The sequence below is a fragment of the Hyperolius riggenbachi genome, chromosome 7 (genome assembly GCF_040937935.1).
Source record: "Hyperolius riggenbachi isolate aHypRig1 chromosome 7, aHypRig1.pri, whole genome shotgun sequence".
NCBI classification, from domain to species: domain Eukaryota; kingdom Metazoa; phylum Chordata; class Amphibia; order Anura; family Hyperoliidae; genus Hyperolius; species Hyperolius riggenbachi.
Genome location: NC_090652.1, coordinates 45,043,936 through 45,116,024, shown reverse-complemented (window position 1 = coordinate 45,116,024; position 72,089 = coordinate 45,043,936). Strand labels below are relative to the sequence as shown.

Below are 72,089 nucleotides of genomic sequence, written 5' to 3'. Positions count from 1 at the left end.
GGGATATTGGCCTGCAAATGTAACAATTTACTACAGAAAGGTAATAAATCACACAGTAACAAATTAAAAAAATTAAATGGAGGGGTGGGTGGGTGGTAGTAGTAGTGGAAGAGAGACTACCACCTACCTAGTAGTAGTACGGTTGTACGCGCAGGTAGTAACTATGAAACGCCTGCTGTACTAAACAGTAAACAATATAACTAACTGCCAGACAGTGGGTGACCAATTACAGTCGGTCGGGCACACACGGTCAGACGCAATCAACAGGGTGGGCCGGCAAATGTCAGTCACAGAGCAGGTGACAACAAGGGATGCTGGCCTGTACACAGTCAATCACTAACTAACTAGTATTAACTAACAGTACTGAAGCTATAAACTAACAGACTACAGCAAACAGCAGCAGTACAATTTAACTAAACTACTATAGTACACAACTAGAATCCCTAACCTACCTAAGCTAGTAGTAGGCTAAGGCTGCCCTAGGCTAGCAGGCCTAGCCTGCACACAGACTAACACTAGCCTAGCACAGTATACAGTACACACTACACCAGCTGACTACAAACAATAAAATTACTATCTAACAGTACAATTAATGTGTTTAGGAGGTGTTTAGGAAGCAAAACGCTAGGTTTAGCACAGAATACACTTGATCAGACACGCAGCACAGCACTGGAGATGCTCTCAGTACCAGCTCAGTCACACAAGTGCGTAACTCCGCAAAATGGCTGCCGCCTTATATAGAGGAGGGGAGGGCAAGGCTCCCCTCCTCTGATTGGTTGCTAGTGTTGCCAGGGACTCGGCTGGAGGAATTCTGATTGGCCCGCGTCACTCCCGAATCCCGAAGCCGAACCCAACGCGTCATCTGGCCGAATTCAAATGCGCACATTCGCCGCCTTCAGCTTCAGGTCCGGCGCATTCGGCTTCGACTTCGGGAACGCTGAAATTTACCCGAATAATTCAGGTAAATTCGCATTCGGGAGTCCTGGAGAGCATGCCTGCTCCATGGGGTCCACAGGCTCCTCGCTGCCGGTGTCAAGCCCACTGAAGGACCCCATGTAGTTGGCCACCATCCGGATCATGTGCTGGCTGTGACTCTGAGCGAAGGTGGCTGCTGCCCGCACCTCCTCTCTCGGCTGCTGTACCTTCATGTAGAATGCCTGCGTCAATGACAGCAGGTCTCCTGGGCGCCTGACGCTGCTGCTGGCCGCAGGCACTGGCTGCTGTGCTGGCTGCTGGAAAGGGACAGAGGGGGTGGAAGGCGGGGGGAAGGCTTCCTCCAGACGCCGAACAAGGATCTCCTGCAACTCCCTTGCTCGCTGCTCACAGTCTCTGGCAGGCAGAAACTGATCCCACCTCCCCCTCAGCCGTGGGTCCAGGATCATGCTGATGCAGGCGTCCTCCCTCACTTGCATCTGCTTGACCCTGGGGTCTGTGCACAGGCAGCGCAGCATGTGTGCTGCCATGGGGAACAGGGTGGACCGTCTAACAGAGACATCAGGGTCAGCGTCCTCCTCCTCCTCTTGCCCCTGAGACTCTTCCTCCTCTCTCCACCCTCGCACCACTGCTGCTGTGCTCCGATGTTCTCCCCCAGCAGCAACGTCCAGCACCTCCAACTCCTCCTCCTCCTCATCCTCCTCCAAGGACTCAAATACCTGCGGAGCAGTGGACTGCGCAGGCGGCTGCTGTTCCAGCTGCTTCAGGGCCTCCTCTCCCAAATCCACCAAATCGCCAAGTGCCCTGTCCAGCAGACAAACAAAGGGCACCCACTGGCTGAGAGATGCCCGTTGTTCACTCACCAGGTTGGTTCCCTGCTGGAAGGGAGCCAACACCAAGCAGACCTGCTGCATCTGCCCCCATTGTGCGTTGGTGAGGAGCTGGAGTTTGGTGCTGCTGTTGCCGGTGTCGGCGACAGTGGCATCATAGATGTACCGGTTGACAGCCCTCCTCTGCTCAACCAGCCCCTCCAACATCGCCAGAGTGGAGTTCCAGTGAGTTGGCACATCTATGATGATTCGGTGTTGTGGCAGGCCCTCCTGCTGCTGGATGTCTGCCAGTTTTGCTGCGGCAGCTGCTGAGCGGCGGAAAGTGCGCACAATTTTCTGCGCCGCTTCTAATAGCTCCTCCATCCCCAGGTAGGTGCGTATGAACTTTTGCACCACCAGGTTCAGGACGTGGGCCAAGCAAGGGACGTGGAGCAAGTCTCCACTGCTGATGGTAGACAGCAGGTTGGCGGCATTGTCGGACACCACCAATCCCACAGTGAGGCCTCTGGGGGTCAGCTACGTCCTTTCCTGCTCTCTGAGGTACCAGAGCACATTCGATGCTGTCAAGGAGTTTTTCCCCAGGCTTTTCATCTCCAGCAGCGCTTGGCAGTGCTGGGCCTTCACGCTGCTGGAGAGACGGGATCGCTTGGCGGCGGGAGCTGCTACTTCTCCCCTGACCCCACACGGTGGCACCACATAGTGGGCCACTAGTGCCGCTGCTGCTGCTGCGCCCGAGGGTGGACCTGCAGCTTCCTCGCTCGGGCTTTCCACCAGGCTGATCCAGTGGGCCGTAAAGGACAGATAGCGCTCTGTCCCAAAACGGCTGCTCCATAAATCCATGGTTATGTGGATCCGCGCACTCACAGCGTGATCCAGCGCGCGGCCCACGTTCGCCATGGCAGAGCGGTGCAGTGCTGGGATCGCCCTGCGGGAGAAATAGTGGAAGCTGGGGACTTGCCACTCTGGGATCCCAACCTGCAGCAGCGCTCTGATGTCACTCCCCTCATGCACAAAGGAATATGGCAGGAGCTGGGAGCACATGGCCCGGGCAAGCAACCCGTTCAGCAACCGGATGCGCCTGTGGGCGGGAGGCAGCACCTTGGTCACACCGGGGAATGCTTCGCTGAGCAGGGTCTGGCGGCGTTTGCCTGCACGGGAGGATGAGGAGGACACTGTGGAGGGAGCTGATGAGGCCACTGAAGACTGGCTGCCCGGGGGGGGGGGGGGGGAGTGAGTTGCTGCTGTGCTCCTGCTGCTGCTGCTACTGGATGGGCAGGAGGGTCGGCTGCTGCTGCTGAAATCTGTGCAGTGGCTGTCTGGCTCTGACCAATGCCTGCACTTTGCATCAGCTTCTCCAACTCACTAAAGTCCTCAAAATGTCTGCTCTGTAAGTGGGTCTGCAGGCACGAGGTACCCAACTTGAGCAGATCGCAACCTCTGCTGAGCCTGACATCGCAACTGTTGCAAATTGCATGTGTCGCGTCCACTGGGCACTTGGTGAAGTACCGCCAGACTGGGGACTTCAACCTGCTCTTTGAGCTTGAGGGCTGGGGTTTTTGGGTGCCCTTGGAGGATTGTGCTTTTTTGGTTTTAGTTAGAGGTTTGCTGCGGGTGGTGGTAGCGACTGAAGCAGCAGGCTGTGGCTCCTGCCTTCCACGCCCTGTGCTGGCCACCTTGCGCCTGCCGCACCGCTGCGCCAGAGACGCCTCCTCCTCTGATGACGAGCTGCCTTCAACCAACTGTGCTGGTGGTACTGGTGGCACATAGGGAGGATCCAATAAGTCATCATCATCAACCCCAAACATATCCTGTGAGCCCGCCTCAACCAACTCCTCTACCCCAACATCCCCTGCATCACGCCCCTCCTCCTCAGCGCCAACAACAAACGTCTGCACTTCAAACTCCTCCTCCTCCTCCTTGGATGGCCCCATCATCTCCAACTCATACTTCTCCAAAACATCCCTGTACATGGTCACAGTCTCAGGGGAGAAGAGCGTGCTCATTGAGGGCAGGCTGGTCGATGGGGTCACCGTGACCATGGCCTCAAGCGCTAGTGGAGGCCTGCTGCGGACCGGAGTGCTGGTGGTGGTGGCACTGGTCTCGCTGGTGCTGGAGGCCTGGCTGGAAACGCTGGCTTCCTGCCCCGCCATCATTTCCACCACAGCCTGCACCTGACTCTCCCCAATGGGCCGTGGGTGATGACCCGTCTCAAAGATGGGCTCAACACGCTGCTGTTGCGCCTCTGTTCCCTCCTCCCTGCTATCAGTGGCTGGCGGCAGACCAGTCCCAGACCTGCTGCTGCTGTCAGTGGCTCCTGCAATGGCGCTGCCTCTCCTGGTGGTGCCTCGCCCTCTACCTCTGCCAGTCATTGTGCACTATACAAATACAGTTAAAAAAAAAAAGTAGAAGAGGGCGGGAAAGGGTGTAAACTTTAATAAAGTCTGTGTTGGTGGTGACTTGGTGGTGACTAGTAGTATCAGTAGTAGTAGTAGTACGCACGCAGGTAACTAAGAAATACCTCACGTACTACACTATAAGTAAGTAGTGTGGCAGACAGTCGGTGACAATTACAATCGGTCACACACGGTCAGACGCAATCAATCAATCAATAGGCTCGGGCAGGTGACAGACAGTCACAGGTCACTCACAACGGATGCTGGTGGTGGTGGCCTGTGTGTGTTGTAACTCTTATTTATTACACACTAAAGATGATAATAAAATCACACAGTAACAGTGAAAAAAAAAATAAGTGAACGGGTCTAGTAGTATAGTAGTAGACACTAGTAGTAGTAGTAGTAGTTGTAGTACGCACACAGGTAACTCAGAAATACCTAGCGTACTACACTATAAGAAAGTCGTGCGGCAGACAGTCGGTGACAATTACAAACGGTCACACATGGTCAGACGCAATCAATCAATCAATAGGCTCGGGCAGGTGACAGACAGTCACAGGTCACTCACAACGGATGCTGGTGGTGGTGGCCTGTGTGTGTTGTAACTCTTATTTATTACACACTACAGATGATAATTAAATCACACAGTAACAGTGAAAAAAAAAAGAAGTGAACGGGTACTTGTACTATAGTAGTAGATGCTAGTAGTAGTACGCACGCAGGTAACTAAGTAAGAAACACCTAGCGTACTACACTATAAGTAAGTCGTGCGGCAGACATTCGGTGACAATTACAATCGGTCACACAAGGTCAGACGCAATCAATCAATCAATAGGCTCGGGCAGGTGACAGTCACAGGTCAATCACAACAGATGCTGGTGGTGGTGGCCTGTGTGTGTTGTAACTCTTATTTATTACACACTACAGATGATAATAAAATCACACAGTAACAGTGAAAAAAAAAATTAAGTGAACGGGGTACTAGTAGTATAGTAGTAGACACTAGTAGTAGTACGCACGCATGCAGGTAACTAAGAAATACCTAGCGTACTACACTATAAGTAAGTCGTGCGGCAGACGCTCGGTGACAATTACAATCGGTCACACACGGTCAGACGCAATCAATCAATCAATAGGCTCGGGCAGGTGACAGACAGTCACAGGTCACTCACAACAGATGCTGGTGGTGGTGGCCTGTGTGTGTTGTAACTCTTATTTATTACACACTAAAGATGATAATAAAATCACACAGTAACAGTGAAAAAAAAAATAAGTGAACGGGGTACTAGTAGTAGACACTAGTAGTAGTACGCACGCAGGTAACTAAGAAACACCTAGCGTACTACACTATAAGTAAGGCGTGCGGCAGACAGTCGGTGACAATTACAATCGGTCACACACTGTCAGACGCAATCAATCAATGAATAGGCTCGGGCAGGTGACAGACAGTCACAGGTCACTCACAACGGATGCTGGTGGTGATGGCCTGTACAGTCAGTAACTATCTAACACAGTACTGAAACTAATAAAGTAACAGACTACAGCAGTAAGTAATACCGTATATACTCGCAAGCAAGCCGACCCGCATATAAGCCGACCCCCCCAACTTTTTCCTGAAAAACCAGGAAAAAATGATTGACCCTCATATAAGCCGGGGGTAGGAAATGCTGGCCGTGTGATCACCCCCAGTGTGTCCCAGTATAGTTAGTATAGTGGCCAGTATGGGTAGGTAGGGCCCAGTATAGCTAGTGAAGTGCCCAGTACAGCTAGTGAAGTGCACAGTATAGCTAGTATAGTGCCCAGTACAGCTAGTAAAGTGCCCAGTATAGCTAGTATAGTGCACAGTATAGGTAGTATAGTGCTCGGTATAGCTAGTATAGTGCCCAAGTATAGCTGGTATAGTGCTCAGTATAGCTAGTATAGTGCTCAGTATAGGTAGTATAGTGCCAGGTATAGCTAGTATAGTGCCCAGTATAGCTAGTATAGTGCCCAGTATAGTGCTCAGTATAGCTAGTATAGTGCTCAGTATAGGTAGTATAGTGCCAGGTATAGCTAGTATAGTGCCCAGTATAGCTAGTATAGTGCTCGGTATAGCTAGTATAGTGCTCGGTATAGCTAGTTTAGTGCCCAAGTATAGCTAGTATAGTGCTCGGTATAGCTAGTTTAGTGCCCAAGTATAGCTAGTGCCCCCGCCTCACCTAACCCCCCCGCGGCCGCCGCTGCTATTAGCTTACTGTGCGGCTTCCTCTATTCCCCACTCCGTCTCCGTCTCCCGGGCATGTAAATAGTTCACAGCAGCTCGCTCCACGGCGGCTGATGTGTGATGACAGGAAGCTGGAGGCAGAGCGGTTTCCTGTAACGGCGATATGTATCGCCGTTACTATGGAAACCGCTCTGTTTCCAGCTTCCTGTCATCACACAGCAGCCGCCGTGGAGCGAGCTGCTGTGAACTATTTACATGCCCAGGAGACGGAGAGGGGAATAGAGGAAGCCGCACAGTAAGCTAATAGCAGCGGCGGACGCGGGGCGGGGGGGAGGCGGCCTTCCACCAACGAGACTCGCAAGCAAGCCGACCCCCCAACTTTTGGCCCACTTTTGGGGGGTCAAAAATTCGGCTTGCTTGCGAGTTTATACGGTAACTAATTAACCTAAACTAGTACTACTAAGTACACAAATAACTAGAATCCCTAACCTACCTAAGCTAGTAGTAGGCTAAGGCTACCTAGGCTAGCAGGCCTAGCCTGCACACAGACTAACACTAGCCTAGCACAGTATAAAGTATACACTAGCTGACTAAAAACAATCAAAATACTAGCTAACTATATAAGACAACAATAAATGTGTTTAGGAGGTGTTTAGGAAGCAAAACGCTAGGTTTAGCAGTGAAATGCACTTGCTCAGACACAGCACAGCACTGGAGAATCTCTCAGTACCAAGCAGTCATACAAGTGCATGGATCCACAAGATGGCAGCTGCCTTATATAGAGGAGGGGAGGGCCAGGCTTCTGATGGGCCCAATGACGTCATCCCCGAATCCCGAAGCCGAAACCGAACCCACAGCTCCATCTGGCCGAATTCGAGTGCGCACATTTGGGAGACTTCGCATTCGGATTCGGTATGGATTGCACTATTCGGGTTCGCATTCGGCAAACCTAAAAAATCACTCAAATTTTCGGGTAAACTTTGCATTCGGGGTCCTGCTGAGCACCCCTGCCCAAAGGGGCACCCTGGGTGACCTTGTATGTGTCCTTGTGGACCGTGTAGCAGTGGTCCAGGGTGTTGTGCAGGGGTGCTCAGCAGGAACCCGAATAATGCAATCCATGCCGAATCCGAATGCGAAGTCTCCCGAATGTGCGCACTCGAATTTGGCCGGATGGAGCTGTGGGTTTGGTTTCGGCTTCGGGAGTCGGGGATGACGTCATTGGGCCAATCAGAAGTGCTCCAACCGAGAACCTGGCAACCCTAGCAACCAATCAGAGGAGGGGAACCTGGCCCTCCCCTCCTCTATATAAGGCGGCGGCCATCTTGCGGATCCACGCATTTGTTTGACTGCTTGGTACTGAGAGATTCTCCAGTGCTGTGCTGTGTCTGAGAAAGTGCATTTCACTGCTAAACCTAGCGTTTTGCTTCCTAAACACCTCCTAAACACATTTATTGTTGTCTTATATAGTTAGCTAGTATTTTGATTGTTTTTAGGCAGCTAGTGTATACTGTAGGGATTCTAGTTAGTTGTGTACTTAGTAGTACTAGTTTAGTTAATTATTTATTACTTACTGCTGTAGTCTGTTACTTTATTTGTTTCAGTACTGTGTTAGTTAGTTACTGACTGTACAGGCCACCACCACCAGCAGGGTCTGAGTGACCTGTGACTGTCTGTCACCTGCCCGAGCCCATTGATTGATTGATTGCGTCTGACCGTGTGTGACGGATTGTAATTGTCACCGACTGTCTGCCGCACACCTTACTTATAGTGTAGTACGCTAGGTGTTTCTTAGTTACCTGCGTGCGTACTACTACTAGTGTCTACTACTAGTACCCCGTTCACTTATTTTTTTTCACTGTTACTGTGTGATTTAATTAACATCTGTAGTGTGTAATAAATAAGAGTTACAACACACACAGGCCACCACCACCAGCATCCGTTGTGAGTGACCTGTGACTGTCTGTCACCTGCCCGAGCCTATTGATTGATTGATTGCGTCTAACCATGTGTGACCGATTGTAATTGTCACCGAGTGTCTGCCGCACGACTTACTTATAGTGTACTACGCTAGGTGTTTCTTACTTAGTTACCTGCGTGCGTACTACTACTACTGATACTACTAGTCACCACCAAGTCACCACCAACACAGACTTTATTAAAGTTTACACCCTTTCCCGCCCTCTTCTACTTTTTTTTTTAACTGTATTTGTATAGTGCACAATAACTGGTAGAGGGTGAAGCACCACCAGGAGAGGCAGCACCATTGCAGGAGCCACTGACAGCAGCAGCAGGTCTGGGACTGGTCCACCGCCAGCCACTGCCCGCAGGGAGGAGGAAGCAGAGGGGCAACAGCAGCGTGTTGCGCCCATCTTTGAGACGGGTCGTCGCCCATGGCCCATTGGGGAGAGTCAGGTGCAGGCGGTGGTGGAAATGATGGCGGGGCAGGAAGCCACCGTTTCCAGCCAGGCCTCCAGCACCAGCGAGACCAGTGCCACCACCACCAGCACTCCGGTCCACAGCAGGCCTCCACCAGCGCTTCAGGCCATGGTCACGATGACCCCATCGACCAGCCTGCCCTCAATGAGCACGCTCTTCTCCCCTGAGACTGTGACCATGTACAGGGATGTTTTGGAGAAGTATGAGTTGGAGATGATGGGGCCATCCAAGGAGGAGGAGGAGGAGTTTGAGGTGCAGAAGTTTGTTGTTGGTGCTGAGGAGGAGGGGCGTGATGCAGGGGATGTTGAGGCAGAAGAGTTGGTTGAGGCGGGCTTACAGGATATGTTTGGGGTTGATGATGATGACTTGCTGGATCCTTCCTATGTGCCACCAGTACCACCAGCACAGTTGGTTGAAGGCAGCTCGTCATCGGAGGAGGAGATGTCTGTGGCGCAGAGGCACGGCAGCAGCAAGGCGGCCAACACAGGGCGTGGAAGGCAGGAGCCACAGCCTGCTGCTTCAATCGCTACCACCACCCGCAGCAAACCTCCAACTAAAACCAAAAAGGCACAATCTTCCAAGGGCACCCAAAAACCCCAGCCCTCAAGCTCAAAGAGCAGGTTGAAGTCCCCAGTCTGGCGGTACTTCACCAAGTGCCCAGTGGACGCGACACGTGCAATTTGCAACAATTGCGGTGTCAGGCTCAGCAGAGGTTGCGATCTGCTCAAGTTGGGTACCTCGTGCCTGCAGACCCACTTACAGAGCAGACATTTTGAGGACTTTAGTGAGTTGGAGAAGCTGATGCAAAGTGGTGCAGGCAGTGGTCAGAGCCAGACAGCCACTGCACAGATTTCAGCAGCAGCAGCCGACCCTCCTGCCCATCCAGTAGCAGCAGTAGCAGGAGCACAGCAGCAACTCACTCCCACCCCCCCACCGGGCAGCCAGTCCTCAGTGGCCTCATCAGCTCCCTCCACAGTGTCCTCCTCATCCTCCCGTGCAGGCAAACGCCGCCAGACCCTGCTCGGCGAAGCATTCCCCGGTGTGACCAAGGTGCTGCCTCCCGCCCACAGGTGCATCCGGTTGCTGAACGGGTTGCTTGCCCGGGCCATGTGCTCCCAGCTCCTGCCATATTCCTTTGTGCAGGAGGGGAGTGACATCAGAGCGCTGCTGCAGGTTGGGATCCCGGGGTGTGGCAAGTCCCCAGCCGCCACTATTTCTCCCGCAGGGCGATCCCAGCACTGCCCCGCTCTGCCATGGCGAACGTGGGTCGTGTGCTGGATCACGCTGTGAGTGCGTGGATCTACATAACCATGGATTCATGGAGCAGCTGTTTTGGGAAAGAGCGCTATCTGTCCTTTATGGCCCACTGGATCAGCCTGGTGGAAAGCCCGAGCGAGGAAGCAGCAGGTCCACCCTCGGGTGCAGCAGCAGCAGCACCAGTGGCCCACTATGTGGTGCCACCGCGTGGGGTCAGGGGAGAAGTAGCAGCTCCTGCCACCAAGCGATCCCGTCTCTCCAGCAGCGTGAAGGCCCGGCACTGCCAAGCGCTGCTGGAGATGAAAAGCTTGGGGAAAAACTCCTTGATGGCATCGAACATGCTCCGGTACATCAGGGAGCAGGAGAGGACGTGGCTGACCCCCAGAGGCCTCACTGTGGGATTGGCGGTGTCCGACAATGCCGCCAACCTGCTGGCTGCCATCAGCAGGGGAGACTTGCTCCACATCCCTTGCTTGGCCCACGTCCTGAGCCTGGTGGTGCAAAAGTTCATGCGCACCTACCTGGGGATGGAGGAGCTGTTAGAAGCGGCGCGTTAAATTGTGCGCACTTTTCGCCGCTCAGCAGCTGCCGCAGCAAAACTGGCAAACATCCAGCAGCAGGAGGGCCTGCCACGACACCGCCTCATCATAGATGTGCGAACTCGCTGGAACTCCACCCTGGCGATGTTGGAGTGGCTGGTTGAGCAGAGGAGGGCTGTCAACCGGTACATCGATGATGCCACTGTAGCCGGCACCGGCAGCAGCAGCACCAAACTCCAGCTCCTCACCAATAGAGTTGGGCCGAACCTCCGATTTTAGGTTCGCGAACCTGGTTCGCGAACTTCCGCGGAAGGTTCGGTTCGCGTTAAAGTTCGCGAACCGCAATAGACTTCAATGGGGATGCGAACTTTGAAAAAAAAAAAAAAATATGCTGGCCACAAAAGTGATGGAAAAGATGTTTCAAGGGGTCTAACACCTGGAGGGGGGCATGGCGGAGTGGGATACATGCCAAAAGTCCCGGGGAAAAATCTGGATTTGACGCAAAGCAGCGTTTTAAGGGCAGAAATCACATTGAATGCTAAATGACAGGCCTAAAGTGCTTTCAAACATCTTGCATGTGTATACATCAATCAGGTAGTGTAATTAAGGTACTGCTTCACACTGACACACCAAACTCACCGTGTAACGCACCGCAAACAGCTGTTTGTGTAGTGACGGCCGTGCTGGACTGGTGCGCACCATGGCGAGAGTGCAGGTTTTGGTGGCTTTACAGCCCATATGGTCGCCTGGCTGATGTAGCTGAATGACAGAACAGTGACTGTCCAGCTGATCAAATTTGGTCTGACCACAATGAAGCAACGACCTTATTATCTTTTTTGTGCCCCCCGAGACACTCATCTAGGCGCCGGTCATTGCTTCATTGTGATACGCAAGCCCCTTCACCACGGCAAGGTAATGATCACGAAGGGGAATGGGCGCATGTACATGCCTTTTCTTTTGTTGTTGCAGCTGCCCGCAGTGCAGCCAGAAAAATTAGGCAGTCATGTACACGCACCAGAAAAATTATTACAGCGGCCGCTGCTAGCAGCGGCCTAAAAAATTCAGCAATCCGCCTGGAGTCCCGGACCCTGTTGGTGGTGGCGGAGAAGGTAGTCAAGCAGCCTGCAGGCAGACATGCTGTGTGGAGGGACTGGGAGCGACTTAGTCTTCTTGGGGCAGGCCAGGCAGCCAGTCACACGGCGTGCAGGCAGAGATGCTGTGTGTGCGGGGACTGACTTAGTCTTGGGGCGGGCAGCAGCCCTCCGGGATCCATGCCTCATTCATTTTCATAAAGGTGAGGTACTTAACACTTTTGTGACTTAGGCGACTTCTCTTCTCTGTGACAATGCCTCCAGCTGCGCTGAAGGTCCTTTCTGACAGGACGCTTGCGGCAGGGCAGGAGAGAAGTTGGATGGCAAATTGGGACAGCTCTGGCCACAGGTCAAGCCTGCGCACCCAGTAGTTCAAGGGTTCCTCATCGCTGTTCACAGCAGTGTCTACATCCACACTTAAGGCCAGGTAGTCGGCTACCTGCCGTTCCAGGCGTTGGTGGAGGGTGGATCCGGAAGGGCTACGGCGAGGCGTTGGACTAAAGAACGTCCGCATGTCCGACATCACCATGAGATCGCTGGAGCGTCCTGTCTTTGACTGCGTGGACACGGGAGGAGGATTAGTGGCAGTGGTACCTTGCTGGCGTTGTGCCGTCACATTACCCTTAAAGGCATTGTAAAGCATAGTTGACAGCTGGTTCTGCATGTGCTGCATCCTTTCCACCTTCCGGTGAGTTGGTAACAGGTCCGCCACTTTGTGCCTGTACCGAGGGTCTAGTAGTGTGGCCACCCAGTACAGGTCATTCCCCTTGAGGTTTTTTATACGGGGGTCCCTCAACAGGCAGGACAGCATAAAAGACGACATCTGCACAAAGTCGGATCCAGTACCCTCCATCTCCTCTTGCTCTTCCTCAGTGACGTCAGGTAAGTCAACCTCCTCCCCCCAGCCGCGAACAATACCACGGGAAGGTTGAGCAGCACAAGCCCCTTGCGATGCCTGCTGAGGTTGTTCTCCTGCCGCTGTCCCCTCCTCCTCCTCCTCCTCCCCCAAAGAAACACCTTGCTCATCATCCTCTGAGTCTGACTCGTCTTCTGCACACGACTTCTCTTCTTCCTCCTCCTCCTCCCCCCTCTGTGCTGCCGCAGGTGTTGAGGAAACAGCTGAGTCTGATGAAAATTGGTCCCATGCCTGTTCCTGCCGTAACGGTTCCTGGTCACGCTCATTCACAGCTTCATCCGCCACTCTACGCACAGCACGCTCCAAGAAGTAAGCGTAGGGAATTAAGTCGCTGATGGTGCCCTCACTGCGGCTCACCAGGTTGGTCACCTCCTCAAACGGCCGCATGAGCCTGCATGCATTTTCCATCAGTGTCCAGTTGTCGGGCCAGAACATCCCCATCTTCCCAGACTGTTTCATTCTACTGAAGTTGTAGAGGTAGTGGGTCACGGCTTTCTTCTGTTCTAGCAGGCGGGAGAACATGAGCAGGGTCGAGTTCCAGTGAGTCGGGCTATCGCAAATGAGGCGTCTCACCGGCATGTTGTTTTTGCGCTGAATTTCCGCAAAGCGTGCCATGGCTGTGTAAGACCGCCTCAAATGCCCACAGAACTTCCTGGCCTGCTTCAGGACATTCGCTAAGCCAGGGTACTTTGCCACAAATCTTTGAACCACTAGATTCATGCCATGTGCCATGCAGGGTATGTGTGTCAGCTTCCCCATATGCAAAGCGGCAAGCAGATTGCTGCCATTGTCGCACACCACGTTGCCTATCTCCAGGTGGTGCGGGGTCAGCCACTCATCCACCTGTTTCTTAAGAGCAGCCAGGAGAGCTGCTCCAGTGTGACTCTCCGCTTTAAGACAAGACATGTCTAAGACGGCGTGACACCGTCTTACCTGGCATGCAGCATAGGCCCTGCGGAGCTGGGGCTGTGTAGCTGGAGAGGAGAACTGCCACTCAGCCAAGGAGGAGGAGGACAGCGAAGAGCATGTAGCAGGAGGAGAGGAGGTGGCAGGAGGCCTGCCTGCAAGCCGTGGAGGTGTCACAATTTGGTCCGCTGCGCCCTGCTTGCCATCGTTCACCACCAGGTTCACCCAATGGGCTGTGTAGGTAATGTAGCGGCCCTGCCCGTGCTTGGCAGACCAGGCATCCGTGGTCAGGTGTACCCTTGACCCAACGCTCTTCGCAAGAGATGACACCACTTGCCTCTCAACTTCACGGTGCAGTTGGGGTATGGCCTTTCTCGAAAAATAAGTGCGGCCTGGCATCTTCCACTGCGGTGTTCCGATGGCCACAAATTTACGGAAGGCCTCAGAGTCCACCAGCCGGTATGGTAACAGCTGCCGAGCTAACAGTTCCGCCACGCCAGCTGTCAGACGCCGGGCAAGGGGGTGACTGGCCGAAATTGGCTTCTTCCGCTCAAACATTTCCTTCACGGACACCTGACTGCTGCTGTGGGCAGAGGAGCAGGAACCGCTCAAGGGCAGAGGCGGAGTGGAGGAGGGTGCCTGTGAAGGTGAAAGGGAGAAAGCGGCAGAAGCAGATAATGCACCTGATGGAGGAGGAAGAGGAGAAGGAGGGTGGTTTTGCTTTTGTGTGCTGCTGCTGCTTTTGCTCAGGTGGCCATCCCATTGCTGTTTGTGCCTTTTCTCCAGGTGCCTTCGTAAGGCACTTGTCCCTACGTGAGTGTTGGCCTTTCCACGGCTCAATTTTTGTTGGCAGAGCGAACAGATGGCTTTGCTCCGATCTGAGGCACACACATGAAAAAATTTCCACACCGCTGAGCCACCCTGGGATGTGGGCACTATGGGGACCTCAGCAGCTGATGCTGAAGGGCAAGTTGGCTGGCTGTACATAGGTGGCGATACATGGTGCCGGACTCTGCCACCAGCTGTTTCTGACGAAGAGCTGCCCCAGCTTCTTTCAGCAACTTCTCTCCTCCTACTAGGGATGAGCGTAATGACCTAATTACGAATTTCCGAAATTTCGCGAAATTACTACAATTACGATTTTAGCAGTAATCGAAATTTCGTAATTTTCGCAAATTACGCAAATTTTCGTAATTACGATTACGAAATTTAGTATTTTAAAGTTTGCAAAGGTTTCTATCCCTCTAGATGCCTAAAATGAATAACCAACCAACCTCCTCCTCCTCCTCCTCCTCCTCCTCCTCCTCTCCCTCTCTCTCTCTCCAGAGATCTGTAGTATTTCAAAACCATACTCACATTCATGACATGTCCAGGGATCAAACCCAGGCCAACCACATGGAAGACAGCTATGCTCACCACCATACCACCAAACACACACTAAATAGACTGCTAACCTAAATCTTACTTGTAGACAGTCATATGAGACACATGCTGGGTGCAGGGCTTTGTGATTGGACCATGCGATAGAGTGAGGTGCAAAAATGAAATCATGCCTAGCAGAGGATGGTTTCACAGTGCTAAATGCTAGGCTGGCTGTGGTGCAATTGGTTAGTGTGTCTGGCTGGTAACAGCAAGGTTACAGGTTCGATTCCGTCCAGGCATGTCTTTTCCTTTTGCGTTCAACAGTTGTCCAAACAGAGCCAACAGAGCCCCAGATAGCCATGTAGAGTTAGGTCACAGCTAGCCTGGCTGTGGTGCAATTGGTTAGTGTGTCTGGCTGGTAACAGCAAGGTTACAGGTTCGATTCCATCCAGGCATGTCTTTTCCTTTTGCGTGCGCGCGCTGCGCCATTGAACCCCATGGGGTATTTTGCGTGCGTAAAACTTTACGCATGCAAAACTTTGTGCTCGGTGTTTGGACAACTGTTGAACTCAAAAGGAAAAGACATGCCTGGATGGAATCGAACCTGTAACCTTGCTGTTACCAGCCAGACACACTAACCAATTGCACCACAGCCAGGCTAGCTGTGACCTAACTCTACATGGCTATCTGGGGCTCTGTTGGCTCTGTTTGGACAACTGTTGAACGCAAAAGGAAAAGACATGCCTGGATGGAATCGAACCTGTAACCTTGCTGTTACCAGCCAGACACACTAACCAATTGCACCACAGCCAGGCTAGCTGTGACCTAACTCTACATGGCTATCTGGGGCTCTGTTGGCTCTGTTTGGACAACTGTTGAACGCAAAAGGAAAAGACATGCCTGGATGGAATCGAACCTGTAACCTTGCTGTTACCAGCCAGACGCACTAACCAATTGCACCACAGCCAGCCTAGCATTTAGCATTGTGAAACCATCCTCTGCTAGGCATGATTTCATTTTTGCACCTCACTCTATCGCATGGTCCAATCACAAAGCCCTGCACCCAGCATGTGTCTCATATGACTGTCTACAAGTAAGATTTAGGTTAGCAGTCTATTTAGTGTGTGTTTGGTGGTATGGTGGTGAGCATAGCTGTCTTCCATGTGGTTGGCCTGGGTTTGATCCCTGGACATGTCATGAATGTGAGTATGGTTTTGAAATACTACAGATCTTTGGAGAGAGAGAGAGAGAGAGAGAGAGAGAGAGAGAGAGAGAGAGAGAGAGAGAGAGAGAGAGAGAGAGAGAGAGGAGGAGGAGGAGGGCGAGCTGGCTGTGCTATTCATTTTAGGCTTCTAGAGGGATAGAAACCCTTACAAACCTGAAAAAGTAAAATTTCGGTTGGAGACACGAAATTCGTCATTACGGGAGTGAAATTTCGATTACGAAATTGTAAATTACGATTTGAAAATTAATTACGAAATTACGAATTTGGGTCGTAATGTTAAATTTCGCATTCGTAATAAAAGCAGTTCGAAATTTCGAAAATTTCGGCTCATCTCTACCTCCTACTACTCTCTGACTCCCCCTCTGAACTGTCCCCCTCTTCATCTCCTCTATTGGGAACATACAGAGGATCCCTATCATCGTCATCATCGTAATCATCCTGCCCAGCTTCGCTTGCCTCAGACAAATCCAAACATGCACCATCAGTAGGTCCTTCATCCTCCTTACACGTTACATCCATAGTGTTGCCGGGTAACTCAAATATATGAGCTGGTGAAAATTCATCTGGCTGTAACAACAATGGCTGTGCATCAGTGATTTCAACACTAAATAATTCTTGCGAAGTGTCAAATGCAGCGGAAGTGGTGCTAGTAGTAGCGCTGGTGGCTGAGCAAGATGAGGTGTTCTGTGTCGCTAAATACTCAACCACGTCCTGACAATCTTGGGAGGTGATGGTGCCTTCTTCCGAGCACTGTACTGTGGGCCAGGTCCACACGAAATTACATTTACACGACCTCGCGCAGACCTGCCGGGTGGCCTTCCTCTGGCTCTGGCACTACCTCTTCCTCTACCTGTTTTGTCCATATCGGGTATGCACGGAGTGGTATATCACACTGCGTGCACTCACGTAGGTAGGTGGGTTCACTTAACTGCACAGGTATGCGCACTGATGCGGTGGGTTCACTAAACAGAACAGGTATACAGTGGCGGGTTCACTGAACAGGTATACAGTGGCGGGTTCACTAAACAGAACAGGTATACAGTGGCGGGTTCACACAACAGGTATGCAGTGGCAGGTTCACTGAACACAACAGGTATGCAGTGGCGGGTTCACTGAACAGGTATACAGTGGCGGGTCCACTGAACAGAACAGGTATGCAGTGGCGGGTTCACTGAACAGGTATACAGTGGCGGGTTCACTAAACAGAACAGGTATACAGTGGCGGGTTCACTAAACACAACAGGTATACAGTGGCGGGTTCACAGAACAGGTATGCAGTGGCAGGTTCACTGAACACAACAGGTATGCAGTGGCGGGTTCACTGAACAGGTATACAGTGGCGGGTCCACTGAACAGAACAGGTATGCAGTGGCGGGTTCACTGAACAGGTATACAGTGGTGGGTCCACTGAACAGAACAGGTATGCAGTGGCGGGTTCACTGAACAGGTATACAGTGGCGGGTTCACTAAACAGAACAGGTATACAGTGGCGGGTTCACTAAACACAACAGGTATACAGTGGCGGGTTCACAGAACAGGTATACAGTGGCAGGTTCACTGAACACAACAGGTATGCAGTGGCGGGTTCACTGAACAGGTATACAGTGGCGGGTCCACTGAACAGAACAGGTATGCAGTGGCGGGTTCACTGAACAGGTATACAGTGGTGGGTCCACTGAACAGAACAGGTATGCAGTGGCAGGTTCACTAAACAGAACAGGTATACAGTGGCGGGTTCACTAAACAGAACAGGTATACAGTGGCGGGTTCACAGAACAGGTATGCAGTGGCAGGTTCACTGAACACAACAGGTATGCAGTGGCGGGTTCACTGAACAGGTATACAGTGGCAGGTCCACTGAACAGAACAGGTATGCAGTGGTGGGTTCACTGAACAGGTATACAGTGGCGGGTCCACTGAACAGAACAGGTATGCAGTGGCGGGTTCACTGAACAGGTATGCAGTGGCGGGTTCACTGAACAGGTATACAGTGGCGGGTTCACTAAACAGAACAGGTATACAGTGGCGGGTTCACTAAACAGAACAGGTATACAGTGGCGGGTTCACAGAACAGGGATGCAGTGGCAGGTTCACTGAACACAACAGGTATGCAGTGGCGGGTTCACTGAACAGGTATACAGTGGCGGGTTCACTAAACAGAACAGGTATACAGTGGCGGGTTCACTAAACACAACAGGTATACAGTGGCGGGTTCACAGAACAGGTATGCAGTGGCAGGTTCACTGAACACAACAGGTATGCAGTGGCGGGTTCACTGAACAGGTATACAGTGGCGGGTCCACTGAACAGAACAGGTATGCATTGGCGGGTTCACTGAACAGGTATACAGTGGCGGGTCCACTGAACAGAACAGGTATGCAGTGGCAGGTTCACTAAACAGAACAGGTATACAGTGGCGGGTTCACTAAACAGAACAGGTATACAGTGGCGGGTTCACAGAACAGGTATGCAGTGGCAGGTTCACTGAACACAACAGGTATGCAGTGGCGGGTTCACTGAACAGGTATACAGTGGCGGGTCCACTGAACAGAACAGGTATGCAGTGGCGGGTTCACTGAACAGGTATACAGTGGCGGGTCCACTGAACAGAACAGGTATGCAGTGGCGGGTTCACTGAACAGGTATACAGTGGCGGGTCCACTGAACAGAACAGGTATGCAGTGGCGGGTTCACTGAACAGGTATGCAGTGGTGGGTTCACAGAACAGGTATGCAGTGGTGGGTTCACAGCACAGGTATGCAGTGGTGGGTTCACAGCACAGGTATGCAGTGGTGGGTTCAATGAACAGGTATACAGTGGCGGGTCCACTGAACAGAACAGGTATGCAGTGGCAGGTTCACAGAACAGGTATGCAGTGGTGGGTTCACAGCACAAGTATGCAGTGGTGGGTTCAATGAACAGGTATACAGTGGCGGGTCCACTGAACAGAACAGGTATGCAGTGGCAGGTTCACTGAACAGGTATGCAGTGGTGGGTTCACAGCACAGGTATGCAGTGGTGGGTTCACTGAACAGGTATGCAGTGGTGGGTTCACAGCACAGGTATGCAGTGGTGGGTTCACAGCACAGGTATGCAGTGGTGGGTTCACAGAACAGGTATGCAGCCAGACAGGAACAAGTTAAGCCTAACTAATCTTTCCCTGAGAGACAGTCTGCAGCAGCTCGCCCTACTCTCACTAACGCAGGCAGCACACGAGTGACCGTAATGGCCGCCGCTGCCTGCCTTATATAAGGGGGGGTGGGGCTCCAGGGGCTAGTGTAGCCTAATTGGCTACACTGGGCCTGCTGACTGTGATGTAGAGGGTCAAAGTTGACCCTCCATGTGCATTATGGGGCGAACCGAACTTCCGCAAAGGTTCGCCTGCGGGACGCGAACGCGAACCACTGAAGTTCGCATGGAACCGTTCGCAGGCGAACCGTTCGGCCCAACTGTACTCACCAACGCACAATGGGGGCAGATGAAGCAGGTCTGCTTGGTGTTGGCTCCCTTCCTGCAGGGAACCAACCTGGTAAGTGAACAACGGGCATCCCTCAGCCAGTGGGTGCCCTTTGTTTGTCTGCTTGACAGGGCACTTGGCGATTTGGTGGATTTGGGAGAGGAGGCCCTGAACCAGCTAGAACAGCAGCGGCCTGCGCAGTCCACTGCTCCACAGGTATTTGAGTCCCTGGAGGAGGATGAGGAGGAGGAGGAGTTGGAGGTGCTGGACGTTGCTGCTGGGGGGGAACATCGGAGCGCAGCAGCAGTGGTGCGAGGGTGGAGAGAGGAGGAAGAGTCTCAGGGGCAAGAGGAGGAGGAGGACGCTGACCCTGATGTCTCTGTTAGACGGTCCACCCTGTTCCCCATGGCAGCGCACATGTTGCGCTGCCTGTGCACAGACCCCAGGGTCAAGCAGATGCAAGCGAGGGAGGATGCCTGCATCAGCATGATCCTGGACCCACGGCTGAGGGGGAGGTGGGATCAATTTCTGCCTGCCAGAGACTGTGAGCAGCGAGCAAGGGAGTTGCAGAAGATCCTTGTTTGGCGACTGGAGGAAGCCTTCCCCCGCCTTCCACCCCCTCTGTCCCTTTCCAGCAGCCAGCACAGCAGCCAGTGCCTGCGACCAGCAGCAGCGTCAGGCGCCCAGGAGACCTGCTGTCATTGACGCAGACATTCTACATGAAGGTACAGCAGCCGAGAGAGGAGGTGCGGGCAGCAGCCACCTTCACTGAGAGTCACAGCCAGCGCATGATCCGGATGGTGGCCGACTACATGGGGTCCTTCAGTGGGCTTGACACCGGCAGCAAGGAGCCTGTGGACACCATGGAGTACTGGGTGGAGCGCTTGCGCATCTGGAAGGAGCTTGCGCAGTACACCCTGGAGGTATTGTCTTGCCCCCCTTCCAGCGTGCTGTCTGAGAGGTGCTTCAGTGCGGCCGGTGGCGTGGTCACCGAGAAGCGCTCTCGTCTGTCCACAGAGGGCGTGGACAGACTGACATTTTTGAAGATTAACCAGGCCTGGATAGAAGGCACGTTCCTGGCACCTGTTGTCGGCGAAAGGAGGACATGAGGTGCCTGCCTGGGAATTACAATACATTGCCTGCTGCCTACCATACGTGACGACTCCTCCTCCTCCTGCTGGCCTGCTGCATTTATTTATTTATGAATTTATTTATGTATTTATTGTATTTCTACGTGACTCCTCCTGCTGCTGCTGCTGCTGGCCTGCTGCATTTATTTACCTATTAATTTATGTATGCATTTATTGTATTTCTACGTGACTCCTCCTGCTGCTGCTGGCCTGCTGCATTGATTTATTTATGAATTTATTTATGTATTTATTGTATTTCTACGTGAATCCTCCTGCTGCTGCTGGCCTGCTGCATTGATTTATTTATGAATTTATTTATGTATTTATTATATTTCCACGTGACTCCTCCTGCTGCTGCTGGCCTGCTGCATTGATTTATTTATTAATTTATTTATGTATTTATTGTATTTCTACGTGACTCCCCCTGCTGCTGCTGGCCTGCTGCATTTATTTACCTATGAATTTATTTATGTATTTATTGTATTTCTACGTGACTCCTGCTGCTGCTGCTGCATTGATTTATTTATGAATTTATGAATTGATTTATGTATTTATTGTATTTATAAAGCGGCAACATATTACGTTCATTTTCATCCTCCTGCTGTCAGTGGTCCCACCGCCAGGGTCCACACAATACATTGCCTGCTGCCAGTGCCACACATCACTCCTCCTCCTCCTCCTGCTGCTGCTGTTGTATTTATCCTCCTGCTGTCAGTGGTCCCACCGCCAGGGTCAACACTATGCATTGCCTGCTGCCAGTGCCACATGTCACTCCTCCTCCTGCTGCTGTATTTATCCTCCTGCTGTCAGTGGTCCCACCACCAGGGTCCACACAATACATTGCCTGCTGCCAGTGCCACATGTCACTCCTCCTACTGCTGCTGTATTTATCCTCCTGCTGTCAGTGGTCCCACCGCCAGGGACAACACAATACATTGCCTGCTGCCAGTGCCACACATCACTCCTCCTCCTGCTGCTGCTGTATTTATCCTCCTGCTGCTGTATTTATCCTCCTGCTGTCACTGGTCCCACCGCCAGGGTCCACACAATGCATTGCCTGCTGCCAGTGCCACACGTCACTCCTCCTCCTCCTTCTGCTGATGCTGTTGTATTTATCCTCCTGATGTCAGTGGTCCCACCGCCAGGGTCCACACAATGCATTGCCTGTTGCCAGTGCCACACATCACTCCTCCTACTGCTTCTGTATTTATCCTCCTGCTGTCAGTGGTCCCACCGCCAGAGTCCACACAATACATTGCCTGCTGCCAGTTCCACACGTCACTCCTCCTACAGCTTCTGTATTTATCCTCCTGCTGTCAGTGGTCCCACCACCAGGGTCCACACATTGCATTGCCTGCTGCCAGTGCCACACGTCACTCCTCCTCCTCCTCCTGCTGCTGCTGTTGTATTTATCCTCCTGCTGTCAGTGGTCCCACCGCCAGGGTCCACACAATTAGAGATGTCGCGAACCTCCGATTTTCGGTTCGCGAACCTTCGTGGAAGGTTCGGTTCGCGTAAAAGTTCGCGAACCGCAATAGACTTCAATGGGGAGGCGAACTTTGAAAAATAGAAAAAATTATGCTGGCCACAAAAGTGATGGAAAAGATGTTTCAAGGGGTCTACCACCTGGAGGGGGGCATGGCGGAGTGGGATACATACACAAAGTCCCGGGGAAAAATCTGGATTTGACGCAAAGCAGCGTTTTAAGGGCAGAAATCACATTGAATGCTAAATTGCAGGCCTAGAGTGCTTTCAAACATCTTGCATGGGTATACATCAATCTGGGAGTGTAATTAGAGTTCTGCTTCACACTGACACAGCAAACTCACTGTGTAACACACCGCAAACAGCTGTTTGCGTAGCGACGGCCGTGCTGGACTGGTGCGCACCGTGGCCAGAGTGTAGGCCGTGGCGTTTTTCAAGCCCATATGGTCGCCGGGCTGTGGTAGCTCAATGATAGAACAACAGTGACTGTCAAGCTGATCAAATTTGGTCTGACCACAATGAAGCAACGACCTTATTATCTTTTGTGTGCCACCCCCACTCGAGACACTCAAATAGCCGGCGGTCATTGCTTCATTGTGATACGCAAGCCCCTTCACCGTGGCAAGGTAATGATCACGAAGGGGGATGAGCACATGTACATGCCTTTTGTTTTGTTGTTGCAGCCGCCCGCAGTGCAGCCAGAAAAATTAGGCAGGCATGTACACGCACCAGAAAAATTAGTGTAGCGGCCGCTGCTAGCAGCGGCCTTAAAAATTCAGGAATCCGCCTAGAGTCCTGGACCCTGTTGGTGGTGGTGGAGAAGGCAAGCGGCCTGCAGGCAGAGATGCTGTGTGTGGGGACTGACTTAGTCTTCGGTCGTGCAGTAGCCCTCCATGATCCATTCCTCATTCATTTTGATTAAGGTCAGGTACTGAACACTGTCCTGACTTGGACGACTTCTCTTCTCAGTAACTATGCCTCCAGCTGCACCGAAGGTCCCCACTCCTTTCTGACAGGACACTTGCGGCAGGGCAAGAGAGAAGTTGTATGGCAAATTGGGACAACTCTGGCCACAGGTCAAGCCTGCGCAACCAGTAGTCCAAGGGTTCATCATCGCTTTTTGCAGTGTCTACATCCACACTCAAGGCCAGGTAGTCGTCTACCTGCCGGTCCAGGCGTTAGTGGAGGGTGGATCTGGAAGGAGTATGGCGAGGAGTTGGACTAAAGAAATTCCGCATGTCCGACATCACCCTGAGATCGCTGGAGCGTCCTGTCCTTGCCTGCGTGGACTTGGGAGGAGGAGGGTTACTGCCAGTGGTACCTTGATTGCGTTGTGCAGCCACATCACCCTTAAACGCATTGTAAAGCATCATCGACAGCTTGTTCTGCAAGTGCTGCATCCTTTCCGCCTTCTGTTGAGTTGGTAACAGGTCCGCCACTTTGTGCCTGTACCGAGGGTCTAGTAGCGTGGCCACCCAGTACAGGTCATTCGCCTTGAGTTTTTTGATACGGGGGTCCCTCAACAGGCTGGACAACATGAAAGAGGACATCTGCACAAAGCTGGATGCAGACGTACTCTCCATCTCCTCTTGCTCTTCCTCAGTGACGGGACGCAACTCCTCTTCCTCCCCCCAGCCACGAACAATACCACGGGAACGTGGAGCAGCAGAAGCCCCCTGTGACGGCATCCCCATCCTCCCAGATTGTGTCCTTGTACTGTAATTATACAGGTACTGGGTGACGGCTTTCTCCTGGTCTAGCAGGCGAGAGAACATCAGCAGGGTGGAATTCCAGTGAGTCGGGCTATCGCAAATCAGGCGTCTCACCGGCAAGTTGTTTCTACGCTGAATGTCCGCAAAGCGTGCCATGGCCTTGTAAGAGCGCCTGAAATGCCCACACAACTTCCTGGCCTGCTTCAGGACGTCCTCTAAGCCTGGGTACTTGGACACAAATCTTTGCACGACCAGATTCAGCACATGTGCCATGCAGGGTATGTGTTTCAGCTTTCCCAAATTCAATGCAGCAATGAGATTGCTGCCGTTGTCACACACCACGTTGCCGATCTCAAGCTTGTGCGGGGTCAGCCATTGCTCCACCTGTTTGTTAAGAGCAGCCAGGAGAGCTGCTCCAGTGTGACTCTCCGCTTTCAGGCAAGACATGTCTAACACTGAGTGACACCGTCATACCTGGCATGCAGCATAGGCCCTGGGGTGCTGGGGCTGTGTAGCTGGAAAGGAGATCGCGGCACCAGCCAAGGAGGAGGAGGAGGAGGATGACGACAGCAAAGCGGTGGTAGCAAGTGGAGAGGAGGTGGCTGGAGGCCTGCCTGCAAGCCGTGGAGGTGTGACAAGACGGTCCGCTGCGCAGCCACATACTCCCTGCTTGCTGCCATTGGTCACCAGGTTGACCCAATGGGCTGTGTATGTAATGTAGTGGCCCTGCCCGTGCTTGGCAGACCAGGCATTCGTGGTCAGGTGGACCCTTGACCCAACGCTATGTGCCAGAGATGACACCACTTGCCTCTCAACTGCACGGTACAGTTTGGGTATGGCCTTTTGTGAAAAATAATTGCGGCCTGATATCTTCCACTGCGGTGTACCAATGGCCACAAACTTACGGAAAGCCTCCGACTCCACCAGCTTGTATGGTAATAGCTAGCGAGCTAATAGTTCCGCCACGCCAGCTTTCAGACGCTGGGCAAGAGGGTGACTGGCAGACATTTGCTTCTTATGCTCAAATACTTCCTTCATGGACAGCTAGGTACTGCTGTGGGCAGAGGAGAAGGAACCGCTCAAGGGAAGAGGCGGTGTGAAGGAGGGTGGCTGTGAAGGTGCAAGGGAGAAAGCTGATAAGGACGATGCACCTGAAGGAGGAAGAGGAGAAGGAGGGTGGCTTGTCTTTTGGGTGCTGCTTTTCCTCAGGTGTTCTTGCCATAGCTGTTTGTGCCTTTTCTCCAGGTGCATTCGTAAGGCACTTGTCCCAACGTGAAAGTTGGCCTTTCCGCTACGGTGGCATCAGCAGCTGACGTTGAAGGGCATGTTGGCTGGCTGGCCATAGCTGGCGATACATGGCGCTGGACACTGCCCCCAGCTGTTTCTGAGGATGAGCTCCCTCTGCTTCTATCATGGAGTCGTCTCCTCCTACTCCTCTCTGACTCCCTTTCTGAACTGTCCCCCTGGTCATCTCCTCTACTGGGAACATACGTGGCATCCGTATAATCGTCATCATAATCCTCCTGCCCAGCTTTGCTTTCCTCAGACACCTCCTCAACTGCACCAACTTCAGGTGGTTCATCAACCCCCTCCTCACACGTTACTTCTATACTATCGCCACCTAACTCAGACGTATGAGGTGGTGTACCTGCGCCTTCTTCTTTTTGTTGCAGTAGTGGCTGTGAATCAGTGATTTCACCACCACTAAATAACTCCTGCGAAGTGTCAAATGCAGCGGATGTGGTGCTTGTTGTAGTGCTGGTGGCTGCGGGAGATGAGGTGTTCTGTGTTAAAAACTCAAGCACGTCCTCACAATTTTGTGAAGTGATGGCATGTGCCTTCTTCTGAGCACTGTATTTGGGCCAGGTCCGCACGAAATCACAGCAACACCACCTCGCACAGACCTGCCGGTGCCTGGTGGCCTTCCTCTGGGTCTGCCTCTACCTCTTCCTCTACCTGGTTTGACCATTTTGTCCATCTTGGGGGGATGCTAGGTATATGCAGTGAGCTGGGCTCACTCAACACAACAGGTAGTTATATGCAGTGAGGTGGGTTCACTGAACAGTAAAGGTAGTTATATGCAGTGAGGTGGGTTCACTCCACACAACAGGTAGATGCAGTGAGGTGGGTTCACTGAACAGTAAAGGTAGTTAGATGCATTGAGCTGGGTTCACTCAACAGTAAAGGTAGTTAGATGCAGTGAGGTGGGTTCACTCAACACAACAGTTAGGTATATGCAGTGAGGTGGGTTCACTCAACACAACAGGTAGTTAGATGCAGTGAGCTGGGTTCACTCAACAGTAAAGGTAGTTAGATGCAGTGAGGTGGGTTCACTGAACACAACAGGTAGTTAGATGCAGTGAGGTGGGTTCACTCAACACAACAGCTAGGTATATGCAGTGAGGTGGGTTCACTCAACACAACAGCTAGGTATATGCAGTGTGGTGGGTTCACTGAACACAACAGGTAGTTAGATGCAGTGAGGTGGGTTCACTGAACAGTAAAGGTACTTAGATGCAGTGAGCTGGGTTCACTGAACACAACAGGTAGTTAGATGCAGTGAGGTGGGTTTACTGAACAGTAAAGGTAGTTATATGCAGTGAGGTAGGTTCACTCCACACAACAGGTAGTTATATGCAGTGAGGTGGGTTCACTGAACAGTAAAGGTAGTTAGATGCAGTGAGGTGGGTTCACTCAACACAACAGCTAGGTATATGCAGTGAGGTGGGTTCACTCTACACAACAGGTAGTTAGATGCAGTGAACTGGGTTCACTGAACAGTAAAGGTAGTTAGATGCAGTGAGGTGGGTTCACTCAACACAACAACTAGGTATATGCAGTGGGGTGGGTTTACTCAACACAACAGCTAGGTATATGCAGTGAGGTGGGTTCACTGAACACATCAGGTAGTTAGATGCAGTGAGGTGGGTTTACTGAACAGTAAAGGTAGTTATATGCAGTGAGGCGGGTTCGATCCACACAACAGGTAGTTATATGCAGTGAGGTGGTTTCACTGAACAGTAAAGGTAGTTAGATGCAGTGAGGTGGGTTCACTCAACACAACAACTAGGTATATGCAGTGAGGTGGGTTCACTCAACACAACAGCTAGGTATATGCAGTGAGGTGGGTTCACTGAACACAACAGGTAGTTAGATGTAGTGTTGGGCGAACACCTGGATGTTCGGGTTCGGGAACGTTCGCCGAACATGGCCGCGATGTTCGGCATGTTCGGGCCGAACCCCGAACTCCCCGAACATCCCGCTTTTGGGGGCCCTATGGGGTCGCAGGCATAAGGGGGGAGCATGCCCCGATCGCGGGGGGGGGGGTCGGAAATTCCCCCCACCCCCTCCGCTAGCGCTCCCCCCTCTGCCCGCTTCCCCATACAAAAGTTTAAGGAAAGTAAAATAGTACCGGTGGTAGTGGCTGGCAGTGGCACTGTGAAGTGAGTGAGGAGGAGGAGTCCGGAGAGTGACGCATTGAGGGAGGCTGGGCAGCGGGCGGTTCAGCGGTAGTACCCTTGTGGTACTTCCGCCCTTTCTCTGACCTCACGTCCTCTGCATACGAGGGTACGCGTCACGCGTACCCTCGTATGCGTCATCACGCAGAGGACGTGAGGTCAGAGAAAGGGCGGAAGTACCACAAGGGTACTACCGCTGAACCGCCCGCTGCCCGGCCTCCCTCAACGCGTCACTCTCCGGACTCCTCCTCCTCACTCACTTCACAGTGCCACTGCCAGCCACTACCACCGGTACTATTTTACTTTCCTTAAACTTTTGTATGGGGAAGCGGGCAGAGGGGGGAGCGCTAGCGGAGGGAGTGGGGGGAATTTCCGACCCCCCCCCCCCCCCGCGATCGGGGCATGCTCCCCCCTTATGCCTGCGACCCCATAGGGGGGCCGTATTCGGCCGAACAGCGCCCTGTTCGGCCTGTTTGGCCAGGCATTGAGCCGTTCGGGCGAACCCGAACAGTTTGGCCGAACACCACCAGGGTGATGTTCTGCAGAACCCGAACAGTGGCGAACACTGTTCGCCCAACACTAGTTAGATGCAGTGAGCTGGGTTCACTGAACAGTAAAGGTACTTAGATGCAGTGAGCTGGGTTCACTGAACACAACAGGTAGTTAGATGCAGTGAGGTGGGTTCACTGAACTGTAAAGGTAGTTATATGCAGTGAGGTGGGTTCACTCCACACAACAGGTAGTTATATGCAGTGAGGTGGGTTCACTGAACAGTAAAGGTAGTTAGATGCAGTGAGGTGGGTTCACTCAACACAACAGCTAGGTATATGCAGTGAGGTGGGTTCACTCTACACAATAGGTAGTTAGATGCAGTGAACTGGGTTCACTGAACAGTAAAGGTAGTTAGATGCAGTGAGGTGGGTTCACTCAACACAACAACTAGGTATATGCAGTGGGGTGGGTTCATTCAACCCAACAGCTAGGTATATGCAGTTAGGTGGGTTCACTGAACACAACAGGTAGTTAGATGCAGTGAGCTGGGTTCACTGAACAGTAAAGGTACTTAGATGCAGTGAGATGGGTTCACTGAACACAACAGGTAGTTAGATGCAGTGAGGTGGGTTCACTCAACAGTAAAGGTAGTTATATGCAGTGAGGTGGGTTCACTCAACACAACAGCTAGGTATATGCAATGAGGTGGATTCACTCTACACAACAGGTAGTTAGATGCAGTGAGGTGGGTTCACACAACAGTAAAGGTAGTTATATGCAGTGAGGTGGGTTCACTCAACACAACAGCTAGGTATATGCAGTGAGGTGGGTTCACTCAACACAACAGGTAGTTAGATGCAGTGAGGTGGGTTCACTCAACAGTAAAGGTAGTTATATATAGTGAGGTGGGTTCACTCAACAGAACAGCTAGGTATATGCAGTGAGGTGGGTTCACTCAACACAACAGCTAGGTATATGCAGTGAGGTGGGTTCACTGAACACAACAGGTAGTTAGATGCAGTGAGCTGGGTTCACTCAACAAAAAGCTAGGTATATGCAGTGATGAGGTGGGTTAAGTAAACACAACAGGTACTGGGTATATGCAGTACTGGATAGTACAAGGTGCAGCTCCCTGTCACACACACAGGTAGCCACTGAATGTGCTGGGCTGCTGGCAGTGGCACACACACTATGAATTAGCAAGGCTGTGCATGCAACAAAAGTGTCAGTTTGACACACGGAAAAAAAAAAAGTACAGGATGAGCTCTGAAAAAAGCTGTTGAGGGGTGCTATAAAAGCAATAATAATCAGCCAGGAGCAAGCTAAGCAGCCAAGAACCTAACTAATCTGTCCCTAGGAGAACAAGTCTGCAGCAGCTGTCCCTAGTCTGTCTCTAGCAGGCACACGAGTGAGTGTAATGGCCGGCGAGCCTGCCTTATATAAGGGGGGGGTGGGGCTCCAGGGCTTAGTGTAGCCTGAATGGCTACAATGTGCCTGCTGACTGTGATGCAGAGGGTCAAAGTTGACCCTCATAGGGCTTGATTCACAAAGCAGCGCTAACCTACTTAGCACGTGTAAAGTCTTTAGACGCGCTAACCAGGGTGCTAAGTAGGTTAGCACCGGATTTCTCAACCAGATCGCGCACAAAGTTTTGTGCGCAAAGTTTTGAGCGCGCAAAGTCCTATGCGCGCGCTAAGTCCCATAGGCTTTAAAGGGCACTTCGCGCGGAGCGCCCTGCGCTCTGTGCAGTGCGCGCGTAAAGTTTTACGCGCATAAAGGTTTGCGCGCATAAAGTTTTGCGCGCGAAAAGCTGGTTTAGACGTGCTAAGGGTGTTTTCACAGGCGTGCTAACAGTTAGCACCGCTTTGTGAATCAGGCCCCAAGTGCATTATGGGGTGAATCGAACTTCCGCAAAAGTTCGCCTGGTGCAGGCGAACGCGAACCACCAAAGTTCGCCTGGAACCGTTCGCCGGCGAACCGTTCGCTACACCTCTACCGCTCATTAGATGAACTTCTTCTGTTTTACTATAGGAGAGCTTTTAGTCTTAACTGGAAACAAGGTGACCCTCCAACACTGCAATTCTGGAAGAAATTGATTAATAACTCATTGCATTTATACAAAGCTGCTTCTATATTTAGGGGATGCACGGAAAAATTTGACAAGATCTGGAAAATATGGATAACTAACAAGGACACTGCTGTGTAATTTTAACAGCTACCTAGATTATCTTTCATACCCTTCCTTATAATATTATTTATATTCTGCTGCCTCATTATATGCTGCAGTGGTGGGGGGAGGGTTGTGGGGTGGGGATGGGGGATCTGGATGTGCTGTACTGTATGTTCATTGTCTTGTTTGTTCACATTCTTACACCTGCACGTGTTGGGAATGTGGTTTGTTTCTTTTGTTACTTGAGAAAATCAATGAAAAGAAACTTTAAAAAAAATGGCCCTACAGGACAGGATAGGGTGGGCGCAATCAGCCCATACAGTCCACCGCTAAGGCGAGCTGATGAATGGCCGATGTCCTCGGGGAACAGTTCTTCAATTACTACCAGAAGAAAGCTCAGGAGAAAAAGTTAATTGCATATCGACTATTTTGTGAATTTAACCTATAGTGTTTTCAAAAGCAGTAATGTTGTTTTTAGCCATATTTTAAAACAAATTATAAAGGGAACATTGTATTAAATAAAATGTTGAACAACTGATATAACTGTGTCCAGTGCTCTGAAATCTCAAAATTAACCAATAACATTAAAATAAGAAAGACAGACACTTTTAGTTACTTATTATTATAATTTTTAATCAATGTTTATTTTCAAGAAATGAAAGTACTTTTAAGGATTTTAAATTAGCAAGATTATTAGATGTAACATACATTTACTGATTTTAAAATATTTTATTGCTAATCTGAACAGATAGTAATGCAAAAACTAACTTTAAAAGATTGAAAGAGAAAACTTTCCATCCAACAGATACACCTTTTTTACACTTGTTTCCTGATACACTGAAGCCCATATGCAATTCACTTTTTCTCCATAGTTTTCTCCCAGGTGATGCCTTTTAAGCCACCAGAAAGCAAGAAAAGGCTCAAAATAATTTTGGCAGTACTTATTCACCTACTTTTTGGTACTTTCTTTGTTGAAAAGTGCTGGAAAGTTATTTAAAATTGAAGATGAAAAATTATCTCCTAGGAGAAAACTCAAGTGAAAAAGAGAATTGCATATGGCCCTGAGTGTCAGAAAGCAAAACAAAGATATATATACAGTATATATATATATATATATATATATATATATATATATATATATATATATATATATATATATATAGATCAGTAGAAGACACATGGAGCCATATGCAATTAACTTTCTCCTGAGTTTTCTTCTAGTAGATGCATTTTCATATTCAATTTAAATTAACTTTTTAGCACTTTGCAGTGGAAAAAGTAGCAAAAAGAAGGTGAAAATGTACTGTCAAAATTATTTTTAGTATTTTCTTGCTTGCTGATGGTTTAAAAGGTATTTTATTTACAAGATGTGTAAATATCACCTAAGAGAAAACTAAGGTGAAAAAGTGAATTGCATATGGGCCCTGGGCCATATGCAATTCACTTTTTCTCCTGAATTTTTTCCTAGGAGATAATTTTTTATTTTCGATTAAAAATAACTTTTAGCACTTTGCGATGGTAAAAGTACCAACAATTAGGTGAAAAAGTACTACCAAAATTATTGTGAGTATTTGTTTGCTTGCTGATGGTGTAAACGGCATTTTATCTTTTACAAATTGTGAAATTATCACCTAGGAGAAAACTCAGCAGGTGAAAAAGTGAATTGCATATGGGCCATGGACCCATATGCAATTAACCTTTACTTTTGAGTTATCTCCTAGGAGATAATTTTCATATTCTCTTTAAAATAACTTTTGAGCATTTTACAATTGAAAAAGTACTCAGAGTTAGTGGACAAAGTACTATCAAAATTTTGTTAAGTATTTTCTTGCTTGCTAGTGCTTTAAAAGGCATTTTATGAGTGACAAGGGCCCATACGCAATTCATGGGTGATATTTTTCGACTTGACAATATAATGCCTTTTAAACCACCAGCAAGCAAACAAATAATCAAAATAATTTTGATCACACTTTTTCACCTAATTTTTCCCATTGCAAAGTGCTGAAAAGTTATTTTAAATTGAAGATGAAAAACTATCTCCTAGGAGAAAATTCAGGAGAAAAAGTTAATTGCATATGGCCCAAGGTGTGAAAATATTACCTAGGAGAAAACTCAGTAGAAAAAGTGAGTTGCATATGGGCCATAGATTTTTTTTTTTTGTCATTAAAATGCAGTAATTACAATATGACAACAAAAGGATTCTTTTGTGGATGTTTTAAGGTTGTTCACAGCTGAATAGATGAAAACTGCGTGGCTTGGATGGATCATAAATCCAAAATTCAATAGATAAGTTAGTAACAGAAGTGATACAATACTCCCAAGTGCAATTTGAACCCCTTTTTTCTTAATTACAATTGTGTATAAGTGTATTTAAAGAATATAACGGAAGATTTTACCACATATGCTTTTTTAGCTGTCAGCTCATATTAAAAATGTCCTTCAGGCTGCGAAGGGCTTGTATTTTGCTGATCTGCTTCCAGGTTTCCGGAAGTTCTGCAGGTTTTGCCTTATATTTTTCTGCAAACTGGTCATTATACTGCACAAATATGAACCTCCAGTAATCTGAGCTCTCAATACTGGGGTCTGGCTGAATGGCCCATTCTGGATAATATGTACGATACTCTTTGTATGGATGAAATTTCCCCTCTGTGTCTGAATTACTAAATGTACAGTCAGTTACAACATGAGTGGAACAGATGTCAGGAACCAACATTTCACTTTTGTCAAACCTGTATTGTCCCAATCCTTGAGGTCTATGAACAGATGCAAAATGTTTCTTATGTTCTCCTCCACCAGCCTCACATGGGACTTTACAGAATGGACATTGTTTCCCACAGCCAATCACCTTCCTGAACAACTCATCCTGAGGATTCAGTGTCAGCTTGGAAAGTATAGAGTCAATGTCCATCAAATTTAGCTCAGACTGAATCTGTTGTTCTGTGACTGTAAGCTGGAGCTCAACTTCAGATGAAAACTGATCAACATTGCCCAAGTTATGGAACTTGATCACTTTCATCTCATTCTGTGGAATCACCAAGTCTGTCTTTAATTCTCCACAGAATTCTTCTAAAAATACAGACACAGTGTTACTTTTGCAGCAGTTTTCCACCTGAAGAGCGTTTTTTATTTTCTTGAGAGCGGAAGACAGAATTTCCATCTGCAAATCTTGTAAAGTTGATGAGTTTTGATATTTGTTTCTGATGTAAGTTAAAATCCATAGTTTTGTAAAACTCTCATACAAATTGATGAATGTTACATATTTGCTGAATGACATTTCTCCCAGAAGCTCCTCTAAAAGAGTGCTCTGGAAAAAACTTCTACTGCTAAACGTGATATTGTCAGAATCCCCTAAAATGTGATCTACAATTTTCTGCCCCAGATGTTTGAAAATATATTGCATCATTGCCGGTTTCAGGCAGCGGTCACAGAAGAGGACAGCTCTGCTACGACACTCATCCTTTTTCTGGAAGATGCTGAGGAATGTTGACAAATATTGAGGTTTTAACTCCTGTAAGCAAAGGATGGGGTCATTCTCTTGGATAAACTTATCATGCAGCCCTTGAAATGCTTTAGACGCTTTTCCAAAAATTTTAAGCTTGACATGAAGCACAAACTGTGGTGTAAAGCAAAGTTTTTTTACATCTTTACTCAGTAGTTTTGCATTTATCATGTTTAGTAACTCCTTACAGTATATTTCTTCATAATCACCAGAGGAAGCAGCCTTCTCTTTTATGTATTCATCACATAAACTAATGATTGAAGCAGCAAGATTTTCAATCTTTGTATAATAGTCCCGTTGAACAAACACTGAGAGTCTTGAGATTAAGCTCCGTGGATACTCAATATATTTTTTATCCATTGTAAAATGTAGCTCTGCGTACTGATATAAGCCTCTTATCTTGGTTAATGCTTCATTTATCTGAGGTCCTTTAATGCTCATGTCATTTATTAGAAGTTGTAGAATTGACAAATCCACATTACGTCTCTCTAGTTTTTCACATGGCAGATCTAACAAAGTTTTATTCCACATCGATTCAAACTCCTCTATAATTTCCATTTCACTTGCTTCATGTCTGCTCTGTCTGTATCTTTCCAGAAGTTCTGTTATTTTCTCTTCAATCAATGCCTGGGATGTTCTCTGAATGTTCTGAAGTTTAATTTTCCCTTTCTGGATAGAAACAGTCTCGTGGTACCTGCTGAGAGCCTTTCTTTCCAGGTCATTTTTTAGACCCTTTATAGATAATTTGAATTCTTCTCTGTAACGCTCTATGAGGTTGGCATTTTCACAGTTTTCAAAGTACTTTTCTAATGATGCCGTCATTTTGTTTTCTTCCTGCAGCAGAATTACACGCAGTTCATGTGTATCGCTGTCACAGGTTTCTCCACACTGATTTTTAATTTTATTATCCATTCTAATGACCCAGTTGTGAATCTCTCTACAGAAATCCCATTCCCATAAAGAGTACTGTGCAGACAATTTATTATAGGCTTTGGCCACCAGGCTGTTTCTAAAGCTGAAGATGAAGTTCTCGTATTTCACAGATTTCCACAAACTCTCTATCCATATGATAAAAGAAGAAATATTTGATGTTTTATTGCTAGATTTTTGAGCTTCCATACATTTAAACAAATACATTTTTAGGTCTTGCACATGTGAATTATAACCACGATTTACTGGAGCCATTGGTGGGTCTCCCTGCCACAGACCTGGTATGTACCAGTTGTCTTTCTCAAGGTCATAGTCCATCACATCTGTGAATTTGGAGATCCCATCTTTTTTCTCCATTTTGGCAGCCACATCTATCATACTATTTAACTGGTCTTCAAGTTGTTTCCTGCCTCTAATATTTTGATCGTGGGCAGATACATCACTGACATTCTGATGTACAAACTGACAGTTAGGCTTCTTCCCAATCTCATCCATTCTAAGAAAAGCATGGACCACAATTTGTAAAATGTCTCTCATTTCTATTGTATTTTCCATGGACAGATTGACTATGGTGATGTCACTCAACCCAACCACTAGTGTGGCCAGCTCATTGTCATGTTCATAGCTTTCCTCCAGGGAAGCCAACTCGGGAGCTTTCAGCCCTTCAGTGTCAAGTACCAGGATAAATTGACAACCAAGCTGCTCCTGGAAGTTTTCTTTCACTTTAAGTAAAGTCATGAAGGCTCCTCGTGTGCATCTCCCACTGGCCACCGGGAACTGTAATCCAAACATGGTGTTCAGTAGTGTGGATTTGCCTGTACTCTGCACTCCCAGCACAGTTATTATTCTCATTCTGCATTTTCTGCCTGTTTTACTGTCCAGTTCAGACAAGACATCAGTTATCCACTGCAGGGGGATATTTGATACATCTCCATCTATCAGCTCTAATGGGAACCCATCCAACAGTAGATCAGCTGCAATTCCAGGAAGCTTTGCCCATTTTTTCTGGTGTTCTTCAATCAGTTGTTGTTTTATCATAGAACATTCAGCCTCATAAAACTGCCCCAGTTCACGTAAGAAATGTTCTATTCCTAACGAATTGTCACAGATTTCCTTATCTAAGTCCTGTAGTTCTTTTTTTACTTTTACCTTCTGGTTACATTTCTCTTTGTAAGCGATTTGCAGTTTAGGTAAACTCTGTCTAGCAATTGCATCCAGATTAAATTTCATCCATTTCAGAAAGTACTGTCTCTCTTTACCAGACAAATTAGCAAGAGCATCAATAAATAGTTTCATACCCTTTGGCACTTGATGCCGATATTGCTTGGCATGAAGGGAATTGCATTGCTCTAGGAGATGGGACTGATGCGTTTCTGCATTTTTCTCTCCTCGTGTTTTCATCCTGCAGTGCTCTTTTTCTATTTTAGACAACTGTTTCCAAAGCTCTCCTTGTAATTCCATCGTTTTTCTTTTATACTCAGCAACATTGCTTATTTCTTTGGTGATTCTATCTGCATGCTGTCTTGCTTTCTGGCATTCCTCTGCATGTTCATCAGTCACAAAATAATGCCCACTAAATCCTTTTGGTATATCTGTCATACTTACATTTTTGCAGTGGCTCTTTAGAATTATTTCATTTTTTGAGGAGCTCTTTGGCATTGTTACATTTTCAGAGCAGTTCTCAAGAATGTGTTGAATTTGTGTTTGGATTTTCTTAGTAATTCCTGCTTCATTCTCATCTTTTGACTTCAGGATAACATTTGATTTATCAAGTCTGAGTATTTGGAAAAGATTTCGCAGATTTGCTTTAGTCCCTTCTGAAATATCTTTATCAGCAGCAGAACTAATGATACAATAAAAATTGGTTTTACTTTGACTGCACATTGACAACATTTCAACTTGCCTCTCATCAATTGTTTCAATGAATATAAGAATGGCTGATGAGACCTGGGTAAGAAACATGAACTGGTCCCAGTTGGACTCCAGGTCTCCACGTAGGTTGGTCACTGCAAATGGTTCCTTAAAAGCATCACATTTACCTGAAGGAAAATACCAGGAAACTTCCACAAGCCCTTCAGATATTTTCCTTTTAGTGTTAGCGCCATCCATGTTGTCATGTATGAAGAAGTTATGCTGCTGTGCTGGATTAATAACTTGATTAAGTATTTTAGACTTGGATTTTTTTTTCTCTCCCAGTCTTACAAAAGAAATGAATGGCATGGAGATATTTACCACACTTTCCTCTCTGAACCCATTAATATTGATTAGACTTTCAGGTCTCCACCTCTTCACTATATCTCTCATTGCCCAGAGCATGAAGGTGCAGTGTGACCTGTCACCAGCAGGCAGCAGCAGAGGGACAGCAAACTGACACATGGCCATGTTGGTTAGTATCAATTGTTGCAGTAAACTGTCTGAACAATGCAGGAGAGCACACAGGACATCTAGAGGGTGGATGGAACATACATTTTTTACAGTCTGGAAGATATCAAAAAAGTCATTGTTATTACTGGTCTCTGTGTCAGCTTGATCTGCATCAACGACAGTGCTTCTTGCAAAAATGTCTAGAGCCATTATCTTCTTTAGCATACACCAAAATAAATTGTTTTTCTTCACTGGTTTATTGTCTTTAACATTTTCTGGTCCAGTTTCTAGAATATCTTTCAAAGTCAGCTTGTTAACAACATATTTCTCTATATTTAGTTGTGCAAAGAGATCAGTAATATCCTCTTCATTGACTAGAAAGAAAAAATATCAGTATTAAAGTTAGTTTCTGTAAAGGTAAAATATAGGCATCAATGACAAGTATAGGTAAGGTTCACATGAGATTCATCTGTATTAATAACTTCATTAAGCATTATAATCTTGAGATTAGGAATGTGGTGTGGATAACCATGAGAGCTGTGTTATGGTCAGAGAGTAATGATATGTGCATTGTGATGGTATACAGGACATGGTAGCCATTTTAACTCTTATCTTATGTGGAAGTAATCTTGTGTGACCATATGTAGAAACCATCTTGTTGACATTTGAAATGCGTGCTGTATTTGCATCTCTTTTAACCATTTCAGCCCGCACGCATTTTCCACCTTATGGACGAGAGGAATTTTCCCCTTTCAGCACTTCTCCCTTTCATTCCTCAATAACTTTATCACTACTTATCACAAAGAAATGATCTATACCTTGTTTTTTTCTACCACCAATTAGACTTTCTTTGTATGGTACATTATGTTAAAAAATTATTTTATTCTAAATGCATTTTGACAGGCATAATACAAAAAAAAAAAAATGGAAAAAATCATTATTTCTCAGTTTTCAGCCATTATAGTTTTAAAATAATTCACGATACCATAATTAAAATCCACACATTTTATTTGGCCATTTGTCCCGGTCATTGCAACATTAAAATTATATCCCTAGTATAATGTATGCTGACAGTATTTTATTTGTAAATAAAGGGGCATTTTTTCAGTTTTACATCCATCACTAATTTTTAGCCCATTATTTAATAATAAGATGCCCTCTTGACATAGATATTATTATAATTTTTTTCCCTAAAGTCAGTAGGTGTATTTTACTATTTGGCCACAAGATGTCCCCGCTGAGCAAAATGCTATGTAGTGTACAAGTTTTTGATTCAATGTATTGCTACATTGTAACTAGAGGAAGTGACATAAGGTTTCACTGGAAACCTGCGATCACTATGCCGGTAGGGAGATTATGAATGGGAACATTGTTCCCATTCATAAATGTAATGATCGGGTGGCGGAAACCGTTGGAAATGACGGTGGGAGATAGAGCAGCGGCTCTATGTGAGAAAAAAAATGTGTTTATTCTGAGCGGTAATGTACGGATTGGCACAGGGGACTTTTGTCCTCTGCAGCCAATTTCCCCCTGCACCAGCCTGCTCCCGGTAACAGCGCGATCACGGGCATTTGCCTGCACGATCGCCTGCAAACCCCCAAACTGCAGGGACATGACTATTGCGTTCCTGTGGCTCTAGCTGTTGCCGCTGCGGACGTGAAGCTCACATCCACGTGGCATAAATGCTTCAAATTTGCTGTAGACATTTAAATATATCACCTAGCCTGCAACCCATTCATTAACTTCACCTAACACTAAGAGACAGTGTGTAGAATAAGAAAATTAATATGCTGTCTAATACGTTGGGTTGCAGAAAGCTGTCTGATGTGTGCTCTAGTTACCAAATATATATGATTCCATAATTTCAAAGTATTTCCACAGGAAATTGTTTTTCTAGCCTAGAGCAATGATTCAAGCCAAAAAATTGATGCTCATAATATGAGAAAGTGTATTTCTCTGGAGATTGCGATATGCAAGGAATACCCTGATCTATGGTCAAAATTGCGCACCGGGAATTAGACCTTACACTGGGTAAAGATTTGATTTCTGTTTTATCCCCTTTTATTTTATAAGCAAATATCTTGTTGTGTGTCTTTGTCATTCTTACTTTTGTTTTTGTAAATATTATTTGTATATATTCTTTTTGCATGTGTTCCACCTTTTTGGAATATTAAATCTTTATTAAATAAGTACTCTTCTGTGTACTAACAAGAGAATTAACATCTTCTATGGAGAGACTACAGTGTATCATGTTACAGATCAGTGCCATATTATATGCTCAGTTGTTTTCATTGCTACCCGTGTGAGATTGCATTGTGTGTGTGATGTTCCCGTAGTTTGACCTAAAGCCCGTGGCTGACTGAAGTCCAGCCCCAGTGCGTGCAGCTCGACAGCAGTGCATGAAATAGTCATAATTGCCAGACAGGGACAGATCTCCTTCGGTACAGGAATCTGTGTGTGTATGATGTCTAGCAGATTCGTTTGCAGACAATGGCTAGTGGTGGCTAGAGTCTTGCAAGGTGTGGTTGAGGGGGGAAGCCCTGTTTTATCTTAACCTCCCTGGCGGTGCATTTCTGTCTGGAATTATGAATCTAAAAGTGGTACATTTTTTTCAAAAATGTCAGGCTTCCAATTCAAGTCATAACTTACCAAAATACGTCAGAAAAAAAGCCTGGTAGAAATTCTGCATATAAGTAAAAGACTAGAACACAAATTTGTTGAATTAGTTAAATTTATCATTAAACTTAAAAAATTGTGAAACTGTACAAATAAGGCTGACAGAGAGTAGTCAAAATCCAGGCAGAGGTTGGGGCAGGCGACAGGCAGAGAGTAGTGAAAATCCAGTCAGAGGACAGTGCAGAGAGTAGTGAAAATACAGGCAGTGGTTGGTGCAGGTGCAGACATAAAGCAGTCAAAATCCAAGCAGAGGTTGGTGCAGGCGGCAGACAGAGAGTAGTCAAAATCCAAGCAAAGGTTGATGCAGGCAGCAGGCAGAGAGTAGTCAAAATCCAGACAGACATCGGTGCAGGCGGCAGGCTGAGAGTACTCAAAATCCAGGCAGAGGTTGGTGCAGGTGCAGACAGAAAGTAGTCAAAATCCAGGCAGAGGTCGGTGCAGGCAACAGGCAGAGAGTAGTCAAAATCCAGGCAGAGGTCGGTACAGGTGGCAGGCAAGAGGGTAGTCAAAATCCAGGCAAAATTTGGTAACAGTAAGGCAGAACCACTTAGCTCAGAAGCATTTGGGCTCCAAATGGCTATATTGATTTCAGCCATTCTGTTATTGCAGGGTTCTTAAACTTGACACAGTTGATTACTGGATGACTGGGATTAATATTCAGGAAAGTGGGTGGAGCTCGCAACAGCCAATCAAGATTCACCTATTGATTTTCAAGGGGAATATTTACATTGCTGCCATTCTTCTACTCTTAATGGCAGAGTCCTCAAATCTGGTACAGTCAGTCACTGGGAGAATGGGATTTAAATTCTGAAAAGGGGGCGGGTCAAAAACAGCCAAATAAGATTTGTTAAAATTTCAATGGGAAAATGCAAATTATCAATGCCAAGGACCTCAAAGCTCATAAACTTGGTCATTGAGTGACTGTATGTTAGAAACAGTGGGCAGCGCCAAAAACAACTAACTTTAAAAAAGACAAAGACAAACACTTATGTTGCGCTTTTCTCCTGGCGGACTCAAAGCGCCAGAACTACAGCCACTAGAAAGCACTCTATAGGCAGTAACAGTGTTAGGGAGACTTGCCTAAGGTCTCCTGCTGAATAGGTGCTGGCTTACTGAACAGGCAGAGACAAGATTCAAACCCTGGTCTCCTGTGTCAGAGGCAGAGCCCTTAACCATTTAAAATGGGAAAATATAAACTGCAGCCATTCTTACACTGGCAGGGTTCTCAAACTTGACACAGTTGGTCACTGGGTGACTGGGATTAATATTCAGAAAAGTGAGTGGAGCCTACAACAGTCGATCAAAATGTACCTGTTGATTTTCAAGCGGAATATTAAAACAGCTGCCATTCTTACACTGTTAATGGCAGAGGCCTCAAACCTGCTACAGTCAGTCATTAAGTGACTGGGGTTCAAATTCACTAAAGGGGTGGAGCCACAAACAGCCAATCAGATTTCTTTTCTGGATAAACTGCTTCCATTCACACAATTTTGATGCCAGGAACCCGAACGCTCACAAACTTGGTCATTGAGTGTTTCTGTGTTAGGGTTAGAAAAAGTGGTCAGAGCCAACAGCAGCCAAATACATACCCGGGCCATCAGCTAAGATATATATATATATATATATATATATATATATATATATATATATACTGTATATACAGTGCACATTTCTATGTTTTCCTTCTGCCATGTGCAAAAATGTATGTCCACTTTAAATATTTGTGCTGCCCCGATGACGTCACGCCACCACCCCTGCTCAGCAGCACTGATTGGCTGGCGGGTCCCCGGAAGAAGAGCAGGGATATGGGGAACCTGGCCACTGGAGGAAGCGGCAGACAGCCAGGGAGATAGGCTGGAGTCCCACTGCACAGCGCCGATCGTGTGCGGCACTCCCATATCACCAGGAAATCAGGTATTTGCTTACCCCAAGCTGAGGTTGGGATTACCTCTCCGGGCTGTTTTTTGGGTATAAGGCACTGATACCTGATGAAGTTAGTTAGTCCACTAAAATAATTGTTTATGTACCAAATAAATATCTGACCAAATATTGGTTGTCCTGTAGCTAACTATCCATACCAACACTTCTTTTTAATACATATTTAATTTGTACATAAATATGAAAGCTATACAGTGTGAGTTATTGTCAGGGTTAGTGTACAAATTTAATGCACATCCCAGGCACTATAGTGGATTTTGTATTGACTTCACACATATAACTTTTAAACTGAGCTAGTTGCAAGGAAGACTGTGAACAGTGATGCCTCTAATACCGATGTCAAGCCTGACTTTAGTCTATAACGAACATATGTCATATTCATTATCTTAAGTCATGTCTGTTATATGCATTAGACTTAAACATTACCATCTTCCTGTGGATTTCCCTGTTCTGCCAAATTGTAATGGTCTCTGGATAAATTCAGGTTTTTTGCATATATATCTGCCAGAGTGCTGTAGATTGCATATGCTCAGTGCAGTGTAACTGGGTGCCGCTGGGTGCACACAAAGCAGAAGAAAGGAAACCCACCATAGAGTAGACACACCCAATACAGTGACCACAATATACAAATGTGTAAACTGTTTTATGCAAGTATAGGTTAGAAAAACATAGAACACACACTTATATCAAAACAAAAACACCAAAGGATACATCAACGGAACTTCTGCTAGCCAGAATGGTAGATGTGTAGCCTTAACATGCTACAGCACCTGTGGTGTCCCATACAAGATCTGGATCTCTGGGGAAGTTATTAAAGGGACACTTAAGTCAAACAAAAAAAAAGAGTTTTACTCACCTGGGGCTTCCAATAGCCCCCTGCAGCTGTCCGGTGCCCTCGCCGTCTCCCTCCGATCCTCCTGTCCCCGCCAGCAGCCACTTCCTGTTTCGGTGACAGGAGCTGACAGGCTGGGGACGCGAGTGATTCTTCGCGTTCCTGGCCACAATAGCACCATCTATGCTGCTATAGCATATATCATATACCATATAGCAGCATAGAGGGTGCTAATGTGTCTGGGAACGCGAAGAATCACTCGCGTCCCCAGCCTGTCAGCTCCTGTCACCGAAACAGGAAGTGGTTGCCAGCGGGGCCAGGAGGATTGGAGGGAGGCGGCGAGGGCACCGGACAGCTGCAGGGGGCTATTGGAAGCCCTAGGTGAGTAAAACTCATTTTTTTTGTTTGACTTAAGTGTCCCTTTAAGAGAAAATGAAGGGTATAATGCAAATATCAATATTCTCTGTATAGAGAGGGTGGGTGAAAAAAAGAAGAGAGCTGTGCAACAAAGATAATGTTAGTACTGTACATCAGTAACACATACTGTGTAAAAAAGCATGAAAGTCACACAGCTGTTAAAAAGAAGAATAATCTTAATAGTTCAATATCCAGAAGTGATCTAAATCTGTATATGCTGAGAGGTAATGCAAGTGGTACAACATACAGTTAAGCAAGGATGGACATGTCACCTAAATGATTAACTATACCAATCCTCAAAGAAGTGGAGGGGTAATGCGAAAAGCAAGTGTAAGCTCCAAAGCACTCTATGCATGAAGCAGGAACAAAGGGTTAGTGCTGCTCGAATATCCCTTATTAAAATCCGGATCCGATTCACGTGGCACTTGCCATGTGACACTTAGCAAGTGCCATGTGACACGTGCCAAGTGCCACGTGACACATGGCAAGTGACACGTGCCAAGTGCCGAGTGACAGTGACAGCAGAGGAGAAGACACTAGTGCACACTAACTGTCACACTGGCACTGCTCACAGCACAGCAGTTCTGTAGAAAGCTAACACAGTAGTACTACTACTCTAACAACTACTAGCACTGACTGCAGTACTACAGTACTAACTACACAATAACACAGTAATCCTATCCCCTAATCCCTAACCTAACCTATACCTAAGGCTAATAGCTGGGCTGCAGGCAGCAGCTGGCCTGGTCTGTGCACAGCACACACACAGACACATAGCAGCTGCCTGCAGCACACACTCTGTCACACAAACGACATCAAGCTAATTAATGATTTAACAATAGTGTAGTGATAGTAGTGAAGGGGTTAATCACTGAACAGCTTATCACTGTGTACAGCCCTTGCTAGGCCCAGTAGCACTGGAGTACACACTCTGACTGTAACACTATGACATCAATCAAGCTAATTAACAATTTAACAATAGTGTAGTGATAGTGAAGGGGTTAATCACTGAACAGCTTTAGGTTCCTAACTGTGTACAGCCCTTGCTAGGCCTCCAGCACTGGAGCAAGTCTCTCAGTGAGCATTCAGCAAGGTAATACGATATGTATCATCATGGCAGCCCTCCTTATTATACAGGGGGGCTGGGCAGTATTCCTTTCTGTGATTGGGTGCCAGGGCTTCTGCTGGGAGCCCTGTGATTGGCTCCAGGACGTCACCTCCTTACTTACAGTATTTCGGATCCGGAAATCCGCAATATCCGCAGATATCCGCGTTATGCGCCCAAATATCTGCAGATAGCTAATCTGAATCGTATAGCGGAAAAAAGTTCAGATATCCGGGTTACCCGGATATCCGGAATCCTGATGAGCAGCACTGCAAAGGGTGCGGGAGCCCTTTCATAAAAAAACATCACCACCATAGGTGCCTCTTATAAAAGCCATGGTTAGCAGCAAAGAATGGAAATTTGGGTTCATGGTGGTGGCCATTTTTCTGGCCCCAGGACCTAGGATTCCATCTGGTGATATTATTTCAAATTATTGCTGCTAATCGGGCACCTCAAGGTGCCGCAATTTACCTTGGTTGTAGAAAATCGTGGCTACGTGGTAGAGGGGGCAGTAAAGGTTTAGGGGGGAGTTATTGTTAGGTGCCACTGGGGGTTTAGGGTTAGGCATCACCAGGTGGGGTCTTAGGGTAAGGCAGTGGTAGAGGGAGGGTTCTTTGTGACAGTAGGGTTAGGTTTAGCCATAGTGAATTTTTTTTTTTTTGTCCAGCAGGGGTCAGTATACCACCATTGTGATACCCCACATCACACATATACACACATCCGTGCTTTTTTTCTTTTGTTTTCTATTTTGTACATTTCACCTTTGCATAACAAATCCTTCCCTTTATTTATCCTCATGGTGAAAGTATTATAGACCTGGGCTTCATTAGAAGCCCATACTTTACTTTTTACAAATAAAGGGCAAGATGCCCTGGAGCAATATGGCCACAAAGGTACTTCCTCTTTTGTCACATCCAATCAACAACACTCCCCCATTCTGGAGGGAAACCACCACACCGCCCCACTCCCTGATTGGACAGGAGGCGTGGCTATCACACTATTTAATCCACAGTTTTTGGACACCTTGGCACTGAGGCACCAGGTGTTACCCGGACCTTTTACTGGTAAGTGCTTGACTAATCTTTGTGTAATTCATTTCTGCGTATCTTACTATTCACACCATTATCCACCTAGACCTGTTTTATGCTCAGGTCCATTTTAGATTACTTTGTATTGATCAGCTTCCCCCCCCCCCCTCATCCCTATCACCACCATATAAGCTCTACTCCCAAGCCCCCCCCCCTCCCCCCTTGTTTCACAAACATTTTTTGGCCATACCATTATGTTTGATGCATACGTTTGCAACTATTTTCATACTGTTTGCACATACAAATAACCATTAGTCACTAAACCCCCACAAACACCCCCCCCCGATTACCTTTTGTTCCCCCCCCCCCCCCCCACACACACACACTTCCACCACCACCCATACCCACAGACACACCATGCATACATGCATATGTTTCTATCTACATTACACAATACACTAATATGGTACGCCTATGTTTATTTGCTATATTATTTACTATATCTTTATACAGTGATTTGGTTCTGATGTACACCTACTTTTGCCTGTGTCCCTAGTTGTATGCTCCTATGTTATATTGCCTGAGGAAGCAAGTTTACACCTGTGAAACGCGTTGCAACCCTCTGGAGTATGCCAATAAAATGTATTTAGATTTGAACTGACAGTTTATAGTGTCTGTTTACAGGAGGGAAGTCCACCGCTGCCTCCAAAGCACTTTTAAACGTTTTATTACCTGTTTTTATCCTGCTGGCGCCTCTGTTCTTTCTACATAATATTAATTATCCACCCTTGGTGGAGGGGGATACCCCTTTTTTCCTGTCTACAGAGAGCGACTTCTTATTCCTGAGTGGGGACAGGATAATCTCCTCACCTGCCTATACAGTGGTTGCCTGGAGGTAACCCTGTCTTGTGAGTATATATATTGTACTCTTTACATACAGTGGTTTGCAAAAGTATTCGGCCCCCTTGAAGTTTTCCACATTTGCCACAAACATGAATCAATTTTATTGGAATTCCACATGAAAGACCAATACAAAGTGGTGTACACGTGAGAAGTGGAACGACAATCATACATGTTTCCAAACATTTTTTACAAATCAATAACTGCAAAGTGGGGTGTGTGTAATTATTCAGCCCCCTGAGTCAACACTTTGTAGAACCACCTTTTGCTGCAATTACAGCTGCCAGTCTTTTAGGGTATGTCTCTACCAGCTTTGCACATCTAGAGACTGAAATCTTTGCTCATTCTTCTTTGCAGAAGAGCTCCAGCTCAGTCAGATTAGATGGACAGAGTTTGTGAACAGCAATTTTCAGATCTTGCCACAGATTCTCGATTGGAATTAGATCTGGACTTTGACTGGGCCATTCTGACACATGAATATGTTTTGTTTTAAACCATTCCATTGTTGCCCTGGCTTTATGTTTAGGGCCATTGTCCTGCTGGAAGGTGAACCTCCGCCCCAGTCTCAAGTCTTTTGCAGACTGCAAGAGGTTTTCTTCCAAGATTGCCCTGTATTTGGCTCCATCCATCTTCCCATAAACTCTGACCAGCTTCCCTGTCCCTGCTGAAGAGAAGCACCCCCAGAGCATGATGCTGCCACCACCATATTTGACATTGGAGATGGTGCATTCTGAGTGATGTGCAGTGTTAGTTTTCCGCCACACATAGCGTTTTGCATTTTGGCCAAAAAGTTGCATTTTGGTCTCATCTGATCAGAGCACCTTCTTCCACATGTTTGCTGTGTCCCCCACATGGCTTGTGGCAAATTGCAAACAGGACTTCTTATGCTTTTCGGTTAACAATGGCTTTCTTCTTGCCACTCTTCCATAAAGGCCAACTTTGTGCAGTGCACAACTAATAGTTGTCCTATGGACAGATTCCCCCACCTGAGCTGTAGATCTCTGCAGCTCATCCAGAGTCTCCATGGGCCTTATGACTGCATTTCTGATCAGCGCTCTCCTTGTTCGGCCTGTGAGTTTAGCTAGATGGCCTTGTCTTGGTAGGTTTACAGTTGTGCCATACTCCTTCCATTTCTGAATGATCGCTTGAACAGTGCTCCGTGGGATGTTCAAGGCTTTGGAAATCTTTTTGTAGCATAAGCCTGCTTTAAATTTCTCAATAACTTTATCCCTGACCTGTCTGGTTTGTTCTTTGGACTTCATGGTGTTGTTGCTCCCAATATTATCTTAGACAACCTCTGAGGCCGTCACAGAGCTGCTGTATTTGTACTGAAATTAGATTACACACAGGTGCACTCTATTTAGTCCTTAGCACTCATCAGGCAATGTCTATGGGCAACTGACTGCACTCAGACCAAAGAGGGCAGAATAATTACGCACACCCCACTTTGCAGTTATTGATTTGTAAAAAAAATGTTTGGAATCCTGTATGATTTTCGTTCCACTTCTCATGTGTACACCACTTTGTATTGGTCTTTCACATGGAATTCCAATAAAATTGATTCATGTTTGTGGCAGTAATATGACAAAATGTGGAAAACTTCAAGGGGGCCGAATACTTTTGCAAGCCACTGTATATCCATTTTTGCAGTACTTACTACACTATATTGGGCTCTCGGTTTCCCTCTTCTGTATAGTGAAATGTTGGTAAATATTACAGATATTTTACTATAAGAATTAAATAGTAGAACATTGCTAATTTTAGCAATTTTATACTAGCGGCAATCCCCTACGCCCATTTTTCCAGGCGCCATTTTTACATGTACGCCTCTATGCGCTATGCAGCTATACCACTTCGTAAGGATGGCTAACTCAAAAATGAAGTATTATTCTATTTATGTGGACATCAATTGCTGAATTGGGCACCCAATACCTTACAGCTGATATTCATGAATCCATTCAGTCCGCTCATCCTAAGTCATAATGCCGAACATGGCATATCAACAAAAAAAGGGATAATGCAGAGCTCCAATCCTGAACACATGTAATGAGTGGCCAAACAAAATGTGAAGAGATGGAGACACCAAAATAATAAACTCATATGCATTCATGAAGAAAGTGACTACCAGTATTTCCTGGAATCCTGTAAGTACTGCGCATGTATGGGAAAAATCTGCCCCAGGTGTGATCTGTGTAATCTCATACTTATGAAAGCTTGAGGGGTAGGGGAGAAGATAATGTTGTTGGCTTAGGTGTGCTGTGTGTGGAAGGCTAAATAATGTTTTATAGTTGGTGGGAGTAGCTATGGCAGAGAGTAGCATGATGAGGCAAGGAAGTACAGTAGCTGACGAATGTGGATTAAACTAGAGCCATTTGAGAGGCAGTAAGCTGGAGGCGGAGCACTTTGTACTTGGCTGCTCAGCCCTTTAAAGAGTAACCCTACTGGATGGATTCCCACGTTTACTTAGCTTGGATCAGATATTATTATTTATTGGATTTATATAGTGTCAGGATATTACAGACAATAGGTCTGGTCCCCCTCAGCCACCATTTTTGTCTTCCAAAATTCCATCGATAAAGAACTTCCTCTAGACGATCACGAAGGGAAATTGACACATGTATATGCCTTTTGTTTTGTTGTTGCAGCTGCAGTACAGCCAGAAAAAATTAGACAGGCATGTACACGCACCAGAAAAATTATTAAAGCGGTCGCTGCTAGCAGCGGCCTTAAAAATTCAGGAATCCGCCTGGAGTCCTGGACCCTGTTGGTGGTGGTGGAGAAGGCAGTTAAGTGGCCTGCAAGCAGAAATGCTGTGTGGCGAGTGACTTAGTATTGGGGCAGGCAGTCACACGGCATGCAGGCAGAGATGCTGTGTGTGGGGACTGACTTAGTCTTCGGGCAGGCAGTAGCCCTCCGGGATCCATGCCTCATTCATTTTGATAAAGGTGAGGTACTCAACACTTTTGTGACCTAGGTGACTTCTCTTCTCAGTGACAATGCCTCCAGCTGCGCTGAAGGTCCTTTCTGACAGGACGCTTGAGGCAGGGCAAGACAGAAGTTGGATGGCAAATTGTGACAGCTCTGGCCACAGGTCAAGCCTGCACACCCAGTAGTCCAGGGGTTCATCGCTTCTCAGAGTGTCTACATCCACACTTAAGGCCAGGTAGTCGGCTACCTGCCGGTCGAGGCGTTGGTGGAGGGTGAATCCGGAAGGGCTAAGGTGAGGCATCGGACTAAAGAATGTCTGCATGTCCGACATCCCCACGAGATCACTAGAGCGTCCTGTCCTTGCCTGCGTGGACATGGGAGAAGGATTACTGGCAGTGGTACCTTTATTCCATTGTGCTGTGACATCACCCTTAAACGCACTGTAAAGCATAGTTGCCAGCTTGTTCTGCAAGTGCTGCATCCTTTCTGCCTTCTGGTGATTTGGAAACCTATCCACCACTTTGTGCTTATACCCAGGGTCTAGTAGTGTGGACTGGACAGCATGGGCTGGACAGCATGAAAGACGCACACATTTGGATGCAGACGTACTATCCATATCCTCTTGCTCTTCCTCAGTGATGTCAGGTAAGTTCTCCTCCTCCTCCTAACCACGAACAATACCACAGGAAAGTTGAGCAGCACAAGCCCCCTACGACTCCTGCTGCGGTTGTTCTTCCGCCTCCTCCTCCAAAAAAAAACAACAAAAAAACACCTTCCTCATCATCTGACTTCTCTTCCCCACATGACTCTTCCTCCTCCTCCGCCTCCTCCTCCTCCCCCTCCTCTGTGATGCCGCAGGTGTTGAGGAAACATCTGGTTCTGAGAATTGATCCAACAACTCTTCCTCCTGTTCCTGTAACTGTTCCTGTTCACGCTCCTGCACAGCTTGATCCACCACTCTACGCACGGCACACTCCAGGAAGAAAGGATATGGGATCAAGTCGCTGATGGCGCCTTCATTGCAACTCACCAGGTTTGTCACCTCCTCAAACGGCTGCATGAGCCTGCAAGCATTTCGCATGAGTGTCCAGTACTTCGGGCCAGAACATCCCCATCTCCCCAGAGTGTGTCCTTCTACTCTAGTTGTAGAGGTACTTGTTGACGGCTTTCTCCTGTTGTAGCAGGCGGTTAAACATAAGGATGGTTGAATTCCAGTGAGTCGGGCTATCGCAAATCAAGCGTCTTACCGGCAATAGTGGGTAGTGGGTGTCAGGACACCTTCTGAAAAAGGACACAGGGAACAAAAACGGGGAGCCCAATGGTGCAGTACGTCAATACAATCAGGTAATTGTAGGAAGTGAAAATCAACTCACAAAGGTGGGTTGCAGAGGGGCAACCGACCGCAGGAAGCAGGTGGAGACAATAAACCTGACTCCACTCGGGGAGGTCACCGAGGACCTGGATGCGGTCGCACTCCTTGGGTAAAAGAAAGGGGACAGGCGTCCACCGTGGTGTACCTCTCAAACGGGACACTTATGGGTGTACAAGATGCACTAGACAATTGTAAAGAGGCGCCCTAATAGTAGATAAAAGCATCTAAAAACAGTTTAAAAATGACAAAAACGTGAGGTAGCTTACCTCAATGACGACAAATCTTTGTAATAAACAAAAGATTTATTTATAGCACAGGCAACGCGTTTCGTGGGTCCAAGCCCGCTTCCTCAGGCCAATACAAGTGCCCACATCAACAAAAAACAAAACTCCTCAATATACCAGTACTAGTAGGGTACATACATTTATAACAGTGTCACACATGCATTTAAATCATTATATTGTTTAACATTTGAGATATTATAGCTCTCGGTACTAAGAAGGTGTTATTTTAGGTGGATACGTAGCATTAGGTATATCAGGAGATTATAAACCTTAGCGTGTATTATAGGGCTACTAGTGGTTGTCTGCCATAAGAAATATATGCATATATAAAATATAAAATATAATAGCGCAAGATAAATAAATAGATATTACCAATTCATAAGAAATATATGCATATATATAAAATACATGCATATAATAGTATACAGTAAATAAATAGATATTAATAATTCATCAGTCATTACCTAGGATGCAAATCAATACATATACACACACATATTTCTGCAAGTATTATTGTTAAAAGAATTTCTTTAAGAGAATAGGACTGCATACATTTTCTTTTTATTATATATATATATATATATATATATATATATATATATATATATATATATATATATATATATATATATATATATATATATACAGTGGTGTGAAAAACTATTTGCCCCCTTCCTGATTTCTTATTCTTTTGCATGTTTGTCACACTTAAATGTTTCTGCTCATCAAAAACCGTTAACTATTAGTCAAAGATAACATAATTGAACACAAAATGCAGTTTTAAATAATGGTTTTTATTATTTAGTGAGAAAAAAAAACCTCAAAATCTACATGGAGCTGTGTGAAAAAGTGATTGTCCCCCCTTGTTAAAAAATAACTTCAATATAATGATTTAAATGCATGTGTGTGATACTGTTATAAATGTATGTACCCTACTAGTACTGGTATATTGAGGAGTCTTGTTTTTTGCTGATGTAGGCACTTCTATTGGCCTGAGGAAGCGGGCTTGGACCCGCGAAATGCGTTGCCTGTGCTATAAATAAATCTTTTGTTTATTACAAAGATTTGTCGTCATTGAGGTAAGCTACCTCACGTTGTTTTCAATTTTAAACTGTTTTTAGATGCTTTTATCTACTATTAGGGCTCCTCTTTACAATTGTCTAGTCTCACCGGCAAGTTCTTTCTCCGCTAAATATCGTCCAAGCGTGCCATGGCTGTGTAAGACCTCCTGAAATGCCCACACAACTTCCTGGACTGCTTCAGGACGTCCTGAAAGCCTGGGTACTTACACACAAATCTCTGAATTATTAGATTGAGCACATGTGCCATGCAGGGTACATGTGTCAACTTTCCCAAATTCAAAGCCGAAATTAGATTGTTGCCGTTGTCACACACCACGTTGCCGATCTCCAGTTGATGCGGGGTCAGCCACTGATCCACCTGTTTTTTAAGAGCAGCCAGGGGAGCTGCTCCAGTGTGACTCTCCGCTTTGAGGCAAGACATGTCTAAGATGGCGTGACACCGTAGTACCTGGCATGCAGCATAGGCCCTGTGGAGCTGGGGCTGTGTAGCTGGAGAGGAGATCGCAGCACCAGTAGAGTTGAACTGCCACTCAGCCATGGAAGAGGAGGAGGAGGTCGACAACGAAGAGGATGTAGCAGGAGGAGTAGGAGGAGAAGGAGAGAAGGTGGCAGCAGGCCTGCCTGCAAGCCGTGGAGGTGTCACAACTAGGTCCGCTGCACAGCCATGTACACCCTGATTGCCAGCGGCCACCAGGTTGACCCAATGGGCTGTGTAACTAATGTACCTGCCCTGACCTTGCTTGGCAGACCAGGCATCCATGGTCAGATGGACCCTTGACCCAACGCTGTGTGCCAGAGATGACACCACTTGCCTTTCAACTTCACAGTACAGTTTGGGTATTGCCTTTTTGGAGAAATAATTGTGGCCTGGTATCTTTCACTGTGGTGTCCCAATGCCCACAAATTTCGGAAGGCCTCAGAGTCCACCAGCTGGTATGGTAACAGCTGGGGAGCTAACAGTTCCGCCAAGCCAGCTGTCAGACACCGGGCAAGGGGGTGACTGGCAGACATTAGCTTCTTCCACTCAAAGATTTCCCTCAAGGACAGAGGCATAGCTAGGGCTTTCAGCGCCCGGGTACAAAGACTATCAAGGCGCCCCCTAAGGCGAAGGCTTCGCCGCGCCAAAAAGGGGCGTGGCCACATAATAAGTGTGGGCGTGGTTGTGGGTGGAGCCAAATGTACATGGAGGTTAGCAGGCTCACGCTCACCCACCCTCCCTCCCTTAGTATGTACCTTCCAGCATGTTCCAAGACAAATTCAGCAATCATGAGCCCCCCCCCCCCATCAAGACAAATTCAGCAATCATGAGCAAATATGAGGCCCCCAACATGACCAACTCAGCTATCATGAGGCCCCCAACAAGACAAATTCAGCAATCATGAGGCCCCCAACAACACAAATTCAACGATCTTGAGGCCCCCAACAAATCATGAGGCCCCCAACAAGACAAATTCAGTAACCATGAGGCCCCCAACAAGACAAATTCAGTAACCATGAGGCCCCCAACAAGACAAATTCAACAGTCATGAGGCACATAAATAGACAGCATTTCACATAAATAGGCAGAATATGGTAGACACCTCTCACCTGGCAGCAGTTCCTCAAAATACACTCAATCTGACAGCAGTGGTTCCCCAAAAATAGGTAGTCCCAGGTCTATAGGTGTCCCCAGAATAGGTGGCCAGCAGTATAGATGTCCCCAGAATAGGTGGCCAGCGGTATAGATGTCCCCAGAACAGGTAGCCAGTGGTAGAGATGTCCACAGAACAGGTAGCCAGGGGTATATGTGCCCAGTATATGTAGGCAGGGGTATATGTCCCCAGTATATGTAGCCAGAGGTATATGTGCCCAGTATATGTAGCCAGAGGTATATGTGCCCAGTATATGTAGCCAGGTGTATATGTGCCCAGTATATGTAGCCAGGTGTATATGTGCCCAGTATATGTAGTCAGGGTTATATGTGCCCAGTATATGTAGCCAGGTGTATATGTAGTTAGGGTTATATGTGCCCAGTATATGTAGCCAGGGGTATATGTAGCCAGGGGTGTATATGCCCAGTATATGTAGACAGGGGTATAATATGTGCCCAGTATATGTAGCCAGGGGTATATGTGCCCAGTATATGTAGCCAGGGGTATAATATGTGCCCAGTATATATAGTCAGGGGTATATGTGCCCAGTATATGTAGCCAGGGGTATAATATGTGCCCAGTATATGTAGCCAGGGGTATATGTGCCTAGTATATGTAGCCAGGGGTATATGTGCCCAGTATATGTAGTCAGGGTTATATGTGCCCAGTATATGTAGCCAGGGGTATATGTAGCCAGGGGTATATATACCCAGTATATGTAGCCAGGGGTATATGTGCCCAGTGTATGTAGCCAGAGGTATATGTCCCCAGTATATGTAGCCAGGGGTATATGTGCACAGTATATGTAGCCAGGGGTATATGTCCCCAGTATATGTAGCCAGAACAGGTAGCCAGTGGTAGAGATGTCCGCAGAACAGGTAGCCAGGGGTATATGTAGCCAGGTGTATATGTGCCCAGTATATGTAGTCAGGGTTATATGTGCCCAGTATATGTAGCCAGTGGTATATGTAGCCAGGGGTATATATGCCCAGTATATGTAGCCAGGGGAATAATATGTGCCCAGTATATGTAGCCAGGGGTATATGTGCCCAGTATATGTAGCCAGGGGTATAATATGTGCCCAATATATATAGTCAGGGGAATATATGCCCAGTATATGTAGCCAGGGGTATATGTGCCCAGTATATGTAGCCAGGGGTATAATATGTGCCTAGTATATATAGTCAGGGGTATATGTGCCCAGTATATGTAGCCAGGGGTATAATATGTGCCCAGTATATATAGTCAGGGGTATATGTGCCCAGTATATGTAGCCAGAGGTATATGTCCCCAGTATATGTAGCAAGGGGTAAATGTGCACAGTATATGTAGCCAGGGGTATATGTCCCCAGTATATGTAGCCAGAACAGGTAGCCAGTGGTAGAGATGTCCACAGAACAGGTAGCCAGGGGTATATGTGCCCAGTATATGTAGCCAGAGGTATATGTGCCCAGTATATGTAGCCAGGGGTATATGTGCCCAGTATATGTAGCCACGTGTATATGTGCCCAGTATATGTAGCCAGGTGTATATGTGCCCAGTATATGTAGCCAGGTGTATATGTGCCCAGTATATGTAGTCAGGGTTATATGTGCCCAGTATATGTAGTCAGGGTTATATGTGCCCAGTATATGTAGCCAGGTGTATATGTGCCCAGTATATGTAGTCAGGGTTATATGTGCCCAGTATATGTAGCCAGGGGTATATGTAGCCAGGGGTATATATGCCCAGTATATGTAGCCAAGGGTATAATATGTGCCCAGTATATGTAGCCAGGGGTATATGTGCCCAGTATATGTAGCCAGGGATATAGTATGTGCCCAGTATATATAGTCAGGGGTACATATGCCCAGTATATGTAGCCACCAGGTGTATATGTGCCCAGTATATGTAGTCAGGGTTATATGTGCCCAGTATATGTAGCCAGGGATATATGTAGCCAGGGGTATATATGCCCAGTATATGTAGCCAGGGGTATATATGCCCAGTATATGTAGCCAGGGGTATATGTGCCCAGTATATGTTGCCAGGGGTATAATATGTGCCTAGTATATATAGTCAAGGGTATATGTGCCCGTATATGTAGACAGGGGTATAATATGTGCCCAGTATATATAGTCAGGGGTATATGTGCCTAGTATATGTAGCCAGGGGTATATTTGCCCAGTATATGTAGCCAGGGGTATATATACCCAGTATATGTAGCCAGGGGTATAATATGTGCCCAGTATATATAGTCAGGGGTATATGTGCCCAGTATATGTAGCCAGGGGTATAATATGTGCCCAGTATATGTAGCCAGGGGTATATGTGCCCAGTATATGTAGCCAGGGGTATATGTGCCCAGTATATGTAGTCAGGGTTATATGTGCTCAGTATATGTAGCCAGGGGTATATGTAGCCAGGGGTATATATGCCCAGTATATGTAGCCAGGGGTATATGTGCCTAGTATATGTAGCCAGGGGTATATGTGCCCAGTATATGTAGCCAGAGGTATATGTCCCCAGTATATGTAGCCAGGGGTATATGTGCACAGTATATGTAGCCAGAGGTAAATGTAGCCAGAACAGGTAGCCAGTGGTAGAGATGTCCGCAGAACAGGTAGCCAGGGGTATATCTAGCCAGGTGTATATGTGCCCAGTATATGTAGTCAGGGTTATATGTGCCCAGTATATGTAGCCAGGGGTATATGTAGCCAGGGGTATATATGCCCAGTATATGTAGCCAGGGGTATAATATGTGCCCAGTATATGTAGCCAGGGGTATACGTGCCCAGTATATGTAGCCAGGGGTATAATATGTGCCCAATATATATAGTCAGGGGAATATATGCCCAGTATATGTAGCCAGGGGTATATGTGCCCAGTATATGTAGCCAGGGGTATAATATGTGCCCAGTATATATAGTCAGGGGTATATGTGCCCAGTATATGTAGCTAGGGGTATAATATGTGCCCAGTATATATAGTCAGGGGTATATGTGCCCAGTATATGTAGCCAGAGGTATATGTCCCCAGTATATGTAGCAAGGGGTATATGTGCACAGTATATGTAGCCAGGGGTATATGTCCCCAGTATATGTAGCCAGAACAGGTAGCCAGCGGTAGAGATGTCCACAGAACAGGTAGCCAGGGGTATATGTGCCCAGTATATGTAGCCAGAGGTATATGTGCCCAGTATATGTAGCCAGGTGTATATGTGCCCAGTATATGTAGTCAGGGTTATATGTGCCCAGTATATGTAGCCAGGTGTATATGTGCCCAGTATATGTAGTCAGGGTTATATGTGCCCAGTATATGTAGCCAGTGGTATATGTAGCCAGGGGTATATATGCCCAGTATATGTAGCCAAGGGTATAATATGTGCCCAGTATATGTAGCCAGGGGTATATGTGCCCAGTATATGTAGCCAGGGGTATAATATGTGCCCAGTATATATAGTCAGGGGTACATATGCCCAGTATATGTAGCCAGGTGTATTTGTGCCCAGTATATGTAGCCAGGGATATATGTAGCCAGGGGTATATATGCCCAGTATATGTAGGCAGGGGTATATGTGCCCAGTATATGTAGCCAGGGGTATAATATGTGCCCAGTATATATAGTCAGGCGTATATGTGCCCATATATGTAGACAGGGGTATAATTTGTGCCCAGTATTTATAGTCAGGGGTATATGTGCCCAGTATATGTAGCCAGGGGTATATGTAGTCAGGGTTATATGTGCCCAGTATATGTAGCCAGGGGTATATGTAGCCAGGGGTATATATGCCCAGTATATGTAGCCAGGGGTATATGTGCCCAGTATATGTAGCCAGGGGTATAATATGTGCCCAGTATATGTAGTCAGGGTTATATGTGCCCAGTATATGTAGCAAGTGGTATATGTAGCCAGGGGTATATATGCCCAGTATATGTAGCCAGGGGTATAATATGTGCCCAGTATATGTAGCCAGGGGTATATGTGCCCAGTATATGTAGCCAGGGGTATAATATGTGCCCAATATATATAGTCAGGGGAATATATGCCCAGTATATGTAGCCAGGGGTATATGTGCCCAGTATATGTAGCCAGGGGTATAATATGTGCCCAGTATATATAGTCAGGGGTATATGTGCCCAGTATATGTAGCCAGGGGTATAATATGTGCCCAGTATATATAGTCAGGGGTATATGTGCCCAGTATATGTAGCCAGAGGTATATGTCCCCAGTATATGTAGCAAGGGGTATATGTGCACACTATATGTAGCCAGGGGTATATGTCCCCAGTATATGTAGCCAGAACAGGTAGCCAGTGGTAGAGATGTCCACAGAACAGGTAGCCAGGGGTATATGTGCCCAGTATATGTAGCCAGAGGTATATGTGCCCAGTATATGTAGCCAGGGGTATATGTGCCCAGTATATGTAGCCAGGTGTATATGTGCCCAGTATATGTAGCCAGGTGTATATGTGCCCAGTATATGTAGCCAGGTGTATATGTGCCCAGTATATGTAGCCAGGTGTCAGTGGCGTAGCTAAGGAGCCGTGGGCCCCGATGCAAGTTTTACATGGGGCCCCCAAGCACTCTATACATAACAATTGATACAGCGCACCAAAATCTTCCAATGGCAACTACAGTGTCAGAGGTTCAAGAAAAGGATGGGGAATGGTTTGTGAAGGATTACCACTATTCAAAGTATCTATACAAGTGATTATTATGAGCACAGAACCAATAGAGAGCTAATACTGAGGTTGAGGGAGGGCCCTTCAGGGCCCCTCTGGCCCAAGGGCCCCCATGCGGTCGCTACCTCTGCAACCCCTATTGCTACGCCCCTGCCAGGTGTATATGTGCCCAGTATATGTAGTCAGGGTTATATGTGCCCAGTATATGTAGCCAGGGGTATATGTAGCCAGGGGTATATATGCCCAGTATATGTAGCCAAGGGTATAATATGTGCCCAGTATATGTAGCCAGGGGTATATGTGCCCAGTATATGTAGCCAGGGGTATAGTATGTGCCCAGTATATATAGTCAGGGGTACATATGCCCAGTATATGTAGCCCCCAGGTGTATATGTGCCCAGTATATGTAGTCAGGGTTATATGTGCCCAGTATATGTAGCCAGGGATATATGTAGCCAGGGGTATATATGCCTATGCCCAGTATATGTAGCCAGGGGTATATATGCCCAGTATATGTAGCCAGGGGTATATGTGCCCAGTATATGTTGCCAGGGGTATAATATGTGCCCAGTATATATAGTCAAGGGTATATGTGCACGTATATGTAGACAGGGGTATAATATGTGCCCAGTATATATAGTCAGGGGTATATGTGCCTAGTATATGTAGCCAGGGGTATATGTGCCCAGTATATGTAGTCAGGGTTATATGTGCCCAGTATATGTAGCCAGGGGTATATGTAGCCAGGGGTATATATGCCCAGTATATGTAGCCAGGGGTATATATGCCCAGTATATGTAGCCAGGGGTATAATATGTGCCCAGTATATATAGTCAGGGGTATATGTGCCCAGTATATGTAGCCAGGGGTATAATATGTGCCCAGTATATGTAGCCAGGGGTATATGTGCCCAGTATATGTAGCCAGGGGTATATGTGCCCAGTATATGTAGTCAGGGTTATATGTGCTCAGTATATGTAGCCAGGGGTATATGTAGCCAGGGGTATATATGCCCAGTATATGTAGCCAGGGGTATATGTGCCTAGTATATGGCCAGGGGTATATGTGCCCAGTATATGTAGCCAGAGGTATATGTCCCCAGTATATGTAGCCAGGGGTATATGTGCACAGTATATGTAGCCAGAGGTAAATGTTGCCAGAACAGGTAGCCAGTGGTAGAGATGTCCGCAGAACAGGTAGCCAGGGGTATATCTAGCCAGGTGTATATGTGCCCAGTATATGTAGTCAGGGTTATATGTGCCCAGTATATGTAGCCAGGGGTATATGTAGCCAGGGGTATATATGCCCAGTATATGTAGCCAGGGGTATAATATGTGCCCAGTATATGTAGCCAGGGGTATACGTGCCCAGTATATGTAGCCAGGGGTATAATATGTGCCCAATATATATAGTCAGGGGAATATATGCCCAGTATATGTAGCCAGGGGTATATGTGCCCAGTATATGTAGCCAGGGGTATAATATGTGCCCAGTATATATAGTCAGGGGTATATGTGCCCAGTATATGTAGCTAGGGGTATAATATGTGCCCAGTATATATAGTCAGGGGTATATGTGCCCAGTATATGTAGCAAGGGGTATATGTGCACAGTATATGTAGCCAGGGGTATATGTCCCCAGTATATGTAGCCAGAACAGGTAGCCAGTGGTAGAGATGTCCACATAACAGGTAGCCAGGGGTATATGTGCCCAGTATATGTAGCCAGAGGTATATGTGCCCAGTATATGTAGCCAGGTGTATATGTGCCCAGTATATGTAGTCAGGGTTATATGTGCCCAGTATATGTAGCCAGGTGTATATGTGCCCAGTATATGTAGTCAGGGTTATATGTGCCCAGTATATGTAGCCAGTGGTATATGTAGCCAGGGGTATATATGCCCAGTATATGTAGCCAAGGGTATAATATGTGCCCAGTATAAGTAGCCAGGGGTATATGTGCCCAGTATATGTAGCCAGGGGTATAATATGTGCCCAGTATATATAGTCAGGGGTACATATGCCCAGTATATGTAGCCAGGTGTATATGTGCCCAGTATATGTAGCCAGGGATATATGTAGCCAGGGGTATATATGCCCAGTATATGTAGGCAGGGGTATATGTGCCCAGTATATGTAGCCAGGGGTATAATATGTGCCCAGTATATATAGTCAGGCGTATATGTGCCCGTATATGTAGACAGGGGTATAATTTGTGCCCAGTATATATAGTCAGGGGTATATGTGCCCAGTATATGTAGCCAGGGGTATATGTAGTCAGGGTTATATGTGCCCAGTATATGTAGCCAGGGGTATATGTAGCCAGGGGTATATATGCCCAGTATATGTAGCTAGGGGTATATGTGCCCAGTATATGTAGCCAGGGGTATAATATGTGCCCAGTATATGTAGCCATGGGTATATGTGCCCAGTATATGTAGCCAGGGGTATATGTGCCCAGTATATGTAGTCAAGGTTATATGTGCCCAGTATATGTAGCCAGGGGCATATGTAGCCAGGGGTATATATGCCCAGTATATGTAGCCAGGGGTATATGTGCCCAGTATATGTAGCCAGGGGTATAATCTGTGCCCAGTATATATAGTCAGGGGTATATGTGCCCAGTATATATAGCCAGGGGTATAATATGTGCCCAGTATATATAGTCAGGGGTATATGTGCCCAGTATATGTAGCCAGGGGTATATGTGCCCAGTATATGTAGCCAGAGGTATATGTCCCCAGTATATGTAGCCAGGAGTATATGTGCACAGTATATGTAGCCAGGGGTCTATGTGCCCCGTATATGTAGCCAGGGGTATAATATGTGCCCAGTATATATAGTCAGGGGTATATGTGCCCAGTATATGTAGCCAGGGGTATAATATGTGCCTAGTATATGTAGTCAGCGTTATATGTGCCCAGTATATGTAGTCAGGGGTAAATGTGCCCAGTATATGTAGTCAGGTTATATGTTCCCAGAGTAGGTAGCCAGGTGCCCCCCCCCCCCCCCCCGAAGGAGGGGAGCAGCGCAGAGAAGAGGGAGAGCTGTGCAGATGGTGGAGAAGGGGGCCATCTCCCCCCCTTCCCTCACCTTAGGGGGCTCTCCCTCCCTCGCTGTCCCCCCCATTATTGTCCGGGTGGCTGGCAGCGGCGGGCGGAACTGACCTCCGTCTTATCGCAGCGCCAGATGGATTAGTCGCTACTCTGGTCTGGTCCAGACCAGAGCAGCGGCTGCGGCACCCGAACTTCCGGCGCTGGAGCGAGACAGAGGTGAGTTCCGCCTGCCGCTGCCAGCCACCCGGACAATAATGGAGGGGACAGCGAGGGAGGGAGAGCCCCCTAAGGTGAGGGAAGGGGGGGAGATGGCCCCCTTCTCCACCGTCCGCACAGCTCTCCCTCTTCTCTGCGCTGCTCCCCTCCCCAAAAGAAACAAAAAGGAAAAAAAAAACACTGCAGCTCAGCTGGGCGCCCTTGGGGACCCGGCGCCTGGGGGCACGTGTCCTACCCGGACCCCTCCCTAGCTCCGCGCCTGCTCACGGACACCTGGCTGCTGCTGTGGGCAGAGGAGCAGGAACCGCTCAAGGTGAGAGATTGAGTGGAGGAGGGTGGCTGTGATTGTGAAGGTGCAAGGGAGAAAGCGGCTGAAGATGATGCACCTGAAGGAGGAAGAGGAGAAGGAGGATGGCTTTGCTTTTGTGTGCTGCTTTTCCTCAGGTGGTCTTGCATTGCAGTTTGTGCTTTTTCTCCATGTGCCTTCGTAAGGCAGTTGTCCCTACGCGGCTGTTGACCGTTCCACAGCTCAATTTTTTGCGGCAGTGAGAAAAGATGGCATTGCTCTGATCTGAGGCAGACACACAACAAAATTTCCATGCCGCTGAGCCCAGGGGTGTGGGCACTATGGTGCTGTTGAAGGGCATGTTGGCTGGCTGTCTAGGTGGCGATACATGGCACCTGACACTGCCATCAGCTGTTTATGATGATGAGCTCCCCCTGCTTCTTTCAGGAACTCGTCTCCTCCTACTCCTCTCTGACTCCCCCTCTGAACTGTCCCCTTGTTCATCTCCTCTATTGGGAACCCACATGAGATCCGTATCATCATAATCATCCTCCCCAGCTTTTCTTGCATCAGACACCTCCAAAACTGCACCAACAGCAGGAACTTCATCATCCTCCTCCTCACACCTTACATCCATAGTGTCGCCTAACTCAGACATATGAGGTGGTGTAACTTGCTTAGCGTCTTCATCTTGTTGTAACAATAGTGTCTGTGAATCAGTGAATTCTCCACAAAATAACTCCTGTGAAGTGTCAAATGCAGCAGATGTGGTGCTTGTAGTAATTCTGGTGGCTGCGGAAGATGAGGTGTTCTGTCAGTGGCATACCTAGGGCATTTGACACCCGTTGCTGGTTATTATAAGACACACCCCCCCCCCAAAAAAAAAGGAGCGAGGGTGGCATACTAAGCGCACCATGGTGGGTAATGCCAGGTATAGGTGCTCCCTGTATCGTAAAGTGGGCAGCATTTCACCAGAAAATAGTTGTAAAGTGGGCAGCATCTGATCAGAAAATAATCGTAAAGTGGGCAGCATTTCAAAAGAAAATAATCATAAAGTGGGCAGCATTTCAAAAGAAAATAATCGTAATGTTGGCAGCATTTCACCAAAAAATAATCGTAAAATGAGCAGCATTTCACCAGAAATCATAAAGTGGGCAGCATTTCCCCAGAAAATAATCATTATGTGGGCAGCATTCACCAGAAAATAATCATTATGCGGGCAGCATTCACCAGAAAATGATCGTTCTGTGGGCAACAGTCATCAGTAAATAATCGTTATGTGGGCAGCATTCACCAGAAAATAATTGCTATGTGGGGAGCATTCACCAGAAAATAATTGTTATGTGGGGAGCATTCACCAGAAAATAATCGTTATGTGGGCAGCATTCACCAGAAAATATTCATAATGTGGGCAACAGTCACCAGAAAATAATTATGTGGGCAGCATTCACCAGAAAATAATCGCAATGTGGGGAGCATTCACCAGAAAATAATCGCTATGTGGGCAACAGTCACCAGAAAATAATCACTATGTGGGCAACAGTCACCAGAAAATAATCGCTATGTGGGGAGCATTCACCAGAAAATAATCGCAATGTGGGGAGCATTCACCAGAAAATAATCACTATGTGGGGAGCATTCACCAGAAAATAATTGCTATGTGGGGAGCATTCACCAGAAAATAATCGCAATCTGGGCAACAGTCACCAGAAAATAATCGCACTGTGGGGAGCATTCACCAGAAAATAATCGCAATGTGGGGAGCATTCACCAGAAAATAATCACTATGTGGGGAGCATTCACCAGAAAATAATTGCTATGTGGGGAGCATTCACCAGAAAATATTCGCAATGTGGGCAACAGTCACCAGAAAATAATCGCACTGTGGGGAGCATTCACCAGAAAATAATCGCAATGTGGGGAGCATTCACCAGAAAATAATCACAATGTGGGGAGCATTCACCAGAAAATAATCGCAATGTGGGCAACAGTCACCAGAAAATAATCGTTATGTGGGGAGCATTCACCAGAAAATAATCGTTATGTGGGGAGCATTCATCAGAAAATAATCGTTATGTGGGGAACATTCACCAGAAAATAATCGTTATGTGGGGAGCATTCACCAGAAAATAATCGCTATGTGGGGAGCATTAACCAGAAAATAATCGTTATGTGGGAGCATTCACCAGAAAATAATCGTTATGTGGGGAGCATTCACCAGAAAATAATCGTTATGTGGGGAGCATTCACCAGAAAATAATCGCAATGTGGACAGCATTCACCAGAAAATAATCGCACTGTGGGGAGCATTCACCAGAAAATAATCGCTATGTGGGGAGCATTTACCAGAAAATAATCGCAATGTGGGGAGCATTAACCAGAAAATAATCGCAATGTGGACAGCATTCATCAGAAAATAATTGCTATGTGGGGAGCATTCACCAGAAAATAATTGTTATGTGGGGAGCATTAGCCAGAAAATAATCGCTATGTGGGGAACATTCACCAGAAAATAATCGTTATGTGGGGAGCATTCACCAGAAAATAATCGCTATGTGGGGAGCATTCACCAGAAAATAATCGTTATGTGGGGAGCATTCACCAGAAAATAATCGTTATGTGGGGAGCATTCACCAGAAAATAATCGTTATGTGGGGAGCATTCACCAGAAAATAATCGCAATGTGGACAGCATTCACCAGAAAATAATCGCACTGTGGGGAGCATTCACCAGAAAATAATCGCTATGTGGGGAGCATTTACCAGAAAATAATCACAATGTGGGGAGCATTAACCAGAAAATAATCGCAATGTGGACAGCATTCATCAGAAAATAATTGCTATGTGGGGAGCATTTACCAGAAAATAATTGTTATGTGGGGAGCATTAGCCAGAAAATAATCGCTATGTGGGGAGCATTCACCAGAAAATAATCGCTATGTGGGGAGCATTCACCAAAAAATAATCGCAATGTGGGGAGCATTCACTAAAAAATAATCGTTATGTGGGGAGCATTCACCAGAAAATAATCGTTATGTGGGGAGCATTCACCAGAAAATAATCAATATGTCCGCAGCATTCACCAGAAACTGATCGCTATGTGGGGAGCATTCACCAGAAAATAAACGTTATGTGGGCAGCATTCACCAGAAAATAAACCTGTAAAAAAAAATAAAAAAAAATTCACTCACCTGGCCGGCCTCTGATGTGCAGCTCCCCGATGATCCTCCAGTGATGATCCTCCTGCAGCCAGTGTAAATCTCCCACGCTGACAGGCAAAGAGCAGGGCTACCGGAAGATGGTGCCCGAAGCCCTGTACTGGAGACACAAATAGTCTCCAGTGCAGGGCTTCGGCAGCCATCTTCCCGTAGCACTGCTCTGCCTCCGGGAGGCATTCCCCTTAGTGGGCTGCGGGGAGTTGAACACCTGGGGGGTCTCGGGCAGGCAGCGGGGAAGAGAGGATCTGTCCCCCCTCCCCGCCGCTGTTCCCCACCTCTCCTTCCAGTGCTGCTCTTCCCCTACCATGGGGGGTCGTGGCAACACCCCCTTGAGTGTCAGTCACCCGGGGCGCCACGCCCCCCTGCGCCCAATGGTGGGGACGCCACTGTGTTCTGTGTTAAATTGTCAACCACGTCCTGACAATCTTGGGAGTTGATGGGACGTGCCTTCTTCTGAGCACTATACTTTGGTCCAGGGCCGCACAAAATCACGTCAGCACGACCTCGAACAGACCTGCCAGGTGGCCTGCCTCTGGGTCTGGCTCTGCATGTAATTTTGTCCATATCGGGGGGGATGATGTGAAAGGTATGCACTGACTTGACTAATACAATGTGCAGTCACACAGGTGCAGTGAAAGGTATGCAGTGACTGGTATTACAATGCAATGTGCAACTGTCACACAGGTGCAGTTAACAGGTATGCACGGACTGGTATATTAAACAGCGTGCAGTCACACAGGTACTGTGAACAATTATGCAATGCCTAGTATTACAAATGTGCAGCTGTCACACACACAGGTACCATGAACAGGTGCAGTGACTGGTGATATATAACACTGCATGCACTCACGTAGGTAGGTGCACTGAACAGGTAGGTAGGCAGTGATTGGTATTACAAATGTGCAGCTGTCACACACACACACACACACACACACAGGTACCCTGAACAGGTGCAGTTACTGGTGGTATATAACACTGCGTGCACTCACGTAGGTAGGTGCACTGAACAGGTAGGTATGCAGTGATTGGTATTACAAATGTGCAGCTGTCACACACACAGGTAGTCACTGAATGTGCTGGGCCTGGCAGTGGCACAGTAGGAATTACCAAGGGGCCAAGGGCCAGCTAAGACTGACTGACAGGGCTGTATGTGCAACACAAGTGTCTGTGGGACACACACATAAAAAAAAAAATAGATCTCAAGAACAACATTAGCTCTCAAAAGAGCTGTTGAGGGGTGCTTTTTAGCAATAAGTATCAGCAAGGAGCAAGCTAACAAGCCTAACAAGAGCATAACCAGGCATGGTCGGAATAGCCCATTTCCGTTTCCGGCACAATTCCGCATTCCGTCATATAGAAATTCCGTTACCGTTCCATTCCGACGGTATACCGGGGTAATTCCGCGGAATTCCGTTTAAGTCGGAATTCCGCCGGAAAAAATTTAAAATTCTCTCTCTCTCTCTCTCTCTCTCTCTCTCTCTGCGCCCCCCCATCCCTCCCACCCCAGCTGTCACACACTGATTGCTATTACACTAAGAGGTGCCCCAGCCCCCCCCCCTCCCCCCCTCCCCCCCCAACACCTTAATCTCTACTTATCTGGCTTGCAGTCGCTGCCATGTATCACCTTTTCTTATTTCTTTCTGCTTCAAACACAATTGGGAATGACAGCTGAATGAATTGTGCACCCCCTCCTACACTGCGCCCTGAGGCTGCAGCCTCTCCCTTACTAGTGGGTAAGACAGGTACCTACTACTATGCAGTGTGGGTCATGGTCTAGAGGTTAAGACAGATACCTACTATACACTAGGTCCTTGGTTCAAATCCCAGCTATGGTATATAGGCATGCTTTTCAAAAAGTACAAATCCTTAATCATGCTACTTTTTCTATCGAATTGATCATAATGGAAGTATGGTTTATGCTACCGCCAGCTTTAGCATGTAGTGTGGGTCATGGTCTAGAGGTTAAGACAGATACCTACTATACACTACGTCCTTGGTTCAAATCCCAGCTATGGTATATTGGCATGCTTTTCAAAAAGTACAAATCCTTAATCATGCTACTTTTTCTATCGAATTGATCATAATGGAAGTATGGTTTATGCTACCGCCAGCTTTAGCATGTAGTGTGGGTCATGGTCTAGAGGTTAAGACAGATACCTACTATACACTAGGTCCTTGGTTCAAATCCCAGCTATGGTATATAGGCATGCTTTTCAAAAAGTACAAATCCTTAATCATGCTACTTTTTCTATCGAATTGATCATAATGGAAGTATGGTTTATGCTACCGCCAGCTTTAGCCATGTAGTGTGGGTCATGGTCTAGAGGTTAAGACAGATACCTACTAACACTAGGTCTTTGGTTCAAATCCAGCTATGGTATATAGGCATGCTTTTCAAAAAGTACAAATCCTTAATCATGCTACTTTCTTCTATCGAATTGATCATAATGGAAGTATGGTTTATGCTACCGCCAGCTTTAGCATGTAAGTGTGGGTCATGGTCTAGAGGTTAAGGACAGATACCTACTATACACTAGGTCCTTGGTTCAAATCCCAGCTATGGTATATAGGCATGCTTTTCAAAAGTACAAATCCTTAATCATGCTACTTTTTCTATCGAATTGATCATAATGGAAGTATGGTTTATGCTACCGCCAGCTTTAGCATGTAGTGTGGTTCATGGTCTAGAGGTTAAGACAGATACCTACTATACACTAGGTCCATGGTTCAAATCCCAGCTATGGTATATAAGCATGCTTTTCAAAAAGTACAAATCCTTAATCATGCTACTTTTTCTATTGAATTGATCATAATGGAAGTATGGTTTATGCTACCGCCAGCTTTAGCATGTAGTGTGGGTCATGGTCTAGAGGTTAAGACATATACCTACTACACACTAGGTTCTGGGTTCAAATCCCAGCTATGGTATATAGCTGTTTTGAAAATCTGCCAATTCCCTATGAGAGAGAGAGAGAGAGAGAGAGAGAGAGAGAGAGAGAGAGAGAGAGAGAGAGAGAGAGAGAGTAGAGAGAGAGAGAGAGAGAGAGAGAGGAGAGAGAGAGAGAGAGAGAGAGAGAGGAGAGAAGAGAGAGAGGAGAGAGAAGAGAGAGAGAGAGAGAGAGATTAACCTAATTCCGGCCGGAATCACGGAATTCATAATTCTGCGGAATTTTTCCGAGCATAACTAAGCTTTCCCTTTGTCTACAGCGGGTTCTCTCCCCTTCTCTAATTACTGCAGCCACACGAGTGAGTGAAAAGCAGTGGTGCTCATCAGAGCTAGGATATCCGAGTCCTCACAAGCAAATCAGAGGGCTCCCAGCCCTCTGACTGCAGCCAATCACAGAGGGGGAGCCTGGCCAAGCCCCCCTCTATAAATAGCGGACGCCATCTTGCCTCACTCGTCCTGCTTGCGACTTACTGACTGAGAGAACTGCTCCAGTGCTTTTTGTCTGTGTGCAAGTGCATTTCCATTGCTCTAAACCTAGCGTTTTCACACTCCAACACTTGATATTCAACTGTATTGCTTTGTATTGCAGATAGATTGTATTTTAGGCAGTTTAGTTAGTGTGATTAGGGACTAGGGAGGGAGACTGTCACTGGTGCTGCTGCAGGCCTGCAGCCAGCAGCTAGGCCCTGTGCCTGCCCTGCTCTGTGCTCTAGTCTCTACCTTACCTGTGCTCTCACCTGTCCTACTCTACTCCTGTACTACTACTTCTGTGTTAGATAGAATATTGTACTATTTTGTAGTTAGCCCAGCTTTACTGCTATACCTGTCCGGCTATATCTGCCTCTCAGTAATCTAGTCACACCTGTTCTACTATTTAGCTCGATTCTTCTATTGTTTAGTTAGTACTAGTAGTACTGTGTGTACTCACTCACTGTACTCTAGTCTGTGTTTAGGGACCGTCAGTCAGCGTCAGCTAGGGTCTTAGTGTGCGTGCTCATGCACCCTCCAGTTAGTGCTACACCCGTCCTCCTATTGTGTATATATATACTACTTCTATTGTGTCTTAGCTGAATTGTACTGTAGTCTGACACCGTCAGTCAGCGTCAGCTAGGGTCTTTGTGTGCGCAGTGCACATCTGCGCTGTCAGCACCCTCCAGTTAGTGCTACACCCGTCCTCCTATTGTTTATATATACTACTTCTATTGTGTCTTAGCTGAATTGTACTGTAGTCTGACACCGTCAGTCAGCGTCAGCTAGGGTCTTTGTGTGCGCAGTGCACATCTGCGCTGTCAGCACTCTCAGTTAGTGCTACACCCGTCCTCCTATTGTTTATATATCACTACTTCTATTGTGTCTTAGCTGAATTGTACTGTAGTCTGACACCGTCAGTCAGCGTCAGCTAAGGTCTTTGTGTGCGCAGTGCACATCTGCGCTGTCAGCACCCTCCAGTTAGTGCTACACCCGTCCTCCTATTGTTTATATATCACTACTTCTATTGTGTCTTAGCTGAATTGTACTGTAGTCTGACACCGTCAGTCAGCGTCAGCTAGGGTCTTTGTGTGCGCAGTGCACATCTGCGCTGTCAGCACCCTCCAGTTAGTGCTACACCCGTCCTCCTATTGTTTATATATCACTACTTCTATTGTGTCTTAGCTGAATTGTACTGTAGTCTGACACCGTCAGTCAGCGTCAGCTAGGGTCTTTGTGTGCGCAGTGCACATCTGCGCTGTCAGCACCCTCCAGTTAGTGCTACACCCGTCCTCCTATTGTTTATATATACTACTTCTATTGTGTCTTAGCTGAATTGTACTGTAGTCTGACACCGTCAGTCAGCGTCAGCTAGGGTCTTTGTGTGCGCAGTGCACATCTGCGCTGTCAGCACCCTCCAGTTAGTGCTACAACCGTCCTCCTATTGTTTATATATCACTACTTCTATTGTGTCTTAGCTGAATTGTACTGTAGTCTGACACCGTCAGTCAGCGTTAGCTAGGGTCTTTGTGTGCGCAGTGCACATCTGCGCTGTCAGCACCCTCCAGTTAGTGCTACACCCGTCCTCCTATTGTTTATATATACTACTTCTATTGTGTCTTAGCTGAATTGTACTGTAGTCTGACACCGTCAGTCAGCGTCAGCTAGGGTCTTTGTGTGCGCAGTGCGCACTCTCTCGTTAGCGCTACACCGATCTCTGCTGTAGAGTACACCTGTCCGTCACCTCACACACCCACCACCACCAGTCCCACCCCATTAAAGTACCCCACTTGTCCCACCCGCCTTTACATACATAAGTTTTTTTTTTTTCATTTGTATAATATTAAAAATATACAATGTCTGGCACTGGCAGCCGCGGTCTGGGCAGGGGCAGCAAGGGCAGCAAGGGCATCGCCAAGAGAGGAGGTCGTGGGCGTGACAGCCGCGCCAGCACCACCATGTGCAGTTCTGCGTCTGCACCAGTGGCTATTCCGCCATTAGCCACTGGCCGTGGACGCCTTGGCCGCCCAACAGCTGGGAGTCACGCTGCAGAGACACAGCAGCAGCAGCAGCGTGTGGCCCAGATGTTCCTCCCACCGCCAGGTCGTAGCCGTCCTATTGAGGAGAAGGACGCAGACGCTGTGGTGGAACTGATGGTGGATGAGCAGGCCACCATTAGCTCTGGAACAGAGTCCTCCACCCCCGCCACCACTCCTGTTCGCAAGAGCAGCAGCAGCCGCCCAGCACTGCCTGGGGAGCAGGAGGAGGAGGAGTGCAGCAGTTCTCCAGCCCCAGCGGGCGACATCAGCACCCTGTCACTCAGCACCTTCTTATTCCCAAGCACAGCGGGGTTATGGAGTGCTGTTGCGGCAGAATTGGAGGAGGAAGGAATGCTGATGGGCACTTTGGGGGATGATGCTTTGGACAGTCAGACAGTGGTGACTGTCCATCCGCCCAAGCATGCAGAAGGGGAGTTTGGGGGATCCCAGCAGGACATGTTTGTGGAGGGGGAGGATGATGATGACATTGTGAAGGACAAAGACTGGTTGCCAGGTCCTGGGAGTGGGGATGTCATCAGCTCTGAGGGGGAGGAGGAGGATGCGTCTGCGGGCCTTGCTAGAAGGATCAGCATCGCAGGCATGGGCAGGATCACAAGTGGGCGTGGTATGCAGGCCACACAGCGTGCTGATCAGGAGACGAGTTCTGCCAGTGCCACCACCAGCCGCACCAAGAACCCCCCCCCCCCCCCCAACCACCACAGGGAGACCAGCGGCAGCAGCACCTTCCAGCCGAAGGGGCAACTTCACCTCCCCAATATGGAATTTTTTCACCCTTCCATATTTGGAGTGCAAGTATGCCACCTGCAACCAGTGCCGCAAGCAGCTCAGCAGAGGGAAGGAGCCCTCTTCGTTTGGCACCACCTCTCTGGTCAACCACCTTGCAGGCAAACACTTTCACGAGCATGAGGAGTTCGTGAAGTTGAAGGAAGCTGGCAGTGGCAGTGGCAGACCCGCCACCACTGCGAAGCCGCCGGCAGCAGGAGTGCGTCAGCAATGCACTGCTCCTCCTCCCTCTGCAACTCCTGCCGCCGACGCTGAGGCCAGTTCTGGCAGCCAGTCCTCAGTGGCCTCCTCTGCTCCCTCCACTGCTTCCCGTGCCAGCAAAAGAGCTCGCCAGACCCTGCTCAGCGACACCTTCCAGGGGGTGGTCAGGGTTCTGCCTCCCAGCAGCCGTCGCGTGCATCAGCTGAACGGCTTGCTGGCACGGGCCATGTGCTCCCAACTCCTGCCTTATTCCCTTGTGCAGGAGAGGAGCGACATGCGTGCGCTCCTGATGTGTGCAGCCCCCGATTGGCCAATCCCCAGCCGACATTATTTTGCACGCATGGCCATCCCTGAACTTCACCGCTCTGTGATGGCCAATGTCGGGAGATGGCTGGAGCATGCGGTGGGTCAACGGGTCCACGTCACCATGGACTTGTGGAGCAGCCGGTTTGGGACAGGCCGCTATCTGTCCTTCACCGCGTATTGGGTCAGCTTGGTGGAAGGGGGTGAGGAGGGTGGAGCAGCATCGGGCATTGTCAGAGCAGCAGCAGCAGCAACAACGCAGTGGGTGGTGCCACCATGCAGGGTCAGCGGAACAGCAGCAGGTTCCTCTGATCCGCTTCCATCCTCCACCACACCAGCCCAAACCCCCCGCCTCAGCAGCAGCGTGAAGCCCCGCCACTGCCAAGCGCTGCTGGAATTGGTCAGCCTGGGGAAGACCAAACTGACGGCAAACCACGTCCTGGCCAAACTCCGAGAGCAGGAGAGGAATTGGCTGACCCCCAGAGGCCTCAGAGTCAGAGAGGTGGTGTCCGACAATGGGGCAAACCTGGTTGCTGCCATCAGCAGGGGAGACCTGACCCACATCCCCTGCCTGGCGCACGTCCTGAACCTGGTAGTCCAAAAGTTCCTGCGGACCTACCAGGGGATGGACCGACTCCTTGAGGCGGCAAGGAAGGTTGTGCGTCACTTCCGGCACTCGCCTGCAGCCGTGGCGAGCCTGGAAGAGGTGCAGAAGGAGCTGCACCTGCCACAGCACCGGCTCATGCTCGATGTTCCAACTCGCTGGAACTCCACTCTGGCGATGTTGGAGCGTCTGGTTGAACAGAGGCAGGCTGTCAGCCAGTACGTTGCATGAGCAACAGTTGCCTCCCTCACTGCAACTGGGCGTGCCGCCACCAACCTCCCGTCCATCATCTCCACGGAGGACTG

The 72,089-nt window shown here is 47.5% G+C and overlaps 1 protein-coding gene across 1 annotated transcript; it reads right to left on the bottom strand.

The window, feature by feature from the left end:
* Nucleotides 1-32,411: 32,411 nt before the first annotated feature.
* On the bottom strand, nt 32,412-46,709 carry LOC137525997 (up-regulator of cell proliferation-like). The gene is made up of 4 exons (XM_068247207.1): nt 46,671-46,709; nt 39,438-39,489; nt 35,999-37,162; nt 32,412-35,965 (listed from the first exon to the last, which is right to left on the bottom strand). The coding sequence occupies exons 1-4, from the start codon at nt 46,707-46,709 to the stop codon at nt 32,412-32,414; spliced, it is 4,809 nt and encodes a 1,602-aa protein (XP_068103308.1).
* Nucleotides 46,710-72,089: the final 25,380 nt, after the last annotated feature.

Excerpts from the sequence above, each read along its gene's own strand:
- LOC137525997 (XM_068247207.1), bottom strand. The coding sequence starts at position 46,709 with ATGGAGACTCTGGATGAGCTGCAGAGATCTACAGCTCAG. Across the intron at positions 37,163-39,437 it reads TTTTTTTCTGACGTATTTTG|TCAATGAAGAGGATATTACT; the intron begins GTAAGTTATGAC and ends TTTTCTTTCTAG. Across the intron at positions 35,966-35,998 it reads AGATATACCAAAAGGATTTA|AGGAATGCCAGAAAGCAAGA; the intron begins GTGGGCATTATT and ends ATGAACATGCAG.